At 51.5% G+C, this 60948-nt stretch overlaps 1 protein-coding gene and 1 long non-coding RNA gene across 2 annotated transcripts; one reads left to right on the plus strand and one right to left on the minus strand.

Annotated features, from left to right (window-relative positions):
* Positions 1-19321: 19321 nt before the first annotated feature.
* On the plus strand, positions 19322-52943 carry LOC133348920 (uncharacterized). Its single transcript, XR_009755853.1, has 3 exons — positions 19322-19349; positions 23529-23773; positions 52835-52943. It is a non-coding gene; the product is annotated as an uncharacterized LOC133348920 (long non-coding RNA).
* Positions 26051-60239, minus strand: ACAD10 (acyl-CoA dehydrogenase family member 10). The gene is made up of 22 exons (XM_061561978.1): positions 60175-60239; positions 54860-55050; positions 52888-53036; positions 51647-51838; positions 50940-51098; positions 49765-49921; positions 46325-46466; positions 45379-45447; positions 43988-44169; positions 42865-43015; positions 40592-40737; positions 39816-39989; positions 39245-39426; positions 38577-38843; positions 37404-37544; positions 37116-37253; positions 36313-36403; positions 34400-34558; positions 33083-33255; positions 32013-32156; positions 31560-31637; positions 26051-31183 (listed from the first exon to the last, which is right to left on the minus strand). The coding sequence occupies exons 2-22, from the start codon at positions 55047-55049 to the stop codon at positions 31037-31039; spliced, it is 3231 nt and encodes a 1076-aa protein (XP_061417962.1). The 5' UTR covers position 55050; positions 60175-60239; the 3' UTR covers positions 26051-31036.
* Between the last annotated feature and the right edge of the window lie 709 nt (positions 60240-60948).

Here is a 60948-nt window from a genome sequence, read left to right on the forward strand (position 1 = left end):
TGCGTGGTGCTGGCCAACCACCCCCTCTTGTGCCGTGACTGCCTTCATCAGTGCTCGCTAACAGCACTTGCCCCAACAGTCTGTTTGAGGCTATCCGGGGGATCTTTGTCTTTGTGCGTCTCTCCCGATCGTGTCCAAGGCTGCCGTAGCTTTACGCGCGCGTGCACAAGCATTGTCCATCATTGCTCAAATGACCGTCATTCATCAGTCGCCTTTTAGCACCGGGTAGAGAAGGGGAGTTGGTTGTGGGGATGGGGGGGGGGCTGGGTGGTGGTGGTGGTGGGGGAGCGGAGGAAAACGAGAAGTGGGGGGTGGTGGGTGCATAGTGGGGGGAGTGGGATGGCGTGGAGGGGGGGGCAGTCGCCCTGAACCCCGCCTCCTCCACCCACCGTTTATCAAACACGAAACACAAAGATCCTTCGTTGAGGAGGAGGTGACGACGGGTGAGGGATTGCTATTCGCGAGCACCCCACCAACACGGGGTTGACGATGGTGATGCGTGCGCCAGGAGCGCCCCAAGCCGCCTTTGTGTTTTTATCAGTGACGGTCATCGTCAAGCGCACGTTCCACCGGGTAGCGGTGGCTAGGAGATGCTAACTCCCTCGCCTGGTAGGCAGGAGGTCGTCGGGTTCGATTGCCAACCCTGACGCCTGCTGCCGTACGTGTGGAGTTTGCGTGTCTCTCTCAACGTGGTGGTCGCGTGGATTTGTCTCCGGGTCCTCCGGGTTTTCCTTCCACATTTCTAGAAACGTCGCGCGTTTAAAGTATTTCGGCTGCTGTAAATGTCCACGCGATAAGCCACTTCGTTGGGGCTATCATTTCTGGCCCAGGTCGCCTATTAAAAAGGGCTACATCGCTTAGTGGGCCTTACCTGGTAAAATAGGAAATAGGTAAATATATCATTTGCATAAAAAGCAACGTTCTCCAAATCTCCAACAAAGAGCTCTGTGGAATCACTTTGTCCTGTTCAAGTCCAGTCAACATTTCCGTATTCTTTCTCTCTTGTCTCTGACTCTATCGGTATCTCTTCAACATCGATACATGGGCCACATTTGCTTTGCGGGCGCCGTTGTCCAGAATTAGAATCAGAGTTTGTATTTATTTTGGAGGAATCCGATGAGCTATAAAGCTCTGCGTGTCTCTCCCTCTCTCTCTCTCCCAGTGGTCACGTGGGTTTTTGTCCAGGTCCTCCGGGTTTTCCCTCCGCATTTAGAATCAACACCACGCGTTTAGTCTTTGGCTGCTATAAATTGCCACATGATGATGATAAAGCCACTGCGTTGAGCTATCATGCGTGGCCAGGTCGCTTCTGAAAATAGGCCTCGTAGCTCAGCGTGCCTTGCCTGGTGGCATAAAAGGAAATAATTTAATAGTTTGATTTGATTGGCTCTAGGCCGGTGGTGGAGGGCATACCACAATCTAACCCGCGAGAAACTCATTATGAATCAAAGGACAGTATAACGACTATTGTGGCGACGGTTCGGGAACACCCTAATCCAGGAGTGGACTAATCATGACCGATGATGATGATGATGATTATTGGCATTATTATTTTTACGTAGAGCCCCCTTATGTTAATCCACTGCTGGGTGAAGGCAGCCTCACGCCGTGTCGGTCATGGGTATTTGTTTGACCATACTTCACCACTGAGGGCAGTGCGTGCGGGTTGGTGAAGGAGCACTCGGTAAAACAACATCGCCTCGCCACTGATGCGAGCCGCGGCTGGGGATCGAACTCCGTTCCCCGTGCGAGGAGCGCAGTGCGCCGCTAACCACTGCGCCACCGCTCCGATGATTGTAATACCCAGATCACTCCTCCTCCACCTTCTAAGCTCTCACCCCCCCGCCCCACCCCCCATGCTAACTCAAGGTCGTCGCTCCCCGTAGTTGGGTCGAGGTGACCTTCACCTCCCCCCCACTTCCCCCCCCCCGCCCCCTCCCCCTCCCCCCTCCCCACTGTCACGCGTCGTGCCCACGTGCCTCGCCTGTCCCAGTCCCGGGAGCTGAGATCAAGGGATCAGCATCATCATCAGCATCATCGTCAGCGTCAGCATCATCAGCATCATCATCAGCATCAGCATCATCAGCATCATCATCAGCATCATCAGCATCATCATCAGCATCAGCATCATCAGCATCATCAGCATCATCATCAGCATCATCAGCATCATCATCAGCATCATCAGCATCATCGTCAGCATCAGTATCATCAGCATCATCGGCCATGATCAATCCACTTCTGGATGGAGGAGGCCACCCCCTATGAGTCGCGATATCTCTCACGACGTGACGACTTTCACAGGGAAGGTGCTGGTGGATTATAATTATCCACCAGCACGAGCTGAGTTCATCTCAATCCATAACGCGACGGAATTGTTAGCAGTCTGGCGGAAAATATGCTAGAATATGTTTATAGATTTGTTTTAAGTTTTGCTGGCTGGCTGGCTGGCTGACTGTCTGTCTGGCTGTCTGGCTGGCTCGAGGGACGTACAAATAGATGGCGAAGTCGAGAAGGACGCGCGGCCTAAACGTTCCTAACCATCTTCTTGGTTCTTTCGGTAAAGTCACGTAGAAGGGAAATAATACAATAATATTGATATAAATAAAAAAATAATTCTCACGACTTTTGGGCCACAACGCAAGCAGCCGTCCTCAGGTGTCCTTCATACGCTCTTTCCGACAGACCTGTTCTTCACCTGAGGACGGCTGCTGGCGTTGTGGCCGAAACGTCGTGAGAATTATTTTATTATGTTTTATTTTTATCATTTTATTATTTCCCTTCTACGTGACTTTACCGAAAGAACCAACAAGATGAATCCCTGCAGTCACGAAAGCTTTAAATCGAAACGTTCCTAACCAATATGAATAAACAAACGCCACTCGCCTCCATTCCATGCGGCCAACATTGAAGCGGCCCCGTGGCCTCCAACCGAGGTCGACTCAGCCTTAAATGAGTACCCCGAGTAAACATCGGCACGGGGGAGACAAAGGCGGCCGGGGCGTGGTCCTGTCCACGCACCAGTGCCACAGCTACCTTACACAGCTGCTTCGCGGACGCGGCTAGAGTTCGTGTCGCGTACAAAGCGCCGCGACGTGGACGTCCTGCGCCTGTTGAACTTCTCTCAGCATCGTACGGGTCGGAGGTGCCGAATTTGGTGCGGAGGGGGGGTCGGGGAGGGAGCGGCTGTTTATCCATTAATTAATATAATTCATGGATAAAGAGATATTAACGGGATAGGGGATGCGAGGAAACGGATGGGACGGTGTGGGGGGGGGGGGGGTCAGAGAAGACGAGGATAGGGAAGGACGCGGCTGCTGCACGAGGGGCAGTGTTTATGTGGCTAAACGTTCGATCATATTCGCCGCAGATTTAATGAAATGGCATCCGACACGTGAAGTCCCCAAAGGGAAGTGCGCAGACTCCCGCTCCACCACCCAGTGGTGTCGAGGCCAACGTCTTGCGTCGCTTATTAAAGCGCAATTCGTTACTCGACCCGAGCAGATGGGCCCTCTCCCCCTCTCTAACATCGCCCCTTCCCCCCAACCTCTAGGTCCTCCCCTCTCTCCAGACCATCCGCACCCCCCCTGGGGACTGGTCTGTGGCCGTCTCGTTTCACACTCCGCGAGATTTGTTGCTGTTGTTGTTGAGCGTGCTCTTTGTTTACTGATTTGTGTAGTTGTTGTTGTTGTCTGTTTGTTTGTTGACAGGTGTTGTACGCACACGGCTGCGATCATCACAGAAACTCGCGGCGGGCGGGATGGGGGCCTCATTGTTGGCACGAGAAAATCGGGGGGTCATCCCGACAGACCCGAGCCGTCAACTCATTCAGTCGTCCTGGAGCCGCAGCATCGCTCGCCAATCAGAGCCAAGAGGGAATCACACAAATCAGACAATGCTGAGTGAAAGCTTTCGTGACTGCAGGAATTCATATTCTTTGGTTCTTTCGGTAAAGTCACGTAGATAGGTTCAAATAAAAATAAGAATATAAAAACTACAGTCGTTTTTGGTGATTTTATTTGAACCTATCTACGTGACTTTACCGAAAGACCCAAAGAATATCAGACAATGCTCTCGCACTTACCACGTCTCCGTTCTGCATCCAAATCAGCTCAATACCCCCAGGTAAGGCACGTGACTCCTGTTTGTAAATGTTGTGGATTTACTCTCCAACACACCGGTGGGCTGAAGTGCTAACTAATTGTCGTTTTGTTCACGTGACAAACCTTACTGGCTGTGTCGGCTGGTGTAGGAGGGTTACGACACATTGATACTTACGCGATCTAACCCACAAACCTTTATTATGCAACGTACTTTCATTTACGTTCCGCGTTTTATTTTAATTCAATCAAAGCGGCAACGTAACATTGCAAAGAGGTACTACGGGAGCTGGGAGTGTCTACAGCGGTAAGTGTTCGAGACCGTGAGCGTGACGATGTGATTGGGCGAGAGAAGTCGCGATCGATAACAGCCTCTGGGGGCGACTGTGCTAGACAAATGAAATATCGGGGGCCCACGTGACCGATTGCCACACGCCCCGAGCTGATAATGTAGTCACGACACCACTACCAACGCATTGTCGCTCGTACCATCAAGTTTCCAAGTTTCATTCATTAGGTATAGCCCTGCGAGCCATGCGGCTCTTGAGTCGGGTGCAACCGCAACAAACTAAATATGAACGGAGGACATCTCAAAGCGACGACGCGCAACAGAAACATCCTGGATAAACCAGCAAATCTTCCAGAAAAAACAACACCGTATTACAACGCTGTGTGCGAAAATCCCTGTGTGATGCAAGTCAAACAATAACAACCGTAAGACAATTTAGATTAAAGTCATCAGGCCAACTCCGCATTTCCGCAAGAAACTTGGCTTAACCATCAATACATAACATCCCATCGCCCATACCGCCACCTACGCTCAACACGAAACGCCGTTCCAAACCCGGCATTGTCATCAGCATCACCATTCACATCGTCAACATCCTCCCATCTCCCAGGGTCCCATCACCGACCCACAAGAGCCTAGGCCACTCCCGCCCCCCCCCCCCACATTTGTCCCTCCCCCCTCCCATTGCCCCCTCCCTGAGCCTCCTCTCCAACCCGCCCTCCCCCACACCTCCGACCCCCACCCCTCCCCCACCCCCTCCACCCTCACCTGGACCCCAATTCCATGCAGCCTCGGGTGCAGCGCCGTTTTCACGGAACATTAAATCCCAGGCCACGTGACTTCCCCAAGGGGGATGCGGTGTGGGGGTTGAACTCGGACGTGGGGGGAGGTGGGGGTTGGAGGTGGGGTTGAGGTGGGGGAGTTGTGGAGGTGGGGGGGGTGGAGGTGGGGGGTTGGAGGTGGGGGGAGGTGGGGGGTTGGAGGTGGGGGGTTGGAGGTGGGGGGAGGTGGGGGGGGGTGGAGGTGGGGGGAGGTGGGGGGGTGGAGGTGGGGGGTTGGAGGTGGGGGGAGGTGGGGGGTTGGAGGTGGGGGGATGGAGGTGGGGGGAGACCCTGGGAGTAAAGATTTGGGTTGGGGTTAGAGGGTACGAGATGGACGGGGTGAGGGCCGCGTGTGATTATTGGCCCACGGACGCGATGATCCTCGTGAGCCATGATCTTATCCACTGCTAGATGGAGGCCTCCATGTGACAATGTGATTCACTCCCGCAAAGTGAGTTTATCTTTATAATAGTTTTTATTATTATTATGAGACTTGTATACCCAGGGAAAACCTCACCGAGACTCAAGACTCCCTTTGAAGTGTAGTTGGGGGGCGATGTTGCTGAGTCATTTGCAGGTAATTATTCAACATTGAGATGTTTGGCCAATACAGTTACACGGTGTGTGTGTGTGTGTGTTGTTTTTAGCTTTGGGAGGAGGAAACCGAAGAACGCCGAGATAAGCCATGTGGAACAGGGAAGAGAACACACACACCGCACACACACACACTGCAAAGACAAAGATACCCCGTATAGTCCTTCACAGACTGTTGGGGCAAGTGCTGTTGGCGAGAACCTGTGAAGGCTGGACACGGCACACGAGAGAGTGGGTGGCCAGCACCACGCCCGACCGCCTTTGTCTCCCCAGTGGCGATGTTTTACACACCGCACCAGGTACTATCCTCGTTTAAGGGTAAATCGACCTAAGGGAGGCCCAGGGCCAGGTCAGATACAGTTTTCACTGTCACTGTTATTGGCCGTGAGCGGGAATCGAACTCTGGTGGCCGGGATCGTAGCGCAGCGCGCTAACCGCTCCACCACCGCTCCCCACACACACACAAAGACAAAAATCCCCCGTATAGCCTGAAACAGACTGTTGGGGCAAGTGCTGTGAGCGAGCACCTATGAAGACCGGCACGGCACACGAGGGGGGTGGGTGACCAACACCACGCCCGGCCGCCTTTGTCTCCCCCAGTGGCGAAGTTTACACACCAGACCAGGTACTCATTTGCGGCTGAGTCGACTTAGGGGTGGGTCAAGGACCCGTTCAGATAATCGTCACTGGTGTTGGCCGTGGACGAGAATCGAACCCGGGTCGCCGGTTTTCGTAGCGCAGCGCGCTAACACCGACACGGACGCAAAGTGGGACGACGCGCTGGCGACAGACGCACAGACACAACACACACACACACGCCGGCCGTGTGGGACGGTGTGGTCATTTTCGCTCGACATAAATCTTTAGAATTCCACATTTAGTGCCATTAAAACGCCATTTAGCCAATGCCTCCCCGGGGCAGAGAGACCCTGGGAGAGAGACAAAGCGGGCGGGTGGGGGGGGGGTTGGAGAGGGGGAGGCCACGGTGGGGGGTGGAGGCGCGGGGGGGAGGGGAGATGCTGAAGCTGTAAGTCAAGCGTGGTGGGTGGTGGTGGGGGGGGGGGGGGTGTGATGTGAAAATGATGGGAGGGGGTAAAAAAAAATCAACGATTAATCGATGCATCAACGCTTGACTTAAAGAGGCGACAAAGTAGTAATTTACGGGGAAGTCTTTGTCACGTGTGTATTGTAGAGATAAAGGCGCAGACCTGCAATGTGCGTGCATCACGCCACTGCGCGCGGAACGGGGGGGGGTCTTCCACTTTAGAGGAAGCTGCGGAGAAATGAACGTCTAGAAGAGGAGAGGGGGGGGGGGGTCCCTCTCCTCTTCTAGACGTGCATTTCTCCGGAACTTCAAAGCTGGAGCCAGACGTTTTGGAAGACGCGGGAGTTACCCACGCTTTACCCCACCCCGCGCGGAGCGAACAACAACAACAACAACAAAAACCTGCACGCCCATCGACTCAACTTGCGCGCGCCCTCTGTTTATTGTAGTGAATTATTTGAGATTAATTTGTGCTTATTCATTTTTAAGTGTTCATTTATTTGTGTATACCGCTGGATGGACAGAGCCGGTTTGGGATTGGGTGTTTGTATTGTTGTTGTTGTTAAAAACCGTGGCCGCAGGTTCCAACTGGCGCACCTGGAGATCGAATCGAAGGGCTGTGCGTGCCGGTGATGCCGAGTGGAGAAATATTGTTATTTAAGTTGGAAAGGAAACTGGAGACAATCCCGGACGCGCCGTGTGCCGAGAGGGCAGCAGCGCTCTCATCTCCGTACAGATGGAAACAGATGGCGACGAGGCAACTTGCTGTACTGCCTCCCCCCAGTGTCACCCCCCCCCCCCCCCCATTCTCCCACACCCCCCCCCGCCCGCCATTGTCACCCCCCCCCCCCGTGTCACACACCCTCCCGCCCCAGTGTCCCACACACACACAGTGTCACACACACAGTGTCCCACACACACACATAGTGTCACACACACAGTGTCCCACACACACACACCCCCAGTGTCCCACACACACACACAGTGTCCCACACACACACACACACAGTGTCCCACACACACCCCCAGTGTCCCACACACACACAGTGTCCCACACACACACACACAGTGTCCCACACACACACCCCCAGTGTCCCACACACACACACCCAGTGGCCCACACACACACACACGCGCGCACGTAGCAGGCGGAGCGGGCGCTGTGCCGGGCTCGCTGTCTCGCCGTGGTCACGGCTATCGAGCGCTGCAAGTCGCGCCGGCGGCTGCGTGTGAAATATGAGTCGCGGGGCTGATTATAGATTCATAGAATACTAAGCAGAGCCGGGCAGGGGCGGCTTACTACACCGAGATGCGTGGACACACATACACACATATACACACACACACATACACACACATACACACATACACACACACATACACACACATACACACACACATACACACACACATACACACATACACACATACACACATACACACACATACACACATATACACACACACATACACACACATACACACACATACACACACATATACACATAAAAACATACACATACACACATACACATACACACACATACACACATACACACATATACACACACACATACACACACATACACACACATACACACACATACACACACATACACACATAAACACATACACACACAAACTATACACACACAAAAACACACATACACACACATACACACACATACATACACACACACATACACACACAAAGACACACATACACACATACACAAGACACACACACAAAGACACACACACACACAAAGACACACATGCACACACATAAACACGCGCGCGCGCACAGAGACAAAGATCCCCCGTATAGCCTCAACAGACCGTTGGGGCAAGTGCTGTTAGCGAGTAGCAAATAGGAAGGCCAGCACCACGCCCGGGCCGCCTTTGTCTCCCCAGTGGCGATGTCTACTACACGCCGCACCGGGTACTCATTTGAGGCTGAGTCGACCTAGGGCGGAGGCTTCGTGTATTCACGTGTACAGGCAAACGTACACACGTGACACACCACATGGGTACAACAACCTAAACTAAATCTTGACTTTGGGGCCGTCCATAAATGACGTCACGCACCTATGGGGGGGGGGGTGGGTCAGACATTTGTGACGATGTGTGACGAGAGAGGGGGGGGGGGTTGAGAAATGTGACGTCACGTAAAAATGAGCAACTTTAAATAAATATAGAATTGTTATAACACTAATTGTTACAACAACACTCCTACAACATCAGAGTGCAGCGCCACATTAAATACGCACTACAATGACAATAGTTTAAAGCGATTTGAAGCATGTTTTATTTTCAAAATGGAATTATGGTTTTTTTTTGGGGGGGGGAGGGGCAGAGCTTTGTGACGTCATATTTGAGGGGGGGGGTCTGACATTTTGTGACGCCGTGTGACGAGTTGGGGGGGGGGGTCAAAAATCGTCAAAAATCGCGTGACGTCATTTATGGACGGCCCCTTAAAGCTTTCGTGACTGCAGGAATTCATATTCTTGGGTCTTTCGGTAAAGTCACGTGGATAGGTTCACCCATTTCCAAACCTTTAAAACCGCCTTGCCTCAGAGGCTTTCCCGCTCTTTTTTCTCTCCTCATGACGGCCCCTTGCGTTGCGCTCGAAACGTCGTCGTTTTTTGTTTATTTTGTTATTTTCTTTGAACCTATCTACGTGACTTTACCGAACAGACCCAAGAAAACGACCGTCGCCAAGTGGCGGGGACGTCAACGCAGCGCTTGTGCCAGGCTAGGTGCTCCATTCGACTGCCATCATCGCTGCGTTTTAACCCGACCCCCCCCCCCCCTCTGCTCGTTGTTGTGAGCGTCGCTCCTGTGCTCGTCACCCGACGGACACGACCGTGTGGGTGTTTCTGTTCGCTCCGGAGTTTGGGTTGTGTGGCCGTAAGGGGCCGTCCATAAATGACGTCACGCGATTTTGGACGATTTTTGACCCCCTCCCCCCCCCCCGCCTTCGTCACACGGCGTCAGAAAAAGTCAGACCCCCCCCCCTCTCAAATATGACGTCACAAAGCTCTGCCCCCCCCCCCTCCCCAAAAAAAGATAAAACATGCTTCAAATCGCTTTAAACTATTGTCATTGTAGTGCGTATTTAATGCGGCGCTGCACTCTGATGTTGTAGGAGAAAACATTTATTAAACAGCCTATTTAATTAAGTAGAACGTGTTGTCTATATTTATTTAAAGCTCCGCATTTTGATGTGACGTCACATTTCTCAACCCCCCCCCCCCTCGTCACACATCGTCACAAATGTCTGACCCCCCCCCCCCTCCTAGGTGCGTGACGTCATTTATGGACGGCTCCTAACCCCTCTTGTCTGGGGCCGCACAGCAAATTGTGGACTCGGCTTGTTCCGTCTGTACGGGACAGAGCGGTGTTCGGTAAAAACAAAATCCTGCTTCGTAAATGCACACGGTGCGTTGCGACTCTTGAAATGCTTGAGCTTTGTTGTTGTTGTTTTACTACTATGAGACATCTCCTTTACCAGTGGCAAAATATAGTAGTAGGTTTTTACCCTTTCAACTGGTACAAAAACGGACACCTTTATACAAGGCATCATGTTTGCAATAACCACAACACAAGCAGTCAAAATGCAAAAAAAAGAAACTCTGATGATATCATTATCATCATCAGAGTTGTTTCTTTTTGTTTGCATTTTGACTGCTTGTGTTGTGGTTATTGCAAACATGATGCCTTGTATAAAGGTGTCCGTTTTTGTACCAGTTGAAAGGGTAAAAACCTACTACTATATTGTTGTTGTTTGTTTGTTGTTTCATATTCTTGGTTCTTTCGGTAAAGTCACGTAGAAGGGAAATAATAAAAATATATAAATATAAAACAATTAAAATATTCACGACGTTTCGACTGCAACACAAGCAATCATCATCAGGTGTGAAATCCACAGCAAGAAAATTTGAAAAAAAGTGTTTGTTGTTTGTTTTAGATAATTAAAAAACAATGGGCTCTTCTCGATATTTTGGTTTGCCGAGCCCTGGGATAGAGTGTTTCCCCCTCGCGCGCGTGGCTTTTCTCCGTGTGCTCTGGTTTCCTCCCGCACGTATAATACCACGAATTCATTTGGTCGGAAACACCAGTATATATAGAGGCCCGCAGAGCTTGAGCAATTGTTGGTGGCGCCAGCTCCTTATCGCGTGGATGCTGCTGCTGCTACCATCCTCATTCATCTGCGGTTCCTCCTCCTAACGCCTCTGAGTCGTCCTCTCTCTGAGTCGTCCTGTCTCTCTCTCCCTGAGTCGTTCTCTCTAAGTCGTCCTCTTTCTCTCTGAGTCGTCCTCTCTCTGTCTCTGAGTCGTCATTTCTCTCCGAGTCGTCCCTTCTCTCTGAGTCGTCCTCTCTCTCTCTGAGTCGTCCTCTCTCTCTGAGTCGTCCTTTCTCTCTGAGTCGTCCTTCTCTCTCTCTGAGTCGCCCTCTCTCTCTGAGTCGCCCTTCTCTCTCTCTCTCTCTGAGTCGCCCTCTCTCTCTGAGTCGTCCTCTCTCTGTAAGTCGTCCTGTCTCTCTTTCTGAGTCGTCCTCTCTCTGTAAGTCGTCCTGTCTCTCTCTCTGAGTCGCCCTTTCTCTCTGAGTCGTCCTTCTCTCTCTCTGAGTCATCCTCTTTCTCTCTTAGAGTCGTTCCCGCTCTCTCTCTCTCTCTCTCGAGAATCATCTTGTCTCTCTCTCTCAGTCGTCCTCTCTCTGTGGCGGCGATGGCGGTGCAGCATTACAACTTCACATCATTATTATCCAGCAGCGGATGGACCATGGCTGCTGCTGCTGCTGATGATGATGATAATACACAGGAAAGCCAATGCACGTGTGTGTGTGGTTTTTTTTTTTACCAACTAATAACTATTTTTTTTGTTTTACCAGGTAAGGCCCATTGAGCTCCGTAGCTATTTTTCAGAAACGATCTGGCCACCAATGATAATTCGACGAAGTGGCTTATTTATAGCGGCCGAGTCCTCTGAACGCGTGATGCTGTTGATTCTAAACGTGGAGGGAAAAACCCTCGACCACACGGACAGAGAGAGAGACGCAAACTTCAAATATACAGCAGCAGCAGACATCAGGGTCGGGCTCGAACCCACGACCTCCTTCATACCAGGCGAGGTAGTTAACATCTCCTAGCCACCGTGTGCCTCCCTCTCTCAACATCCCTACACCAAAACACGACGACAACAACAACAACATCATCACGGTTGTTCACAAATCTTGCGACAGCCCTACACGAGGGCGACGCTGCAGCGTGATTTCATCTCGCATCGATTTCTTATTTGGCCGCGAGAGAATGGAGCAATTCCGCAAGCAGCCAACGTGCACCTGTGGCCCGCTTAATATATATTCTTTACAACACACACACACAAAGATCCCCCGTATAGCCTTTTTTTTAACAGACTGTTGGGGCAAATGCTGTTAGCGAGCACTGATGAAAGGCCGGCACGGCACACGACGGGAGTGAGGGGAGGGGAGGGGGGTGTTGGCCAGCACCAAGGACCGGCCGCCTTTGTCTCCCCAGTGGCGATGTTTACACGCCGTACCCTAAGTACAAATTTGAGGCTGAGTCGGCCTAACGGGGAGGCCCAGAACCGGTTTGGATAACACTGGTCAACAAAAAAAAACATTTTTTTCTGGCCTGGACTTTTGCAGCTGTTTTAGACTAATTTCAGGGTGCTGATTCCAAATCTGATCTCAGATTTGCTCGATCACATCTCATTTTTATGCTATCGGCATACCACATTTTCATTGATTTTACCCGAAATTAACTCTGTCACGATTGCAAGTTGTTGCGAGTCGGTGACTGCTTTAGTGTTAAAATATGGTGCTGTATTTTTAGGATAGTGTATTTATAATATCATTTTATGTAGATATCCACATTTATTTAATATTTTTCTTCTGCAGTTTTTATTGAAAATGCAATATTTGATATCTCAAAAACCTGATGCGATAGACAAAAACTGATGCCAGATTTGTAATCGGCACCCCACAATTACCTTAAAACCGTTGGAATACCTTATGCCAGAAAAAGTGTGTTGACCAGTGTAATTATCGTCGCGCGGCGTAGCGCTAACCACTGCGCCACCGCTCCCCCCCCACACACACGCGCGCGCGCACAGGCACGCGTAATGCACCCACCCAAGGTCGAGTGTTGTGTTGAGAAAGTGACGCCCCCCCCACCACCATTCCACCCACTCCCCCGTCGCTCCTCCTCGACTGTTTAAACAGAAGCGGGCGTGTTTTGTGAACGTCAGCTCGCTCTCTCTCCCTCTCTCGTTCTATATTCTCTCATTCTCCCTCACTCATTCTCTCGCCCATTCTCTCGTTCTCTACTTCCCCTCTCGTTCTCACACTCGTTCATTCATTCTGTCTCTCTCGTTCTGTATTATCTCTCTTCTCTGAGTTATCTCTCTCCCGTTCTCTACCTCTCTCATCCTCACTCATTCTCACTCATTCTCCCTCACTCATTCTCTCGCCCATTCTCTCGTTCTCTTTCCCCTCTCGTTCTCACACTCGTTCATTCATTCTGTCTCTCTCGTTCTGTATTATCTCTCTTCTCTGAGTTATCTCTCTCCCGTGTTCTACCTCTCTCATTCTCTCATCCTCACTCATTCTCTCACCCGTTCTCTCGTTCTCTGTTTCCCCTCTCGTTCTCACACTCGTTCATTCATTCTGTCTCTCTCGTTCTGTATAATCTCTCTTCTCTGAGTTATCTCTCCCGTTCTCTCCCTCTCTCATCTTCACTCATTCTCTCACTCATTCTCTTGTTCTCTCTTTCCCCTCTCGTTCTCACACTCGTTCATTCACTCTTTCTCTCTCTTTTTTGTTTACGATCAGAGGAAACAAGAAGATGCTCCGTGTAGTCGGCACTTTGCTTCGTTCATCATTTCGTTTATTTAGTTTTTTGTTCAATGCTTTGCTTTATGTGCCCTCCCCCCACCCCTGTTTAAATGAAACATGTATCTCTCGTTCTTTCCCGTCCTCCCTCTCTCTTGCTCTCTTCTGTGAATGCAACCCCAAACGCCGTGAAATATTCGACTGACGTCGTCCAAACGTTAATCATCACGGAGTAGAGTTGGTAGTCGCGCGCCCATGCGCAACACGATCTTACGTCGATTCTTCTTTCATATCTCCTTATTTGGGCATGACGCCGCCTACTTCGCGATTATCATCAATGTACGGCTCCATACGTCACCGAATCGCCCCGTCGCTTTACGACGCTATCATATTTTTCGATTTAAATTTCAATGTTGGCTATCAACAACAAGGCAACTCCTATGACTAATTGGGAATGGGAGGCAAGCGTAGGATTGATCACCCTGTCGCTGGCCGCCTTTGGGGAGGGTGTATAGTATGAAAGGCCGAAACACCCTAGGAACCAAAGGGTCACTACTGACGATGCGCTCCCCAAATTTCACCAGGCTCACTGTTCATGAACTCTTGGAAGTGCTTGCACAAAGGATAGTAACATCTCATCCTGTGTTCTTTGGAATATTCGTGACTGCAGGGATTCATCTTCTTGGTTCTTTTGGTAAAGTCACGTAGAAGGGAAATAATAAAATAATAAAAATAAAACATATATTATATTACTTTATTTGATTTCTATTATTTTATTATTTCCCTTCTACGTGACTTTACCGAAAGAACCAAGAAGAGCTATTATATTTGTCGATTCTTGTCCGAAACTCCTGATTTTGGGCATGACACGTGGCCAGGGATAACTTTATTTGGGAATGACACCCCTAATTGGTGCGTCGCGGTGGATAGCAGATGTTAACTACCTCGCCTGGTATGCAGGAGTACGTGTGTTCGATCCCGAGCCTAACGCCTGTTGTATATTTGAAGTTTGCGTGTCTCGTTCTCCCGGTGGTCACGTGGATTTTTCTCCGGGTCCTCCGCTTTTTTTACCTCCACATTTAGAATCATCGTGCATTTCAGAGTGACACTGCTGCTACAAATGTCCACGTGACAATAAGCCACTTCGTTGAGCTATCATTTGTGACCAGGTCGCTTTTTAAAACGAGTTACAGTGCAGAGACTCAGTGGGCCTTATCTGATAAAAAAAAAATGTGTTTAGTTTTAATTTTGCGGTGAAACTTTTAAAATTTAGATCATGGCGTAGGTACATAATAATACTAATGCAATTTATAACGCGCGCAAATTTGCGGACAATGCCCTTCTACTCATGGGATCTTTAACGTCGCCAGCTATCGCGTAGTCGTATTTACCGTTCACACGCCCGCACTATTAACCAGGGCGGGCGTGGGGCTCGAACCGCGAACCTCTTTTCTTTACCTCTCTCGCTGTCATTCTCTTGCGCACTCTCTCATTCACTCTCCCAACTCTCACTCTCATCTCGCTCTATCGCTGTACAATACTCTCTCCCGAGATCTCTCATTCACTCTCTCTCTCGCTCCCTCTCATTCTTGCTCTCTCTCTCTGCCTCTCGTCCACTTTTATTATTTCTAACATTCCCTCTGTGTCTCTCTCTTTTTTACGATCAGAGGAAACAAGAAGATGCTCGGTGTAGTCGGCACTTTGCTTCGTTCATCATTTCGGTTTTTGTTATGCTTTGCTTTATTACGTTACCCCCCCCCCCCCCTATTTAATGAAAGATTTCACAAAAGATTTCACACTCTGCTCTCCTTACCCCTTCCCTCTCTCTCTACCCCCTCTCTCTACCCCCTCTCTCTACCCCCTCTCTCTACCCCCTCTCTCTACCCCCTCTCTCTACCCCCTCTCTCTACCTCCTCTCTCTACCCCTCTCTACCCCTCTCTCTACCTCCTCTCTCCCTACTCCATGTCTATGTTCCCCTTATGTTTTCTCTCTCCACCTCACTCCCTCACTCCACCTCACTCCCTCGCTTCCTCTCTCCTCCTTCCCTTTATCTCTCAATTCCTCGTTCCTTCTCGCTCTCTCGTTCTCCCATCCCGCCCCATACCCCCGTTCTCTTGCTCTCTATCGCTCATCTCTCTTTTCACGCTCTCTCTCTCTCTCTCCATCCCCCTTTCTCTCTCGCTCCCCGGCGAGGAGGAGGAGGAGGTGGAACATCCTTGAGGCTGCTGCTGCTGCTGCCGCTCCTACCGCCGCTCCGGAATTGTGTCCGCCGCCCCGTGTCTCTGTGAATGCGACCACGTGGCTGACTGCCGCACAATGAATGCCACGGCCGTGAGGATTCGTCGCTGCTATCGGCCTAATTAAAACAAACAATGAGAGAGCAGGAACGCGCGCGCGTGCGCACACACGAGCGCACATACAAGGACAAATACAAAGATCCCCCGTGTAACATGCAGAAACTGTTGGGGCAAGTGCTGTTAGCGAATAGCACCTATGAAGGCCGGAACGGCACACGAGGGAGTGATGTGGCAAGGACCACGCCCGGCCGCCTTTGTCTCCCCAGTGGCGATGTTTTTACACACCCGCACCAGGTACTCATTTCAGGCTGAGTCGACCTAGGGGAGGCCCCAGGACCGGTTCAGATAATCGTCACCGGTGTTGGCCGTGAGCGGGAATCGAACCCGGCTCGCCGGGTTCGGTGCTGACCACTACCGCTCCCCCTGTACACACGCACACACGCACACGCGCGTACACACACACACGCACACACACGCGTAAACACACACGCACACATACACACGCGCGCACACACGCGCACGCACACACGCACGCGCACACACACACGCGCACACACACACGCGTACACACACACGCACACACACACACGCACACACACGCGTAAACACACACGCACACACACGCACACGCGCGTACACACACACACGCACACACACACGTAAACACACACGCACACATACACACACACACACACGCACGCGCACACACACACGCGCACACACACACGCGTACACGTTTGTCGCAAATCGTTTATTTCAAATGAAATATTCCATCCTGTTCCACCGCCTTCCCCCCTCCTCCCACTCAACAAAAAAAGCAAATAAATAAAACGAACCACGTTCGCCAATAACACCGTGGCCTTAAAAGATGAAAAAAAAACCACCACACACACATACGCGAACGTGTTCCGTGGAGCATGTTTCTGCGATGCTACGAAGAAAGGCCATTGCCCAAAACGTCGCCTATTATACGGTATTTTACTACGAGGTTGCGTTGTTGTTGTTGTTTGTGCACGTGTACCACTGCCAATATTAATGTTTTAAATGTAATTCTCATCGGGCCCCGTGATGTAAATACGAGCAGTGTCCAACCCTCAACATCCACTCCGTCTCACTACGGCTGGCCCTCTCTAATCATCGTGCGCTATGTAAGGGTCGTCGCCTGAAACGTCGCCCAATAAATGTGAGTTGATGATTGGGTAAGTTGGTGATTGGGTGAATGATTTGATGAGCGGGTGAGCGAGTTGGTGAGTGATTGATTACTTCGATAAATGGGTGAGTGGGTTTATGGTTGGGTGAGTTGATGAATGGGTGAGTAAGTGCGTTGATGAATGGGTGAGTGATTTGATGAATGGGTGAGTTGATGATTGGGTGAGTGCGTTGATGAACAGGTGAGTGAGTGAGTTAGTTGATGAATGGGTGAGTGAGTTGATGAATGGGTGAGTAAGTGCGTTGATGAATGGGTGAGTGATTTGATGAATGGGTGAGTTGATGATTGGGTGAGTTCGTTGATGAACAGGTGAGTGAGTGAGTTAGTTGATGAATGGGTGAGTGAGTTGCTGAATGGGTGAGCGAGTTCATGAATGGGTGAGTGATTTGCTGACTAGGTGCACGAGTGAGTCGATGAGTGAGTGAGTTGGTGAGTCGGCGAGTGCGTGATTTCACCATTTCTCGTAGCTCGCGACGCGGTGCCCTGCGGGGTACGGGGACCCCTGTTCCCTGGACGTGGCAGCTCCGTTCCATCGCCCACGCCCCGAGCCGTATCTATGTTCAACTTCTTTCGCACCGTACGTAGCCCATCGTGCTAATCAAAAATGCGGGGGAAGGATAACTCAACACAAAAAACTGTTATAAAGAAAATAACTTGAAACGTGCATGGCTCCAGTGGCTTCCCAATATCGGAAGGAAGAGCGTTCCAGACGGCCGCATAAGCGATGCGGTGACCGCCGCCTTTGTTCGATGGCCAGACAAAGCCGCTGCGAGCATGACCGGAGTTGGCTTGACGAGATGAGCGAGCTACTTCCATCTCTCGCCCCTCGACTCCGCGAGGAGAGAGCGGAGAGCCGCGCGTGTGCTCTCGAGGGGAGCGGCGGCGCACCGCACTACTAACCCGGCGAACGCCGAGTTCGATTCCTGGCCACGGATAATTATCATCGGTGGAGAGCAATATCTGAGCCGGTTCTAGGCGTCTCTCGCCTAAAACGAGGTTACCCAGGTGCAGTGTATAAACATCAGCGATGGGGAGACAAAGGCGGCCGGGCGTGGTGCTGGCCACGTTGCGTCCGTGTCGGTGTTAGCGCGCTGCGCTACGAAACCGGCGACCCGGGTTCGATTTTCGTCCACGGCCAACACCAGTGACGACTATCTGAACGGGTCCTTGACCCACCCCTAAGTCGATTCAGCCTCAAATGAGTACCTGGTGCGGTGTGTAAAACATCGCCACTGGGGGAGACAAAGGCGGTCGGGCGTGGTGCTGGTCACCCACCCCCTCGTGTGCCGTGGCGGCCTTCATAGGTGCTCGCTAACAGCACTCGCCCCAACAGTCTGTTCAAGACTACACTTGGGGGGAGATCTTTGTCTTGTGTCTCTGCACATGCGCGCGCGCGTGTGTGCGTGTGTGCGCGCGCGTGTGTGTTCGTGTGCGTGTGTGTGTGCGTGTGTGTGTGCGCGTGTGTGTGCGCGTGTCTGTGCATGCGTGTGTGTGCGCGCGTGTGTTCGTGTGCGTGTGTGTGTGCGTGTGTGTGTGCGCGTGTGTGTGCGCGTGTCTGTGCATGCGTGTGTGTGTGCATGCGTGTGTGTGCACGCGTGTGTGTGTGTACGTGTGTGTGTGCGCGTGTCTGTGCATGCGTGTGTGTGTGCACGCGTGTGTGTGTGTACGTGTGTGTGTGCGCGTGTCTGTGCACGCGTGTGTGTGCGCGCGTGTGTGTGCGCGCGTGTGTGTGTATGTGCGCGTGTGTGCGTTATCGTGCGCGAGGGAGAGAAGGTTTCTGCAGGAGGTGCGTGTGCGGTGTGGTGTGTGAAAGGAGAGAGGGGCGGCGGAGAGAGGAGGGGGGAGAGCAGAGAGAGAGAGAGAGAGCGGTGAGTGGCGGGCGTGACGCGAACAAACAGAGAGAATCGCTCTGCGTGGCGAGGGGAGACTGAGCGAGTGATGAGCGCGGGGGGCGCGGAGGATGGAGGAGAAAGTGGGGGGCGAGGGGAGTGGGGGAGGTGGAGGGGGGGCGAGGAGGGGAGTGGGGGAGGTGGAGGGGGGGGGCGAGGAGGGGGGTGGGGGAGGTGGAGGGGGGGGCTCAGGCTGAGCGTTATGGTGGAAGTCAATGGTGGGGTCCGGTGTTGGGTTCATTGTTGTTGAGGTGATGGCCGTGCGTGATGTTGTTGTTGATGTTGTGGTGGCCGTGCGTGATGTTGTTGTTGATGAGGTGGTCGTGCGTGATGTTGTTGATGTGATGGCCGTGCGTGATGTTGTTGTTGTTGTTGAGGTGGTGGCCGTGCGTGATGTTGTTGTTGAGGTGGTGGTCGTGCGTGATGTTGTTGTTGAGGTGGTGGCCGTGCGTGATGTTGTTGTTGATGAGGTGATGGCCGTGCGTGATGTTGTTGTTGTTGATGTGATGGCCGTGCGTGATGTTGTTGTTGTTGTTGAGGTGGTGGCCGTGCGTGATGTTGTTGTTGTTGAGGTGGTGGTCGTGCGTGATGTTGTTGTTGTTGTTGAGGTGGTGGCCGTGCGTGATGTTGTTGTTGATGAGGTGGTCGTGCGTGATGTTGTTGTTGTTGATGTGATGGCCGTGCGTGATGTTGTTGTTGTTGTTGAGGTGGTGGCCATGCGTGATGTTGTTGTTGTTGAGGTGGTGGTCGTGCGTGATGTTGTTGTTGTTGAGGTGGTGGCCGTGCGTGATGTTGTTGTTGATGAGGTGGTGGCCGTGCGTGATGTTGTTGTTGTTGAGGTGGTGGTCGTGCGTGATGTTGTGTTGTTGTTGAGGTGGTGGCCGTGCGTGATGTTGTTGTTGATGAGGTGATGGCCGTGCGTGATGTTGTTGATGTGATGGCCGTGCGTGATGTTGTTGTTGATGTTGTGGTGGCCGTGCGTGATGTTGTTGTTGTTGTTGTGGTGGCCGTGCGTGATGTTGTTGTTGTTGAGGTGATGGCCGTGCGTGATGTTGTTGCTGATGAGGTGGTGGCCGTGCGTGATGTTGTTGTTGTTGAGGTGGTGGCCGTGCGTGATGTTGTTGTTGATGAGGTGATGGCCGTGCGTGATGTTGTTGTTGATGAGGTGATGGCCGTGCGTGATGTTGTTGTTGATGAGGCGATGGCCGTGCGTGATGTTGTTGTTGATGAGGTGATGGCCGTGCGTGATGTTGTTGTTGTTGAGGTGGTGGCCGTGCGTGATGTTGTTGTTGATGAGGTGATGGCCGTGCGTGATGTTGTTGTTGTTGAGGTGATGGCCGTGCGTGATGTTGTTGTTGATGAGGTGATGGCCGTGCGTGATGTTGTTGTTGATGAGGTGATGGCCGTGCGTGATGTTGTTGTTGTTGAGGTGGTGGCCGTGCGTGATGTTGTTGTTGATGAGGTGATGGCCGTGCGTGATGTTGTTGTTGATGAGGTGATGGCCGTGCGTGATGTTGTTGTTGATGAGGTGATGGCCGTGCGTGATGTTGTTGTTGTTGAGGTGATGGCCGTGCGTGATGTTGTTGTTGTTGAGGTGGTGTTCGTGCGTGATGTTGTTGTTGTTGAGGTGGTGGCCGTGCGTGATGTTGTTGTTGATGAGGTGATGGTCGTGCGTGATGTTGTTGATGATGAGGTGATGGCCGTGCGTGATGTTGTTGTTGTTGAGGTGGTGGCCGTGCGTGATGTTGTTGTTGATGAGGTGGTGGTCGTGCGTGATGTTGTTGTTGTTGAGGTGGTGGCCGTGCGTGATGTTGTTGTTGTTGAGGTGGTGGCCGTGCGTGATGTTGTTGATGAGGTGGTGGTCGTGCGTGATGTTGTTGTTGTTGAGGTGATGGCCGTGCGTGATGTTGTTGTTGTTGATGTGATGGCCGTGCATGTTGTTGTTGTTGAGGTGGTGGTCGTGCGTGATGTTGTTGTTGTTGTTGAGGTGGTGGTCGTGCGTGATGTTGTTGTTGATGAGGTGGTGGTCGTGCGTGATGTTGTTGTTGATGAGGTGGTGGTCGTGCGTGATGTTGTTGTTGATGAGGTGGTGGTCGTGCGTGATGTTGTTGTTGTTGTTGAGGTGGTGGTCGTGCGTGATGTTGTTGTTGTTGTTGAGGTGGTGGTCGTGCGTGATGTTGTTGTTGATGAGGTGGTGGCCGTGCGTGTTGTTGTTGTTGTTGAGGTGGTGGCCGTGCGTGATGTTGTTGTTGATGAGGTGGTGGCCGTGCGTGTTGTTGTTGTTGTTGAGGTGGTGGCCGTGCGTGATGTTGTTGTTGATGAGGTGGTGGCCGTGCGTTATGTTGTTGATGTGATGGTTGTGCGTGATGTTGTTGTTGATGAGGTGGTGGCCGTGCGTGATGTTGTTGATGAGGTGGTGGCCGTGCGTGATGTTGTTGTTGTTGAGGTGGTGGTCGTGCGTGATGTTGTTGTTGTTGAGGTGATGGTCGTGCGTGATGTTGTTGTTGATGAGGTGGTGGCCGTGCGTGATGTTGTTGTTGTTGAGGTGATGGTCGTGCGTGATGTTGTTGTTGATGAGGTGGTGGCCATGCGTGATGTTGTTGTTGTTGAGGTGATGGCCGTGCGTGATGTTGTTGTTGTTGAGGTGGTGGTCCTGCGTGATGTTGTTGTTGTTGTTGAGGTGGTGGTCGTGCGTGATGTTGTTGATGAGGTGGTGGTCGTGCGTGATGTTGTTGTTGTTGAGGTGATGGTCGTGCGTGATGTTGTTGTTGATGAGGTGGTGGTCGTGCGTGATGTTGTTGTTGATGAGGTGGTGGTCGTGCGTGATGTTGTTGTTGTTGAGGTGATGGCCTGCGTGATGTTGTTGTTGATGAGGTGGTGGCCGTGTGTGATGTTGTTGCTGATGAGGTGATGGTCGTGCGTGATGTTGTTGTTGATGAGGTGATGGCTGTGCGTGATGTTGTTGCTGATGAAGTGATGGCCGTGCGTGATGTTGTTGATGAGGTGATGGCCGTGCGTGATGTTGTTGTTGATGAGGTGGTGGCCGTGCGTGATGTTGTTGTTGATGAGGTGGTGGCCGTGCGTGATGTTGTTGTTGTTGAGGTGATGGTCGTGCGTGATGTTGTTGTTGTTGAGGTGATGGTCGTGCGTGATGTTGTTGTTGATGAGGTGGTGGCCGTGCGTGATGTTGTTGTTGTTGAGGTGATGGTCGTGCGTGATGTTGTTGTTGATGAGGTGGTGGCCATGCGTGATGTTGTTGTTGTTGAGGTGATGGCCGTGCGTGATGTTGTTGTTGTTGAGGTGGTGGTCCTGCGTGATGTTGTTGTTGTTGTTGAGGTGGTGGTCGTGCGTGATGTTGTTGATGAGGTGGTGGTCGTGCGTGATGTTGTTGTTGTTGAGGTGATGGTCGTGCGTGATGTTGTTGTTGATGAGGTGGTGGTCGTGCGTGATGTTGTTGTTGATGAGGTGGTGGTCGTGCGTGATGTTGTTGTTGTTGAGGTGATGGCCTGCGTGATGTTGTTGTTGATGAGGTGGTGGCCGTGCGTGATGTTGTTGCTGATGAGGTGATGGTCGTGCGTGATGTTGTTGTTGATGAGGTGATGGCCGTGCGTGATGTTGTTGCTGATGAGGTGATGGCCGTGCGTGATGTTGTTGATGAGGTGATGGCCGTGCGTGATGTTGTTGTTGATGAGGTGGTGGCCGTGCGTGATGTTGTTGTTGTTGAGGTGATGGTCGTGCGTGATGTTGTTGTTGTTGAGGTGATGGTCGTGCGTGATGTTGTTGTTGTTGAGGTGGTGGTCGTGCGTGATGTTGTTGTTGATGAGGTGGTGGCCGTGCGTGATGTTGTTGTTGTTGAGGTGATGGTCGTGCGTGATGTTGTTGTTGTTGAGGTGATGGTCGTGCGTGATGTTGTTGTTGATGAGGTGGTGGCCGTGCGTGATGTTGTTGTTGATGAGGTGGTGGTCGTGCGTGATGTTGTTGATGAGGTGGTGATGGCCGTGCGTGATGTTGTTGATGAGGTGGTGGTGGCCGTGCGTGATGTTGTTGCTGATGAGGTGATAGCCGTGCGTGATGTTGTTGATGAGGTGGTGGTGGCCGTGCGTGATGTTGTTGATGAGGTGGTGGTGGCCGTGCGTGATGTTGTTGTTGATGAGATGATAGCCGTGCGTGATGTTATTGTTGTCGAAGTGATGGTGGCCGTGCGTGATGTTGTTGATGAGGTGGTGGTGGCCGTGCGTGATGTTGTTGTTGTCGAGGTGATGGTGGCCGTGCGTGATGTTGTTGTTGTCGAGGTGATGGTGGCCGTGCGTGATGTTGTTGATGAGGTGGTGGTGGCCGTGCGTGATGTTGTTGTTGTCGAGGTGATGGTGGCCGTGCGTGATGTTGTTGATGAGGTGGTGGTGGCCGTGCGTGATGTTGTTGTTGTCGAGGTGATGGTGGCCGTGCGTGATGTTGTGACGCGCCACTGTGGGTGGGGAGACGGCTCGCCGAGAAGACGGAGCCATCTCCATAGCGACTCTGGACACCTCGTCTCGGGAGGTGTCGTCTCTCGTTCGCTCGCAGCTCCCTCCGCCCTCGTTACCGCGACTCCGCACAACGACAACAACGACGACTACGCCGGGCGCGGACGCGCGCGTCCCTCTTCGTTGCGCGCCACGGGACACGCAAACCGCGGGTGGGCAAACTCCGCGGGGCTCCAGGAGGCACGCGTCTCTCTCTGTCTCTCTCTCTGTCTCTCTGTCTCTCTCTGTCTTGTCTCTCTGTCTGTACGGACTGAGCATCGCGGCTCTTGAAATATCGAAGGGTTCATTTGGGAGTGGCTTTTTTGTTGTTGTTACATACCGAATTTGAACAAAAATTGGCTCTTCTTCGTTATTTTGCTTGGCGACCCCTGACCGTGGGAGTCCAGTTCACCATGGGATTCAGTTCACCATGGAAGTCCAGTTCACCATGGAAGTTCAGTTCACCATGGAAGTCCAGTTTACCATGGAAGTCTAGTTCACCATGGAAGTTCAGTTCACTATGGAAGTCCAGTTCACCATGGAAGTCCAGTCCACAATTGAAGTCCAGTTTACCATGGAAGTCCAGTTCACCATGGAAGTCCAGTTCACCATGGAAGTCCAATTCACCATGGAAGTCCAGTTTACCATGGAAGTCTAGTTCACCATGGAAGTTCAGTTCACTATGGAAGTCCAGTTCACCATGGAAGTCCAGTTTACCATGGAAGTCTAGTTCACCATGGAAGTTCAGTTCACCATGGAAGTCCAGTTCACCATGGAAGTCCAGTTCACCATGGAAGTCCAGTTCACCATGGAAGTCCAGTTTACCATGGAAGTCTAGTTCACCATGGAAGTTCAGTTCACTATGGAAGTCCAGTTCACCATGGAAGTCCAGTCCACAATTGAAGTCCAGTTTACCATGGAAGTCCAGTTCACCATGGAAGTCCAGTTCACCATGGAAGTCCAGTCCACAATGGAAGTCCAGTTTACCATGGAAGTCCAGTTCACCATGGAAGTTCAGTTCACCATGGAAGTCCAGTTCACCATGGAAGTTCAGTTCACCATGGAAGTCCAGTTTACTATGGGAGTCCAGTTCACAATGGGAGTCCAGTTCACCGTAGAAGTGGATATAAAAAAGGGATCTTGTTATTTTGGTAGCTGATCCCTGGTAAAAACTAAACTATATATTTTTTGTTTATTTTACCAGGTAAGGCCCACTGAGCTATATAGCCCATTGATTCTAAATGTGGAGGGAAAAACCGGAGGACCCCGAGAAAAATCCACGCGACCACGGGGAGAGAGACACGCAAACTCCACATATACAGCAGGCGTCAGGGTTGGGATCGAACCCACGACCTCCTGCAGACCAGGCGAGGTAGTTAACATCTCCTAGCCACCACGGTGGTGCGATATTCCCAACACCTGTCCCCAGAGTTGTTGTTTGTTGTTGCAACTTGCTGAAACCGTGCCCCGACTAGACTTCTGGGGGGGGGGGGGGGGAAATGGCTTCATAGCTCATCGGATTTCTCCAGGATATAATATGTAGAAGAAAAAATCGAGGATGGTGTTTTTATTTCGTAATATAACCACTCCAGTTGGCCGCATTTTACGATTAAACAAATTACTGGATGTTGACGATGCTGCCGCTGCTGCTGCGTGAACAGTGGTGCACAAGCACAATTAACAACACTCAAAAACATTCGTCAATGACACCGCTGTGTGGCCTTAGATGAAGGCGACGTTTCGCGCAATGGCTCTCCTTCTCACAGCACATCCTAAGATGATGCTTGGAGCCAAAAGAAGTGGCACAATAATGTGTTTCCTTCCAGGGCAATGGGCTCTTAGCGCCACCTAGTAGCGACATCATGCCAAGATTGTCGTACAATGCACGAGCTTGTTAGGAGTAATTCTAGATTTGAAGCTTTCGTGACTGCAAGGATTCATACTCTTAGCTTTTTTCGGTAAAATCACGTAGGTAAAAAAATTCTATTAAAATTAATAAAAATAAAAAAGGAGTAACCGGGGTGCCACGGTGGCTGGATGTTAACTACCTCGCCTGGTTTACAGGGGGTCGTGGGTTCCATCCCGACCCTGACGCCTGTTATATATTTGGAGTTTGCGTGTTCTCCCCATGGTCGCGTGTATTTTTCTGCGGGTCCTCCGGTTCCTTTAGAGTGATTTGGCTGCTATACATTTGCAGGCGATGATAAGCCACTTCGTTGAGCTTTCATTTGTGGCCAGGGCCGCTTCTGAAAAAGAGCTACATAGCTCAGTGGGCTTCATCTTCTTGGTTCTTTCGGTAAGTCACGTAGAAGGGAAATAATAAATAATAAAATTAACATAATAAAATAATTCTCACGACGTTTCGGCCACAACGCAATCAGCCGTCCTCAGGTTTCTTAATATAACCACTGACTGAAACGTCGTGAGAATTATTTTATTGTTTATTTTTTATTATTTTATTATTTACCTTCTACGCGACTTTACCGAAAGAACCAAGAAGATGAATCCCTGCAGTCACGAAAGCTTTAAATCGAAATTTAGCTCAGTGGGCCTTAACCTGGTAAAATAAAAAATCGTTCAGTTTTTAGTTTAACTTAGTGATTGTTGTTGCGTTCGAGTCATTTCACTGAATATCCCTTTGTCAATCCACTGCTGGATGAAGGGCTCCCCCCACGCCGTGTCAATCATGTGGGGGCGGTGGCGGGGGCTTTATTTGACCATACTTCACCACGTTGGTCAGTGCGGGTTGGTAAAGAGTAGGTGGGGTGGCGGGGGAGGGCACATCCGATCCAGAAATGGTTTTAGATGTCAATCGTCATTGATACTGATTCGCCGTGGCCGGGAATCTAACTCGACGTGCCTGGGTTAGGAGACGCGGTGAGCTCCCACCCTTCGACCGATGACACCCAACGTGTAAATATCATGAGTGTGTAAGTCGCAATACAATCACTCCCCGCTGATGTGAGCCGCGACCGACACTCGGGTGTGGTTTCATGGTGAAAATCCCTGCATCATGGAATAAAACATAACGCGCTCGCTCACCCACACACGCGTGCATGCTTAAGGGAGTATAAGCCACGCGACTCGCAGCCTCACTGGGCCAACAGTACAATCCAACTTGCGAGTGTTGAAAGTCCTCGCTTAACGCGTGGTGTTAACGCGTTTCCGCTGTAACGCGGTTCTTCTACTCGGGGGCACTTTTCGCACAACGCACCCGTTATAACGCGGAACGCGCCCGTTATAACGCGGAACGCGCCCGTTATAACGCGGAACGCGCCCGTTATAACGCGGAACGCGCCCGTTATAACGCGGAACGCGCCCGTTATAACGCGGAACGAGCCCGTTATAACGCGGAACGCGCCCGTTATAACGCGGAACGCGCCCGTTATAACGCGGAACGCGCCCGTTATAACGCGGAACGCGCCCGTTATAACGCGGAACGCGCCCGTTATAACGCGGAACGCGCCCGTTATAACGCAGAACGAGTCCATTATAACGCGGTTTCTGAGTGGTCGACGATTTACTGCTTTCTTGAGATGCGTGGCTGAGTGCCGCGATGGAATATGCGCTACGATACAGTTAACGAGGCAGCGCACCCTCAGCTATTTGTCCCTCTGCAGTCGCACTGTGTGCATGTAGTACATCGCATCTCCGATTAGTGCGGTTGGCTACGTACTGTGCGTAAGAAGTTCAACATACATACGTTACATCATACTGGTAGGAACCTCCTGGTTACACCAGCCCACAGGGGATTATTGTGTCCGTCCGTCGTGCATCAAAAAATGGGAGGGGTGGGGCTGGGTGGAGAGGGGAGGGTGAGGAGGGGCTGGGTGGGGAGTGGCTTGGTGGGGAGGGTGGGGAGGGGAGGGGCTGGGTGGGGAGGGGCTGGTCACCCCGTGGTGCCCTTATAAAACTCAACGTTTAACCTACTCACGCCGGCTTGTGACCGCCCTCGCAGTCGGCCATATTTGCGGAATACACCACGCCGCCGTTGACCCTGGCCATTGACCGAGCAACCCAACGTTCCTACCAGCTCCTTCCGCAGGAATGTGTTTTATGGGGTAATTTTTTTCGCTTCACGCATTTTTTTTACTTAATGCGCCACTTTTCGGAAACGCGTCTGCCACGTTAAACGAGCGAGCCAACGCTTTCCGGCATGTTGCATCATTATTAACATTGCCAGTGCAGTCACTGGCAACTGGGCCGAAACCGTCAAACTCACTGCACCGGATAACCGCGGTTTAATCATGTTTTTGGTCGGGCGGCCGAGACCCAGAATGGAACTCAAGGTGCCAACGTTGCGAGCTCGGTGTCACCGACACGGTTAGCAGCCACCGTTCCGACTCTCCGCTTCTTCGAATGTCCCGATGGCGCGAAAATCAGGGATCGCCGGAATCGTCACCGCTCGTTCCGATTTGACTGCCCAACTCCCCAACCTCCGGCCACCACGTGTCCATCTGGAATTGCCAGTCATCACAACTCACAGAGAGCCCCCCACCCCCCACCAAACACAAAGCACAGGCGCAGTTTAGACTCAAACTATATTCATCACCACCTCTTTGCATCGAGACCTTCACAATATAACCGAATTGCAATCACGAATCACAATGAATTGCATCACAATGACCTCCTAATTTCACGCACAATACGCGCGCACACAAAAAAAATAACTACCAGCTCTCTACCGTTTGTGTTATTTACAGCTCATTACAATGGACGGCAATCCAGGTAAGAGCGCTCGCACACGCCCGCACGCACGCACTCAAAAAAGACAAAGATCCCCCGTATAGCCTTAACGGGATTGCTGGGGCAAGTGCTATTAGCGAGCACCTATGAAGGCCGGAACGGTACACGAGGGGGTGGTGGTGGCCAGCACCATGCCCGAGCGCCTTTGTCTCCCTAATGGGGTTGTTTACACACCACACCAGGTACTCATTTGAGGCTGAGTCAACCTAGGTGCGGCCCAGGACCAGATCATATAATCGTCACTCGGACTCGGGTAGCCATATTCATAGCGCAGTGCCCTAATCACGACACTGCCACTCCCCACGCACACATACACACACACGTATAATGCTTTCAGTTCAAAACCATTGCATATACATTGCAACTACTTATCCTAAACACATCCCCATCAGCCCGAGCTATAATTGGGTCACAAAAAATCATTTCCCCTGAATGCCTTTTATTTCATGCAATATTCCATCAATTTATCCCGCGACAAAAAGAGTTCCCAAGGTACCGGCGAGAAAACATTTCTCTGCGAGGTCTCCCGACCCGGTTCGATTGCTCCTTTACGCCGATCCGAGGGCCAAACGACTTGCAAATTTTGATCGGTCGCAGGAGGTCCTAACCACCCTCCCCCCCCCCCCCCCCATTGAAAAAGTTACCGCAAAAAGTAGCTCCCACCGGCACGTGGTGCGAAACGTCGGACACCGTGCAGAGGTGCAACCCGAGAATGCGTGGGAAAGCTACGCAGCGTACACACAGAATCCTACACGCACACACAAAGATCCCCCGTGTAGCCTTCATAGAATTGGGGCAAGTGCTGTTAGCGAGCACCTATGAAGGCCGAAACGGCACACGAAAGGGGTGGGTGGGCCAGCACCACGTCAGGCCGCCTTTGTCTCCCCAGTGGCGATGTTTACACACCGCACCAGGTACTCATTCGAGGCTGAGTCGACCTAGGGCGGAGGCCCAGGACCGGTTCAGATAATCTTCACTGGCGTTAGCCGTGAGCGGAAATCGAACTTGGGTCGCCGGGTTCATAGCGCAACGCGCTCACCGCTACACTACCGCTCACACACATCCACACAACCAAAGCCTGTTGGGGCAAGTGCTGTAAGTGCACACGTATTAAGGCCGGCACGGCACGTGAGGGGAGAGCGTGGCCAGCGCCATGTCCGCCCTCCTTTGTCTCCCCAATGTTGATGTTTATGCACTGCACCAGGTATTCACTGAAGGCTGAATCGACCTAGGGGAGGCGTGGGACCGGTTCAAATACCAATGTTGGCTACGGTGAGGGGGAATCGAGAAGCCGTGTCGCCCGGTTTGTCGGGCAATGCGCTAACGAACTGCGTGATCGCTCCCCAACCACAACAATCGCCATCGGCAGGAGGTCACGGGGACAGACCCAGGTGGCCATGGGTTGACTGGCAGCAAAGACGCGCCGCGCGCACACACTCGGGTGAGCCAAATGCAGCGTGCGCACACAAAAACAACCATATACTTAGCTCAGATCAGCAGATCCGAACGCCGCTTCAAACAAATCACATTGCGGGAAATCCACGGTGGTTGTCTGTAAAGAGAACGGCTCTCAAATGGGGAAGGTGGTGGAACTTCCACCACTGACTACTGAGGGCCGTTATCACCCAACCCAACCCCAGAGGTCAAGAGGTTAAGCAGGTAAACGCTTTTCTCGAGGTGAAGGCCAACTCGAGCTGGCGCGTCCAGGACTTGGGCCGAGTTGATTCGGGTTCGTCACGCGAGTTTGGGGCAGCCCTCTCCCACAAATAAAAGAGTTCCGAGCAATAAAACTTACCCATATATATAAAGCACTTGCGAGTCAGAAGAGGTCAAGGTTGGGGTGCTCGCGAAAAGCAAACGTTACTCGTCAGTCGTCAAACGTTGCGTTAAACGTTCCTAGCAGCGTGCTTCGGCCGCACCGAACCTCACAAAAATAATATTCAGGGCCTACCTTGGCTCCTCCCACCCTCAACCAGTATATATACAAATACTGTTTCCTTGGAATTTCTCTCACTTGATACAGCTATCGTGCTGTGACGGTTCCACCTGAAGACGGAAGCTTGTGTTGCCTCTGAAACGTCGTGATTTTTATTTTATTTTTATTTTACTTTTATTAATTTCACTTGATACAGCTATCGTGCTGTGACGGTTCCACCTGAAGACCGAAGCTTGTGTTGCCTCCGAAACGTCGTGATTTTTATTTTATTTTTATTTTACTTTTATTAATTAAATTTTTTTACCTACGTGACTTTACCGAAAAAACCTAAGAAAATTTATAAATGTCCCTGCCACGCAGGACACCAGCGCTTGGCACGGCTGCTGATGTGGGAGGGATCCCTTCAATGAGGTGGGGAAATTTCAGGCCAAGCAGTCGGAGCCGCACTTTCAGCCCAGAAAATTCTGCCTGCAGCCCAGATTCCCGGTTGAGTTGGGGGGGAAAAAGGGAAATATATATATATATATATACCACCGTGAAATACGCTGCCGGGACAGGCAAGTCAAAGTTGCGGTGCGCGGACACGGGTGTGTCACGGACGCACGGGTTTCTCACGGACACGCGCGTCCCGTGGACACTCGGGGGTTTTTGACTGCGCACGAAACGAGGGGAAGGGCTTTCGTGCGCGGAGTTGAGCACCGGAGGCCCGGAGGAAGAAGACGGACGTGCAGGATGAGAGAGAGAGAGAGGGAGGTTAGGCCAGGTGGGGCGCCCGGAGCTCCATCTTGGCGACGGTGGCGCGGTGAACCTCGTCAGGTCCGTCGGCGATCCGCAGCGCCCGTGCCCACATGTGGAACTCGGCCAGCGGCAGGTCGGGGCCCAGGCCGGCAGCGCCAAACGCCTACACAGCCGGCACAAAGACAAAGACCCCCCCCACCCCGTATAGCCTGTAGCAGATTGTCGGGGCAAGTGCTGTTAGCGAGTAGCGCCTATGAAGGCTGGCGGCACGGCGCACGATGGGGGCGGGTGGCCAGCGCCACCCCCGGCCGCCTTTGTCTCCCCAAGTGGCAACACACCGCGTCAGGTACCCATTTGAGGCTGAGTCGACCTAGTGGAGGCCCAGAATCAGTTCAGATAATCGTCACTAGTGTCGGCTGTGACCGGGATTCGAAGCCAGGTCAACCGGGTTCGTAGCACGGCGCGCTCACCGCTACGCCGCCCCTCCCCGCACATAGACACGCAGACACGCAGACCCGCGTGTGTGCGCACGCTCTCACCTGGATGGCGCGGTCGATGACTTGCTGGGCCATGCTGGGCACCACCACCTTGATCATCGCAATCTCCGGTGCTGCCGCCTGCCCCCACAGACGAGCGTGGAGACACCACCAGTGGTCAAGGAGGAAAGGGGCAGGGGTGAGAGGGGAACGTTGCAAGGAAGGGGTTTCGAAATCGTAAGAGGCCCTGTTTATTGTTCAGGAACTCGGATTGAGGGGTGAGAGGAACGCGAGGGATTGGACAGACGTTCGGAGTGCACGACAGACGGATGTGCCAGAAGAGAGGGATGCGAGGATTGGCAGCGACGTGAAGGATGTAAGGCCTGAGAGACATGTGAGGGGGGGCTGGAAGCGATGTAACGTATGTGGGCGAGCGGAGGGACAAGAGGCGACGTGATGAGATGCACGACGGCAGAGCGAGGGCGGGAGCGAGGGACGCCGCTGCTGCATCGTCACCTTGTTGCCGAGCGAGTCCATGAGGTGCGCCGTCTTCAGCACGAGCAGCCGCGCCTGCTCCAGCTCCACGCGCGACGTGGCCATGTCGGCCATGACGGTTCCCTGCTCGGCCAGCGGCTTCCCAAACGCGACGCGCGACTTCACCTGCACCACCACCACCACCACACACCACCACAACCACCACCACCACGGCGGCGCATGCACGGCCAGGGTAACAACCACGCGACGAGCTCGCAAAGCCCGACCGTTGAAGGGAGACCCACCCCCCCCCCCGCTTGTTTCTCAGGGCTGGCGTTCCCCAAAGGTGTCTTTTTCCCAAGAAGGCCACGGAATAAGATTGCCGTGTGGTCGCGCGCGTGGGACACACACGTTGAGTTTCAAGTTCACTTCTCGACTTGAAGCTTTCGTGACTGCAGGAATTCATATTCTTTGGGTCTTTCGGTAAAGTCACATTGATAGGTTCAAAGAAATTTACAAAAAACTACGACGTTTCGATTGCTTGTGTTCCAATCGAAACGTCGTAGTTTTTTGTTATTTTCTTTGAACCTATCTTTGTGACCTTACCGAAAGAACCAAGAAGATGAAGTTCACTTCTGTTTCACAATGCTAACTCGGGAGGCCGGGAGGAGTCTCATCTCCAAGAGTGACCAGGCTCACCAAAAATGGTGGAAGCAATAAAAAAAAATTGAATGTAAAACTATTGAAGCACAAAATATAAATAAATCAGAGACAAAATCACCGCGCTGCACAGGAGGAATCGGAAATACTGCGCAATGTCAATTCATACAAGAATCAAATTAGTTTCCCGTTCACGAAAGTTGCCTCCGACAAGTTAATTTCTAAACCGCACATGGTGCGATCACTTACGCAAACGTGACATGTGCGTCAAACACAATTTGCCGGTCAAGTCGGCATGCAGGATCGACATCACGTGCCACGCGACGTCGTCAATCAATTGTTGCATCGTGGGGACAACTCCTGGAATTTCCGAGGAAAGGGGTTGGTGGATTGTTGGCCTACGGAGGTTGGGTGGGGGGTGGGGCGGTAGGCGGGGGAGCGGGGGGCCGTACCCTGTCGGTCATGAGCTGCAGGGCCCGCTCAGCGGAGCCGATGAGCCGCATGCAGTGGTGGACACGCCCGGGGCCCAGGCGGCCCTGCGCTATCTCGAAGCCCCTGCCGGGCCCCAGCAGCACGTTGTCGCGCGGCACGCGCACCTCCACAAACTCCACCTCGCCGTGACCCCCTGCGCACACGATGAAAGAAGCTCAACACACATACACACACATACATACACACACACAGATACACACATACATACACACACAAACACACATACACACACACATACACACACAAACATACACACACATACACACATACACACACACACATACACACATACACACACATACACACATACATACGACACACACACAACAACAACAACCGCCATTCGCCACTAAGTGGCGGTGATGTCACCACGACACTCGTGCCAGGCGATGTGCACGTTGAGGCCACGTGAAGTGTCGAACGCCCGCTGGCAGGAGGTCACGGAGCAGACCCAGGTGCCACGGGTCGACTGACTGAGATGACTGAGATGACTGAGATGACTGGTTGATGCAACACCTGTGCCCCCTACTGTGCCAACTTGCTGTGCTTTAGCCACCCGGCGCTCCGTTCGTTGTTGTGAGCGTCGGCAACAACAACAGCCGCCGTTGGCTACTAAGCGGCGGGGTGGACGTCACCACGACGCTTGCGCCAGGCTAGGTGCACTTCTCGGCCATCACGTGAAGTGTCGATGGCTTGCCGCTGGCAGGAGGTTACAGGACAGACCCTGGTGCCATGGGCTGACTGACCGAGGATGACTGGCAGATGCACCAAGCTGTTGCTCCCCACAGTGTCCAACTTGCTTGGTTTTATCTGCCCGGCGTTCTGCTCGTTGTTGCTAGCGTCGCGATCAGTCCACATTGCTCTACCGCCTTCTCCTGGCGAGCCAGGGTATGGCACCTCAACACTCACGGGATGCGAGTTCCGTAATATTGGTGTGCGGTGATCCAGCAACCCTCGTTGTCCCCACAGCGCTGAATTACAGGCCACGTGCGTAGCCACCGTCGTGTGCACGTTCGATTCCCGTTCACGGCCAACACCAATGACCATTATCTGAACCAGTCCCGGGCCTCCCTTGGGGTGCGTGTTAAAATTGTCACTCGTGAGGCAAAGGCGGCCGAGCGTGATGCTGGCCACCCACTTTCTTGAGTGCCACGCCGGCCTTTATCGGCGCTACTCGCGAATAGAACTCGCCCTAAAACAGCCCGCTCCAAGGCGACACGTGGGATCTCCGTCTGCATGATGCACACGTGGGTAGGCGAGTGCGCGTCTGCACTTGCCGGGCGGGTCCTGGAAGCCGTAGACGGAGAGTGGACGCAGCACACGCAGGCCAGGCGTGTCCATGGGCACCAGCACCATGCTCTGCTGCCGGTGCCGCGGCGCCGCCGGGTCCGTCTTCCCCATGAAGATGCAGAGCTCGCAGCGAGGATCCAGAGCACCTGGGGAAGAACACGGACACGCATGGCACATTTAAAACGATTTAGACTTTATTTGGTTTTGAAACCAGGCAAGGCCCACTGAGCTATGTAGCTCTTTTTCAGACGCAACATGGCGATCGCAAATGATGAATTTCGATTTAAAGCTTCTTTCGTGACTGCAGGGATTCATCTTCTTGGGTTCTTTCGGTAAAGTCACGTAGAAGGGAGATAATAAAATAATAAAAATACAACATAATAAAATAATACAATTCTCACGACGTTTCGGCCACAACGCAAGCAGCCGTCCTCAGGTGAAGAACAGGGCTGTCGGAAAGACAGCGTCTGAATAAACACTGCCAAGCTTCGCAGCGTATATTGAAGCTGGGTTAGGGGGGGAAGAGCACCTTGACAAAGGAATTTGCATATCAACAGAGGAATTTAGCATTATTTTATTATCTTTCATTATCTCCCTTCTACGTCACTTTACCGAAAGAACCAAGAACACAAATGATAGCTCAACCAAGCGGCTTACCGTGTGGAAATTTACAGCAGCCAAATACTCTAAATGCGTGGTGATGTTGATTCTAAATGTGGAGGGAAAAACTGGAGGACCTAAAGAAAAATCCACGCGACCACGGGTAGAACATGCAAACTCCAAATATACAGGCGTCAGGGTCGGGATCCTGTATACCAGGCGAGGTAGTTAACATCTCGCCACCGTGCGATGCGCACAGCACACATGCAACAAAACCTGACCATGCAAAAAAAAATTGGGTAAATTTTCCCTCCAATGTATTTCCCACTTGTGCTGTCGGCGTTGCGTCATTAAACGAAGAATCCGTTCAGATCTCGAGCGGAGGAACAGTGCAAAAATGCTTCATGTTAGACAACGGCACGCAGAAGCTGATACTGCAGAACTGGTCCGCACAGCAGAGGGCTGCGCTTTCCTGCCCACACTGCCACCCGGATTAATTCATGTGCATCGCACGGCAGCCAAACCGAGACTCTTTTTAAAGCCTTTATATTAAGTTCACTTGCTTGCTTGCGCGCTTACGACCGTGCAAATCTTTCGGTCGTTTTTTAACCCACTTCCAGTGATCCAATCGAGCTGACATTTTGCACACAGACTCGTTGTGCGTGACAATTTATTTTCGTGAAATTTTTTTTCCAAAATTTTACACTTTTTAGGAAAAAATAAATTATATTTAATTACCAATTGCTTAATGGTGGCAGGCAATCATCTGACCCATAGGTAGCAGCCATCTCAAGCCAGAGGACGAGAGGACTCTAGCCGTCACGCATATAAAGGATTTATAGTGAGAAACTTTGTTTTTACGGGTTAATTTTTTTTCCAACGGTTTTATTTAACTTCACTTGTGTTTGTCGTGGTCAGATCTTGTAATCAAAAGTTAGTCCACTTCCTGTTGTCCAATCAAATAAAAATTTGTACACGTACTCAGATCCGGTGACAATGCATGCCTGTATCAAATGTATTGGCTCTTTTAAAGCAATTCACATTTTGCACGGACGGCTTATTAATTTAATATTTATTTGGGCAAGTCAAAAACGCCACGGTCCCTAAACTCTGTGATGAAGATGTCATCCACTTCCCGTTGTCCAATCGAGCTATTTACTTTTTAGTGCACTTTAAAATAAAACCGCTGGTTTTAAGGAGTTTATTTGTAAATACGCACGAGCTCAGTTGGAAGCCAACCTCGCACGCCTCCCCAGAACTCCACACACACACACGCGCGTACGCACGCGCGCTCGCTCACCAGACGTCCACCACTTGTGGCCATTCAGAACGTAGCTGTCGCCGGCCTCTACGATGGACGCCTCGATGTTGGTGGCATCAGAGGAGGCTACCTGCAAAAAGGGGGAGTGATTGCAGGGGTGGGGGTGGGGGGGGGGGGTTAGGGTCAGGGTTCACGTGCGCTGCTACTGCTGCCGCCACCCGTGTGTGCGGTGCTCTGTCCAACTGTGTCTCGTCTCTCCGTTGGCGCTTTGGGAGCTGTCTGACACTCGCGTAGAGGAGGATTGCGAGTAACCGGTGAGGGGGCGAACAGGAGGAGGTGTGAGCGGGTTGACAGTCATGGATGACGTAACGTCACGGGTTACGTAAGGGGCTTCGGAGAACACCTTCGGGAACGTAGGCGGGGCCGAGCTGGGGGGAGGAGCCGCCCAAAGGGGTTCTTAAGGGGGACCCCGTGATGAAGGCGGGGTCATCGTGGGGAGCCAGGGTAAGGACTGGCCAGAGTGAGGGTCTCTCTCCTCGTGTTGGCTGATCCCCCGCTCCGGGCTGACGAGTGAGAGAGCCAAGGGATAGCCAAGGGTAGGGTCCAAACAGGATTCAGTGTCCGGGTGAAGGACCCAGCGGGATAGGGTGCACCTACACTGGTGTGAGTGTAGGATGCCGAGTGTGAGAGTGGCTTAATAAGCGGCAGCAGCCCTCATAGTATCCCTCGTCTCCGCGTGGTTCTACTGCACAACACTTGCGCGTGGCGCGATAGCAAGTAATACACCACAACGATGACGATGACGACGGAGGTATGGGGGGGGGGGTAGATGCGCCGCGTGCCTGAGGTTCCGTCATGGCGAAGCAGGATCGGATTTTGCCGTCGAGCAGCGGCGCCAGCCAGCGTCGGCGCTGCTGGTCCGTGCCGTAGCGCACGAGCACCTCCATGTTCCCCGTGTCCGGGGCGGAACAGTTGAACGCCTGCGCGGAGAATGACGGCAAGAAACGCAGCGTTGTCGCGTCGACGATCTCGGACGTGTAACTCTGAGCCACCGCCGTGCAGCGTTAGCTAACTCACTCTAAGAGAGAGACAGATGAGTGGGAAGGCAAACGATTTGTGGGCCAACGCACCTCGGAGGCGTGCAGCGAGCGACCCATCTCCTCGCAGGCGAAGGCGTACTCCACGTTGGTGAGGCCGGCTCCGTACCGGGCGTCGGGGTCGGCCTCCCGCGCCAGGAACAGGTTCCAGAGCCCGGCCCCACGTGCCTCTGTCTGAGCCGCGCGGGGGGGGCAGTCGCGGGCCGAGTTCAGTCTCTCATTTGATTCCAAACTGTGCAAAATCGGCACGGCTGGCAGACACCGAGATGTCGCCCGTGCGCGGCGTGGGGAAGCATGGTCATTTCATCATGGCAGTGGCAGTCGTGTCAGTGGCAGTGGTGATGGTCTTAGCGGTTAGCGGCGGTGGCGCTAGCGACATTGCCGACGTTGTTGTTGTCGTGGAGATGGTGGTGGACGTGGTTTCAGCGAAGGCAGTGGTAGCAGCAGTGGTAACGGTGGAAGCAGTGGCGGTAGTGGTGGCAGTGGTAGCGGTGGCAGCGGTTATCAGTAGTGGCGGTGGCAGAGCTGGGCAGTGGTGGTGTTATCATGTGGTGGTGGTGTTGGTGGTATCGATGGTAGAGGAGGTAGCGGTGGCGGAAATGAGTGGTGGTGATGGTTGCGGTGGTGAAGATAGTGGCAGTGACGATGAAGGGGACAGTTGTGATATCGGTAGTGGTTTAGCCATGTTTGTTTGTTGTAGTACAGTTAGACTGATGGCCTTAATCTAAGTTGTCTTGTGGTTGTTGTTGGTTGTTTGACTTGCATCCCACTGGGATTTTTGCACACAGCGTAGGTGTACGGTGTTTTTTCTGCAATATTTTGCCGTCTTTTCTTGGATTTTATGTTTGCACTCAGTCACATATTCATTTTAAGGTGTTTTTTGTTCATGTTTTTGTTTTTTCTTTGTTGCGGTTGCACCCGATTCAAGAGCCGAATGGCTCACAGGGCTATACCTAATAAATGAACTTGAACTTGAAGTGGTATCAGTCGTGGCGGTGGTGATAGTGGCAGTAATAGTGGTAGTGGTGATGGCCACGGTGACAGTGGTGGCGGCATCATAGCGGTCTTATTGGTGGCGACGGTATCAGTCGTGGCGGTGATGATGGCAGTGGCATCGGCGGCGGCGGCGGCGGTGGCGACGACGGTGATGCGGCGGTATCGGCCGAGGCGGTGGTGCCGGTGCGGCGGGACGAGTCGGGTTCCAACCTTGAGTTGCTCCAGCAGCGGGTGCGGCTCCCAGCGCCGCTCCGACTCCCCGTGCCGCCGCAGCTCGGCCTCCACGGGGATCACACGCTCGCCCACAAACGCTCGCACGGCCTCCACCGTCGCGCGGGCCGCCGGGGCCAGCTCCGCCTCCCGTACCGGCATTCCGCCACCGCCACCTCTGCCGCCGTCACCACGCCCGCTCGCCGCGGCCGGCTCGCCCGCGCTAGTAGCGAAGAAGCGGCGGTCGTGCCGCGGGTAGCCGGGTGCCTGCAGGAGAGCGCGCCCAATCACGCGCCAGGTGGACCATTTTGGGGGGCAATCAACGACGCAGGAGTGATCGAGATATAATTGGGGACCCGTGTTTGAGAGAATCAGTTATTTGCAATCTTCGTAACTTAACGACGTATGATACCGTTAGACTTAGGCGAACGGAACAAACCGAGAGAGAAAAGATGAGCGTGGAGCCAAAGGTACATGCCAGGACGAAACGACAGATACGGAGCGAGATGGAAAAAATTACACGGAAAAAAATCATCGATTTATTGAATGGAATCGTCACTCCATACAAACGGTGACGATTCATCGGATCGCTGGAAAGGTGATTCGTTCTGCGTCTAATCCACAGCTACGCTGAACCGACACGCAACACAACAAGGAGGCCGACTCACAGTCGTGCTGCGGCAGCTGGTGCTGTAGGGCCGGCCGGATTGCCCTGCCGCACCACCGCCGGGCGGCTTGGGCTGCCCCTTGAAGATGCGGAATCCTTCCCGTGTGGCGAAACCCCAAGCCACGTCAGCCATCGCCTCCGCCAACTGACCAGCCTCCTCGGCACGCGCTGAGCTCGCCTGACCTGATTCACCGTCGTCGTCACACCACCGTTGCACATCGCCGTTACACACCGCCGTTACACGCCGCCGTTACACACCGCTGTCGCACCACCACCGTTGAACCGCCATCACACTGCCACCGTCACACCGCCCCCATTACACCATTTAACACCCCTGCTGCACTGTCGAACCACTGCCGTCATACTCTCATCACACCACCGTCACTCCGCTGCCGCCGCCGCCGCCACTGTGTTAATTTAGCTTCACGAAACAAGCGACTAAGGGTTTAGCATTTGCTTTACATTTTTGTCCACGTGATGGTCCACGTGATCACTTCAAAGTACGAGGTATGAGCCCGTCTCGACGGGGCATTTGGCCAGAGCCCTATCGGCCGAGTGTGCGGGGCGCACACCTGAGAGCGCCCGCTTGTACACTCCCTGCAGGATGGCGGCGACGCGGAAGAACGAGAAGGCCAAGTAGAAGTGCCAGTCCTCGACGAGTGGGCGGCCCGAGGCACCGCAGTACGCCTTCATCACCTCCTCGTCGCTCGGGATGCCCAGCGCCACGAGGTCGCAGCCCTTCAGCCCTGCGGAAGGCGGGCGGCGTCGCAGGGGGTTGAAGCGCGGGGGCACGCGCACGAGGAGGGGGGGAGTGCGGGCGGCGATTTTACAGGCGTCACGCGGGAAGATGCTCCTGAGGTCGGAGCACGAAAAATAAAACGCGCGAGACGCCGAGGCGTTGGGTTGCCCGATGTGCCGGTCACGCCGAGCAGTGAAACGCGTTGTCCGCTTTAGTCGAATGAATCGACTATTTCAAGATTCGGACAGCCCAGATCTACGCGTGTCTCTGCGCGTGTGTGTGCATTGATGGGAAGCGCTCGCGTGGTGGTGAGCGCGCTGCGCTATCAACCGAGCCCGCGATTCGTGTGCGAGTCCCCCTCGCAATCAATTAACAGGGGAGAATATTGAACCGATCCTAGGCTTTCCCTATGTTGACCCAGCCTTACATGAGTAGCTAGTGTTGTGTGTGAACATCAGGAAAAGGTGGCCGGGCGTGGCGTTTGCCACCCACCCCTCTCGCGTGCCGTACCATGCCGGCCATCACACGTAGACGTCCGCTAACAGCACTAGCCCCAACAATCAGTTGAAGGCTTATACAAGGAGTATCTCTGCGCGTGTGTGCGCGTACCGGGCAGGATGGGGAAATTGCGGGGCAGGTGGTGAGCCAGGCAGCTGTAGGAGAGGTCAGAGAGCGGGTCGCCCAGCGTCGACAGCTCCCAGTCGAGCACAGCCCGCACCTCCAGCCGCTCCGCGTCGAACACCAGGTTGTCCAGCCTGGCCAACCGTCGGGCGTGCGTGTACGTGCGTGCGTGAGCGAAAGTTCAGTCCCTGGAGAATCTCCCAGCAGCGCGCGGGGCGAAACGTCGGACGTCGCCGACGGCACAACCGCAGACGCCCACGCGGGCGGTGGTGTCGGGAGTTGACGGTCAACATATCACCGGCAACAATCGTTTTCCTCGTCTGTGCTGCCACCGAGACTCATAATTCGACAAACAAAATCGAATGATTACGTTTGTTCAAGTTCATTTATTAGGTATAGCCCTGTGAGCCATTCGGCTCTTGAATCGGGTGCAACCGCAACAAACAAAAAACAAAAACATGAACAAAAAAACATCTTAAAGTGAATATGTGACTGAGTGCAAACAGAAAATCCAATTAAAGACAGCAAAATATTGCAGAAAAAACACCGTACACCAACGCTGTGTGCAAAAATCCCAGCGGGATGCAAGTCAAACAAGCAACAACAACCACAAGACAACTTAGATTAAGGCCATCAGTCTAACTCTGTACTACAACAAACAAGCTTGGCTAAACCAATACACTTTTCGAAATCACCAAAATAAAGCCATGAAAGCAATGAAACAGTGATCATAGGAACTGTGACGGAATATTCACAATAAATGGCATAAACAACCGTTGGGGAACCCCAGATTAAGGTGGAAGGCTACCATGCGGTGAGCCAGCCCAAACAATTGCTCCGCAGTTCCCTCTTGTATCAGCTGTCTTTTCAGCCAGTTAAGTGTTTCTACGTATTCTTAGGTTTTTTCGGTTAAGTCACGTAAGTAAAACATCAAAATAAAAATAAAATAAAAATAAAAATCACGACGTTTCGGAGGCAACACATGTGTGGCAAGAAACCGCAGAACCAGGAGAAAACCCACGCATGCGACACTGTGCCATACACAAGGGAGAGATGATAGCAGGCCAACACTTTGCTGTACTGCATTATACTGGCGAGCCAGGGCATTGCACCTCGATGCACGCGGGAAGGGAGTCAACATTGTAATTTGTGCGGTGATCCACCAACCGTCGCTGCCCACAGTGCTGGATAAGAGGTGTGCGCCACCATGGGCAATCCGTTCATCCCATCCCCACTTGACTACTGCGATGTTAACTGCCTCGCCTGGCATGCAGGAGGTCGTCGGTTCGATCCCGACCCTGACGCCTGCTGTGTATTTGGAGTTTGCATGTGCTCCCTGTGGTTGCATTGATTTTGATCCACGTCCTCCGGTTTTTCCCTCCACATTTAGAAACATGCGCTTAGAGTATTCGGCTGCTATAAATGTCCACGTGATAAGCCATCATTGTTGAGCTATCACTTGTAGCCGAATCACTTCTGAAAAATAGCTGTATAACTCAGTGGGCATTACCTGGTAAAAAAAATAGTTTATAGTAAAATAGTTAAAGTAAATTCCTCATCCCACTGCATACTTTTAAAGCAGATCACAATGGAGAAGCAAGTGTTTGGCACAGTGGACCGTTTTGTCACGATAAGCAACAAAAGCATCAAGTTGCATCCAAGGGCATGAGCCGCCCCACCCAAAGCGGGAGAGCACGTGCGGAGGGATCTCGCTTTGAACCCCCCCCTAACCGCGCTCCAACCCCACGGCAGGGCTCACCTGAAGTTCATAATCAACGTTTTTGGGTTTAGATCGCCTTATTTATAAATGTGTCGTAACCCTCCACCACCCGACACGGCCAATCAGTAAAAAAGTGTCACGTTGACAAAAGACAAATAGTTCAATGCTTTAGCCCACCGGTGTGTTGAAGCGTGAAACCACAACATTTACAATTTTTGAGTACGATGTTTCGCTGGTAATTGCATCCAGCATCATCGGGCAATTTCTGGCAATTTCTGGCGAATTGCCCGATGATGCTGGATAAAATTACCAGCGAAACGTCGTGCTACTCAAAAATTGTAAATGTTGTGGTTTCACACTTCAACACACCGGTGGGCTAAAGCAGTGAACTACTTGTCTTTTGTCAACGTGACACTTTTTTACTGATTGGCCGTGTCGGGTGGTGGAAGGTTACGACATTTATAAATAACGCGATCTAAACCCAAAAACGTTTGATTATGAATAATATTGTTCGCGACAGCCTCACATGTGTTCAACTCACCTGAAGTCTCCATGCACCACACAGGTCGCCTCCTCTCGGGGCAGGTGAGCCGGCAGCCAATTCACGAGCAGCTCCATGGAGGGCAGCCGTTTGGTCTCGCTCGCTCGGTATTGCTTTGTCCACGTCTGCACCTGACGCCCCACGTATCGTCCTGCCAGAGATGCGTTTTCGTTTGCCGGTTGGCTGCTTATTCATGATAGAGTTCGATCGCGTAAATATAAATGTGCCGTTAAACCCGCCACCACCCGATAAGTAAGTTTAACACGTAGGCTTGTACGGTTTAAAGCTTTCAGTGACTGCAGGGATTCGTATTCTTGGTTCTTTCAGTAAAGTCACGTAGAAGGGAAATAATAAAATAATAAAAATAAAACATTATTATAAAATAAAAACATAATTATGTTGTATTTTTTTTTCCCTTCTACGTGACTTTACTGAAAGAACCAAGAATATATAGGCTTGTACGGTTTGTCACATAAACAAAACATGCCAATTCGACTTCAGCACACCGGTGTGTTGGAGAGTAAACCCACAACATTGACCATTCGAGTACGACGTTCGCCAGTTTCACAACTCTGGCTATCGCCTGATGAGGCTGGTTGTAATTACCGGCGAAACGTCATACTCTCCCTCCTCATCTGCGGATAATATTGATCGCGAAAGCCTACTACGTGTTAAACTGGCTACTTCTTGTAGTACGTGTAAGGCCTGGTTTTTTTCTCGAATCTCACTGCAGGACGAGGGCGTCAGTGATTGTGTGAATTAACGTGACGGCACTCACGCACGCAGGAAAGGCCTCGCTGAGCCTCGAGAACTCACGGGGGGCCCTGTTTTACATTGGGCAGGCCACGCCTTGACAACAAATAATGAGACACGCGACGACAAATTAACCGCGGCGTGGAGATAGATGGCAGCAACTAGGCAAAATCACAGAGCTCGGAGACCACTCGTGGACCAGAACAACCAAGCAAGGGAAGCAATGTGATACGATAACCGAGGCCTTTGCCCATGAAATGAGATGCTACAAGCTGACAAACAACAACGACGACATCCATACATTGGGATGTCCGGCCAAACTCTCCAGGGACGACTTGCGATGGGGGTAGTGGCAACGCGGGGAACCCACCGGTTTTGCCAAAGTCGGTGAGCCCCACGGACCCGGGATCCACCCGGTGGATTTGGCTGAGCACGGAGGTGACGGCGGAATAGACCTTGCGGCGCTGCTCTGGAGACAGATCCGGCAGCGACGGGTCTTTGAAGATGCGCCCCTCGGCGTACTCCATCAGGTAGAAGGGCGTCCCCAGCACGCTGCGAGAACGGGGCAGCAACGATCGTCGACGACGTTCGGACAGCAACAGACCGATCCCGATACCTGCGCGTTGGCTTCGGAGAAGCCATTCGATGGCATCTGGCGAAGCCGAATGAAACTAAAACTGTTTTCTATTTCGCCAGGCAAGTTCCACTGAGCTGTACAGCTCTTTTCTCAGAAGCGACCTGGCCACAAATCATAGCACGACGAAGTGGCTTATCACGTGGAAATTTCTAGCAGCCCAATACTTTACACGCATGTTCATTCTAAATGTGGCGGGAAAAGCTGGAGGACACGGAGAAAAATCCACGCGACCATTGGGAGAACATGCAAACTCCAAATATGCAGGTGTCAGGGTTGGGATGGAACCCACGACCTCCTGCATAACAAGGTGAGAGAGTGAACATCTCGCCACCGCAGCGCTCCATTCGCCACCGTGAACAGATTGCGTGTGCACATTCCTGCAAACCCATGTGGGGGCAACGACCGGTGACAGGGCTCCAATTGCTCGGCCACCACTCCCCAGACAGTCGCCGATTGCCAGCCAACACCGGTGACGATTATCTGAACTGGTCCTGGGCCTGGCCTCGGTCGACCTGGTGCAGTGCGTTAAGATTGCCAATGGGGAGACAAAGGCGGCTAGGTGCGGTGCTGGCCACCCACCCCCTTGTGCGCCATGCCGGCCTTCATAGGTGCTGCTCGCTAACAACACTTTTCCCCAACAGTCTTACAGGCTATACGGGCGGATCTTTATCTTTGTGTCGACCAACGCATGAGTGGCAGTGTTTCTTTCCCACGTTGGTTGCTCTTGCGTCTTGGTGCCTGAAGGACGACGATTGCCTGTCGAGACTCGAGTTGTCTGCGAAGTTGTCTTCGATCGTTGAGCGACGTTTGCGTCTCAAACTGAGCAGCGCCGCGTCCAACCAGCTGAGCGCCGGCGCGGCCCCTCCGTGGCGCTATCCTCACAACTTGGTTAGTAACCGATGACATGTCACAATCAGGCACCGTGATTCGAATGAAGATTCTGTTATTTGTCATCGTCTGGTGCGTGCAGCCTCCCAATGTCCAACGTGCCAATGCGCCTGCAGCAAATATTCAATCGGTGCACGCTACCCGCCTTGTAGGTTAACTGTGTGCGGGCGAGTAAAGTATGGTGTGTGTGTATGTGCGCGCATACACAGGTGTTGGCGCGTGGGATCTTGACTCACCTGGGGTCCTCGCACAGAGAGAGCACTTGTGGTACGGGAACTCCTGCCGCTCCCAGAGCCTTCATCACCCTGCATGGAGCACAGACGCACACAACAAACACAAAAGATCCCCAGTGTAGCCTCCACAGACGATTGCAGCAAGTGCTGATGAAGGTACTCGGGGTGATGGCGGTGTGGCCCACACCATGCCGGGCTGTCTTTGTCTCCCCAGCGCTGATGTTTACATTACCCCACGCAAAGAAACTCATTTAAGGCAGTCAACCTACGGGAGGGACCAACACTAGTCCAGATATCACTCAAAATGTATGTTAGTCATGGGGTGGTAATGATGCCACCACTCCATGCCTTTAAATTATTGGTTTTAAAATGTACCAAGAAATAACTGAAACGCATCCATCCCCCACACCTACATCAGCTGACCAACTCCGAAACAATTATCCGCCGAGCAAGTGCGACATAAATGCATTCATGCGGCATTATTATCATTATTGTCGTGAATACAGGGACCAAGAGAGAGCAGCCACTGCTCCCCCATCTCGCCACCCACACCTGCATTGGAGTGCCATGGTGGCAAGATGTTAACTAACTCGCCTGGTGTACAGGAGATTGTGGGTTCGATGCCGACCCTGACACCTGTATATTTGGAGCTTGCGCCGATTTTTCTCCGGGTCCTCCGTTTTTTCCCTGCACATTTAGAATCAACGTGCGTTTAGAGTATTTGGTTGCTATGAATTTACCCGCGGTAAGCCACTTCGTTGAGCTTTCATCGCATGTGGTGGCCGGGTCGCTTCTCAAAAAGAGCTCATTATCTCAGTGGGACTTGGTAAAATAAAATAGAAATTGCTTAGTTTAGCAGCAGTAGTTTGCATTTTTCTCCGACGTGAATAATAACTTTTGTCGGATCGTTCCGGAATCCGGACCTCCACGTGACGCCGATTAGCTGCACCTGTACTCCCTCTCCACGGCGTGCGCCGATGGCAGCAGCTTTCCCGGCGGCTTCTTGCGCAGGACGAGCTTGCGGTCGCCGCACTCCACGTAGTACGTTGGGTTGGACTGGCCGTGCCGGAATTGACGGACGAGTAGGGCATCTGTTGAGGTGCAACACAAACCACAGACTCAACACACACCATGGACTCGACACACACCATAAACTCAACACAAACCATAGACTCGGAACACACACCTTAGACTCAACACACACCATAGACTCAACATACACCATAGACTCGATACACACCATAGACTCAACACACACCATAGACTCAACACACACCATAGACTCAACACACTCCATAGACTCAACACACACCATAGACTCGACACAAACCATAGACTCGATACACACCATAGACTCAACACACACCATAGACTCGATACACACCATAGACTCAACACACACCATAGACTCAACACACTCCATAGACTCAACACACACCATAGACTCAACACAAACCATAGACTCGATACACACCATAGACTCAACACACACCATAGACTCAACACACACCATAGACTCAACACAAACCATAGACTCAACACACACCACAGACTCAACACACACCATAGACTCAACACACTCCATAGACTCAACACACACCATCGACTCAACACACTCCATAAACTCAACACACACCATAGACTCGACACACACCATAGACTCAACACAAACCATAGACTCAACACACTCCATAGACTCAACACACACCATCGACTCAACACACTCCATAAACTCAACACACACCATAGACTCGATACACACCACAGACTCAACACACACCACAGACTCAACACACACCATAGACTCAACACACACCATAGACTCAACACACACCATAGACTCAACACAAACCATAGACTCAACACACACCACAGACTCAACACACACCATAGACTCAACACACTCCATAGACTCAACACACACCATCGACTCAACACACTCCATAAACTCAACACACACCATAGACTCGACACACACCATAGACTCAACACAAACCATAGACTCAACACACTCCATAGACTCAACACACACCATCGACTCAACACACTCCATAAACTCAACACACACCATAGACTCGATACACACCACAGACTCAACACACCACAGACTCAACACACACCATAGACTCAACACACACCATAGACTCAACACACTCCATAGACTCAACACACTCCATAAACTCAACACACACCATAGACTCGATACACACCACAGACTCAACACACACCACAGACTCAACACACACCATCGACTCAACACACTCCATAAACTCAACACACACCATACTCAACACACACCATAGACTCAACACACACCACAGACTCAACACACACCATATACTCGATACACACCACAGACTCAACACACACCACAGACTCAACACACACCACAGCCTCAACACACACCATAGACTCAACACACACCATAGACTCAACACACACCACAGACTCAACACAAACCATAGACTCGATACACACCACAGACTCAACACACACCACAGACTCAACACACACCACAGACTCAACACACACCACAGACTCAACACAAACCATAGACTCAACACACACCACAGACTCAACACACACCATAGACTCAACACACACCATAGACTCAACACAAACCATAGACTCAACACACCCCACAGACTCAACACACACCATAGACTCAACACACACCATAGACTCAACACAAACCATAGACTCGATACACACCACAGACTCAACACACACCATAGACTCAACACACTCCATAGACTCAACACACACCATAGACTCAACACACACCATAGACTCAACACACACCACAGACTCAACACACACCATAGACTCAACACACACCACAGACTCAACACACACCACAGACTCAACACACACCACAGACTCAACACACACCACAGACTCAACACACACCACAGACTCAACACACACCACAGACTCAACACACACCATAGACTCGACACACACCATAGACTCGAACACACACCATAGACTCAACACAAACCACAGACTCAACACACTCCATAGACTCAACACACACCATAGACTCAACACACACCATAGACTCAACACACACCATAGACTCAACACAAACCATAGACTCAACACACACCATAGACTCAACACACACCATAGACTCAACACACACCATAGACTCAACACACACCATAAACTCAACACACTCCATAGACTCAACACACACCATAGACTCACACACACCATAGACTCACACACACCACAGACTCAACACACACCACAGACTCAACACACACCATAGACTCAACACACACCACAGACTCAACACACACCACAGACTCAACACACACCATAGACTCAACACACACCATAGACTCAACGTTGCACCACAGACTCAGCACACACCATAGACTCAACACACACCATAGACTCAACACACACCACAGACTCAACACAGACCATAGACTCAACGCTGCACCACAGACTCAGCACTGCCCATACTCAGCACTGCCCACAGACTCACACTACCCATTAACATTGCCCATAGAGTCAGCACTGCCCAGAGACTCAACACTCCCCCTCCTTAACCTCCTTTCGTTCCTCTCTCAGAGCCTCACCTCGCCCAACCTCTACCCCCTCCTCCTTCCCCTCTCGTCCCTCCGCTTCTTCCCGTCCCTCCCCTGCCCTTTCGTCACCCCCACGTGCCCACTGTTATCGTCACTCATTCAGAATATCAGAATCATATTTATTTACACTGAAAGAATCCAATGAGCTATAAATCGATTTTTCACAGATGTTCAGTCGGGGCAAGCCCTTGCACGCCCTCGCCAACTAAATCACTCGATTTTTCTCGCCGCTTTAAAGAGTACGAATACCACTGTTGCACAAAACAGGCGAGTTCTAGGCAGCAAGAGGCACGATCGTGACCGCTGGATCGGCTTTCCCGATCGTACACGACGCCAAGGTGCAATGCAACAAAGCGATGTGGATGTAGCGTCTCAAGCCGTCGCTGTGCAGGAAGAGCGTGACGCACGCACGCACGGGGGGAGACCACTGGAAATAGGGAGATATCGGACACGTAACAGATTCTTTTAACAAAGGAACAGCCAACCCTGTAAACAGAACCGGCCCTAGACCTTTGGGGGCCCTAAGCAAAATTTGGTAGGAGGCCTCTTTGGTGTATGATTTTTTTCACCCACTAGCTAGCAGTGACTCTAGGGGGCCCTCTGCTGGCCACGGGGCCCTTTGCAATTGCAAGGGTCGCTTAGTGGCTGGGCCGGCTCTGCCTGTAAAAACACCAAAGATGAGCTCCGTGCACGAGGACGCGTTGCGACCTGCTTGAACGTCGGACGTGTCAATGAAACAAAGTAAAAGCGTAAACATCATTCGTGCACGGCGTTATTATTTCCCGCTCACCGGCGTGCAGCCCCAGTGCCGTGCGCAGGTAGGCAGCCAGCGCCCGCTCGTCAATCTCCAGGCCGGCGCGCACGGCGCCGGTGTCCGGGGCGCCGTGGGACAGCGAGAAGCCCAGCAGGGACTCCAACTCCGCCAGTGCCACCTTGAGGTCCCCCACCTGCAAGGGAGACAAAATCCTCCCAATTGGTATCATTCGGAGGGGCACACGCGTTCTCATCAGATCTCAACTAAACCATTGGAGCAATTTTTATTTTACCAGGTAAGGCCCACTGGGATATAGAACTCTTTTTCAGAAGGGACCTGGCCACAAATGACAGCTCAAGGAAGTGACTTATCGTGAGGAAATGTACAGCAGCCAAATACCCTAGACACATGTGGATTCTAAATGTGGAGGGAGAAACTGGAGGACCCAGAAAAAAATCCACGCGACGTGGCCACAAATGAAAGCCCAACGACGTGGCTTATCACGTGGAAATGTAGAGCAGCCAAACCTATAAACACGCATTGATTCTAAATGTGGAGGGACGCTAACTCCAAATATACAACAGGCGTCAGGGTCAAAATCAAAACCACGACCTCCTGTATAACAGGCGAGGGAGTTTACATTTCGCTAAGCCATCATTGTCGTCGCGGTCACTATCATAATCGTCGGCCGCAATCAATCCACTGCTGGATGAAGGCCTCCTCAAGCCTTTCGCCATCTCTCACGGTCCTGCGATGAAACGATCCACGCCGGCGCCTGCCAAACGAGCCGGTTTCGTTGTTCCACCTCTGCGTGCTCCCTCCTTTAGCTGCCACTCCGTCGTTCTTCCCGACCACTGGCTCTCCACCCCATTCAGCGACGTGCCCTACCCCAATCCGACTTTTCAGCGGTCAACGTGATGTCTCTAACATTGTGCCTTTGTTCACCGAACGCACGTTGCTCCTCCTTCCGCGTCTCGATGTTACACCCGACGTGCGTTCCACCACGCCTCGTTTGCCGCGCTTATCAGGCGTAGCCCTTCCTGCGCTAGGCCGTGACGCGACACGACCCTAGGCCACCATCGGAGAGCCGCGCGGCACGACCGGGAACGCCTACGCGGTGGGACTTTTCCGTCGTGGCTACGTTGTGTCGTTTGTCGTCGTCACCGTCGTCGTTCAAGGCTCGTGCAGTGGCCGTGGGGGGAGGATCGCACCTTGATGGTGCGAAGGCCCAGGGCCCGAGCCGGTGCTAAGTTTTCTCCGAGGTCGTCGAGAAAGACGGCGCCGCTCGGAGGAACCCCGAGCTCCTCCAAGCAGAGCGAGTAGATCCTGGGGTCCGGCTTCTTCATCCCGACCACGCACGACTCCACCACCTACCTCACGATGAGACCAAACGCCAAGTGGCCACATATTAAACTGTCACACTGCTGTTAAAAATAATCTACGCTTTGGGTTTCCTGCTGGCTGCTGGCTGGGCTCCTGTCCAGGTCGTTCAACAGAAAAGCGCTCTGGAGCGCTCTGCCCATTGAACGCAACCCCCCTTACTGTCGCATCCGTACAATCTCGTTTGCTTTGATTACTAGCGTAAATCTTCTTGGTTCTTTCGGTAAAGCGTCTTTCCGACAGACCTGTTCTTCACCTGAGGACGGCTGCTTGCGTTGTGGCCGAAATGTCGTGAGAATTCTTTTATTATGTTTAATTATTATTATTTTATTATTTCCCTTCTACGTGACTTTACCGAAAGAACCAAGAAGATGAATCCTTGCAGTCACGAAAGCTTTAAATCGAAATTTACTAGCGTAAAGTAGAACAAATCCATGCATTTTTGCATTTGCATCAAACACAAGCCAGCAGGGCAGACGACTTTAGCGAACACATCTGCAATAACCGACGGCGGCATGTTGGGAGGCGCCGCGCTGACCACGTCGAAGAGGGCGCGGTCCAGCGGCAGGAACGTGGCGCCGCCGCGGACGTAGAAGTTGTTGGTGAGCAGCGCCGTCTTGACGCCGCGCTCGCGCACTCCCCTCAGCGCGGCGAGCGCGCCGGGCAACGGCGTGGCGAGCTGCCCCACCAGGTGTGCCACGAAGCCGTCCACGCTCACCGCACGCCCCGCCTGCTCCCCCGCGGTGAACACACAAACGACAGCGGCTTTCAATTCGTCGGCGTCGGCCGCGGTCCAATCCACCTCAGGCCAGGCGAGCGGGGAAAAGGCAGCCACGCCGTCAGCCGGCCCCAACGATTTTCCAAGCTCTGCAGCCCTCCAGGTACTCAGGCATTTATTCGCTCGTTAATGAGTGTTTACACGCGGGAGGAAACAGCAGCACATGGAGAAGATGCCACGCGTGCGAGGGGGAAACACTCTGATCCCATACGGAAGGAACAGGTGGAGTCCACATTCATGCTCTACTGCATTCTACTGGTGGGCCCGGGGTAGGACACCTGCTTGACGCCTACGGGAAGGGAGTATCACAACATTCGTGCAATCCACCAACCCTCTGTGCTTGGATTACAGGCCACGTCCAGCCCTATGGCTGTGGTGGCTATGCACGTGTGTTGTTATTGTGTCGGTGTGTTTGTAACCACTATTATTATCGTGTTATTGTTTTAAATATTTGATCACATTTGGGGTTACGTTACCACTGTCACAGCCTGACAGCTGCTGTTGTTGTGCATGTGCATCCTGTGCTCTCGATTCACTGCTGGATGAGTGCCTCCCACCACCGCCCGGACCAAAAATGGGTTTTGTATTATCCGTGTTTTCATTTCGTCTGCTCCACTCTTGCCCCCCATCACTCCGGCTAATCAAGAATTGCCCGCCGGGTGGCTCAGCGGTACGGCGAGCCGCTCGCAATCGAAAGGAGTGCAAATTAAAATCCTGCTTGGGGGTTGACTCGGGGCTCTCATCCATCCTGCTGGGGTCGACTAAAACGAGCACCACAGCGTGGGGAAGTTAACGGCGGTTGTCCTTTAGGGGAAGACTCGCCTCCCGTCATAGGGATTGGGGGTTTCCCCCGCTCGCTCAAGAGCTGCAGAGAGGAACCGAGCACTCGCAATGAGCACCACCTTGGTGCTTATTTCGAGCAGCAAATCACGTGACTTTGAATCGCAGGTTGACTGTACGACCGGCGTCCGTGGACGGCGATCGCGCTCGGCGCTGCGTACGATTCTGGAGCAGTCGGCGCCGAAGAGCTCGTCAAACGTCTCGGGCGACATCTCCCCACGCTGGTAGCGGCACCACGCGTTCGCCTCGCCGCCGTCACGCAGCACGCGCAGCACCGTGCCGCCCGGCAGCCCGCACGCCGCCTCCCACTCTACGCACCACACGCACCTCCGGTTAGCACGGCTGGCTACGTGCGCTGCGGAAGAAGTTCAACGCACGTATATGCACACGCATGCACCACGACGGCGACGGCAGCGATAGTAACGACGACCGCTGTTGAGCACTAAGTGGCGGTGACGTCACCGCCTGGAGCCTGTGCCATGTTAGGTTCACTTTTATGCCGCCACGTGACGTGTCGAAGGCTCGCTGCTGACTGGAGGTCACGGGACAGAGCCAGGTGCCATGTGTTGATGGACGGAGGTAACTGACAGATGCAGTCAACTTGCTGCATTTTAGCCGCCCGGTGCTCAGCTCATTGTTCCGAGTGTAACTCCTCTGAACCTCCCGTGTTGCTGGAGTGAAACTACCTCCAACTGCCCAGTAGCGTCCTACACGAGCCTCCTCAACAGAGGCCGATCTTAACACCGCTGGTACCAGTCATCTGCAAGTCCACTCAGCCCAACATTCTCCCGTACCACATTAGTCCCTCTCTTCTCGAGCCCATGCCGTGCCCATTTAGCCCCCTCTATCGGGCCAAACAGAAGCTGCTTGGACATGCGGTGGCTGGGCATGCAGACTACATGACTCAGCCAATGTACCCTCGGCTGCCGGAGAAGCTCATCGATGGGACTACCCCCTACTATTTCAAAGATCTGCGAGCTCCTCGCACAAATCAAGCATGGTCAAAACCAGGATGGATCGTAGGCAGAGCAGCCGGAATGTATTAAACCAGCGCAGACACACACACAACATGCACGACCACTCTGTAGCATTACGGATTGATGGGGCAAACGCTGCTAGTGGGCACCTATTAAAGGTTGTCACGGCGCACGAGGTGGGGGGGGGGGGTGGGAGTGAGGCGAGCACCACAGTCTGGCTGCCTTTGTCTCCCCAATGCGGCAGTATGTTTCCCACTGCACCAGTCATGAGTTTGAGTCAAACAAGGGGAGACCCAGGCCCAGTTCAAATATCCGTCACTGATGTTGGCCGTGATTGGGAATCAAACTCAAGTTGCCGGTTTCAGAGCGCGGTGTGCTAAGCAGTAGGCGACCTATCCCCACTGACGTTTGGTGATTATACGATGTCAGAACTTTCTGACAGCATGTGTATTATAAGCGTTATAGATTGTGAAGATGCAACAATGACTTATGGTAGACTCGTGCCGAGCAAACTTCAGTTGAAGAACTTGTAAGCAATTCTTAGTCACACTGGAAGTACATCAAAGAAACAAAAACAACACGACAAAAATGTGAAATGCAATTACTAAGTTATGGGAAAGCGACATTGTGAAGATCATCACATCGTGACATTGAATATCGCATCATGCAAAACGATATCACAGCGAGCCCACCTTGCACTGCTAGACTTAAGCTGGGCATCGGAATTATCGAGGTGGGACGTGATGCAAGGTGCTTCGAGTTTCGGACGCATTTAACCCTTTCCTGTTCCAATGACGTACGTGTCAGTACGTGTACATCACCAGTACCGAGGCTCCCACAAGGCCATGCGGGAGGGCATGCGGTACAGTTTGGCGCCAGCAAAAAATGAGTGTGGCCGTGTCGCTACAGTTCTCTGCGGTGAGTACAATGTCTTTAAAAACAACGGCGCTACGCCTCTCTAAATAAAATTCCCGCTGAACCGCTCGCTCGTTCCGAAATTCGGCGGCGAGCGGGACGACCCACCCTGCAACTTGCAGTCATCTCGGAACGCGAAAGGGTTAAGTGCCCCATAAATACCAGCGACCCTTGTCCTGCCGGGCCCCTCAGTCAGGACAAGGTTCCGCGCCTTCCGTAACGACGCGGCGCAGGCGCGCACCTTGTATGGGCGGGTACGGCGACGGCAGGATCACTCCTCCCATGTCGAAAATGACGGCTCTCACGTCGCCGGCGCCGTGGCTCCATCGCGAGCCCTCGAGTCGCGTGGCGCGCGGTGCCAGCGGCGACAAGGGCAGCAGCGAGCGCAGGCGGGGACTTCGCCAGAGGCTCAGAGAGTTCCAGCCGAACATCCTGATCGGTGGGGGTGGAGGAAACAAGGAGCACAATTGGTCTCCCGCTTGACATAAGTGGATACATACTGTTAGGTTTTTCGGTAAAGTCACGTAGGTAAAAAAAAATTAATTAAAAGTTAATAAAATAATAAAAATAAAATAATAAATCACGACGTTTCGGAGGCAACACAAGTCTCCGTCATCAGGTGGGACAGTCACGAAAGCTTCAAATCTAGAAATAAGTGGATACATTTTACAAATTGGATTTGTGTATGTGTACTTGTACGGTACGGTCTTTTTGTCAAGCCACCGCTGGATGACACCCACGAGATATGGGTCGTTGGGGAGGGTGGGGGGGGTGTTATTTGACCGGCGTGTTTGACGGTCGGTCGGTACAGTTTGGTGAATGCGGGGGAGGCGTAGACGCCGGAGTAGAGGGCAACAGACGTCTCTGCACTGGCCCCCTTCTGACAAACGTAGCCCTGCAGCAGACTGCAACACCTCTTTACGAGCGGCTATCAACCATTCAAGCATTGTCCAGGCTTACACCTGCTGAGCTTATGAGATCAGGCGCATTCTGGATGTTTCGGTCACATACGCTGTGGAGTTATATCACGCCTAAACGCAGCATTTCAATATGCGATACAGTGGGCATATTTATTATATATACATCGTGCTTCAAAAAATGTTTAACACTTCTCAGAATTTGCAACAATACCACAAAAAATGTGCCTCCGGGCTCTGGAGACCACCTGGAGAAGATTCCAGGCATGTGTTGACAATTATGGCGAACAAGTCGAGACTCTTTCACTTTTCGAAGCTATTAACGTCACATTTGTTATCATGTTACAGTGTATTATCCGTTCTTTTTCCATTAAAAAACAATAGTCGCATATAAGTGTTTACCTTTTTTTTTAAGCACCCTGTACATAGGGAAACAGTCATACAAATAAAGACATCTCGTATTAATCAACTGCCCAAGCTCTGCAGTCCTCTATATACCAAGGTGTTATCTGCCAATTAATGAGTGCTTACATGTGGGAAGAAATCGGAAACACTTGGGAGAAAACCGCACGCGTGCGTGGGAGCAAAACTCTACCCCGTACGGAAGGGACATGTGGAGACGTGGGCTTTGCACAGAACGAGTTAAGTTGCAGAGGTCTGTTCGTCAGTCGATGTGTTCCTAAGTCCAACTTTACTCCTGTCGATTCCAAACACGCTGCACGGCGCGTACACTGAACACGGTGAACGGCTTTAAAAGTTGCATAATCTCCTGTAGATGCCACTGGTTCTTTATGTTCTGCATATGTCGATGCCACTGGTTCTTCACGTTCTGCAGATGTAGATGTCACCTCCGCCATCTATTTGCGCGGCGGATGAACTTACGACTCTCGATCGGAACAGCTGCAATTGGACATACGGACGAGTCCGTTCGTATCTCTGAAAGTTCGTAAGTAGAGGAGGGTCCTGTACTGCCTTCTCCTGGAGAGCTACGGTGTGGCTTACAGGAAGTTCACAGCGTAAGACTAAAAGAACACCAAAGGAACATTAAATTCTCCCTAACACAGCTGTCAGCATTGGCAGAGCATGCTTGCCAACAGGACATTCAATTGATTTTGATAACGTTGAAGTGTTATGTAGAACTAATTATTACTGGCCAAGATTAGTTAGAGAATTAACTGAAATTGAGAATTCAATTAATTTTAACCTGCTGTAATAGCTATAGAGTCAGCGCAGCCTGGAAGCGTATTATTAAGTAAAGCACAACATATTGGTTCTTTCGGTAAAGTCACGTAGAAGGGAAATAATAAAATAATAAAAATAAACAATAAATTCTCACGACGTTTCGATTGCAACACAAGCAATCATCATCAGGTGTGAAATCCACAGCAAGCACATTTTCTTTTTGTGTTTTTTTTTCTTGCTGTGGTTTTCACACCTGATGATGATTGCTTGTGTTGCAATCGAAACGTCGTTAGAATTGTATTGTTTAATTTGTATTATTTTATTATTTCCCTTCTACGTGACTTTACCGAAAGAACCAAGAATATGAATCTCTGCAGTCACGAAAGCTTTAAATCGAAATTTAAAGCACAACACACATTTTAATTCCTTACAGGTGAGTCACATGCTAAGTGGCTGATTACTGATCTATTACATAATTGCATACACCCCCGCCTTCTGATCTCGAATCCAGATGGGGTTCAACAACGATGACGTGGTCCTGCACTATTTAAGACCTGAAGCAGGTGGATGGTTTCACTATTCCGGCAAATCGCCTGAAGATGCTGGATGTAATTTCCAGCGAAACGTCGAACTCCAATTGTAAATGTTGTGAATCCACTCTTCAACACACCGGTGGGCTAAAGTAGTGAACTATTTTGTCTTTTTTCTTCTTGGTTCTTTCGGTAAAGTCACGTAGAAGGGAAATAATAAAATAATAAAAATAAAACATAATAAAATAATTCTCACGACGCAAGCAGCCGTCCTCACCTGAGGACGGCTGCTTGCGTTGTGGCCGAAACGTCGTGAGAATTATTTTATTATGTTTTATTTTTATTATTTTATTTCCCTTCTACGTGACTTTACCGAAAGAACCAAGAAGATGAATCCCTGCAGTCACGAAAGCTTTAAATCTAATTTTTTTTGTCTTTTGTCAACGTGACACTTTTTAAATCCTTTATATTAAGTTCGCTTGCTTGCTTACGACCGTGCAAATCTTTCGGTCGTTTTTTAACCCACTTCCCGTGATCCAATCGAGCGGACATTTTCCACACAGACTCGTTGTGCGTGACAATTAATGTCCGTGAAAAAATTTTCCCAAAATTTTACACAATTTTTTGGACAAAAATATTATATTTAATTACCAATTGCTTAATGGTGCAATGCAATCATCTGACCCATAGGTGGCAGCCATCTCACGCCAGAGGACGAGAGGACTCTAGCCGCCACGCATATACAGTGATACCTCGGTTCACGAACGCTTCGGTTCACGAACAACTCGGTTCACGACCAGAAAATTTCATAAAAATATGCTTCGGTTCACGAACTCCGCTTCGGTTCACGAACAGGAGCCGCGCCCATTTTTACACAAAGGCGCTCTTCACTAGGTGTTTTAATGTCACTGAAGAGACGTCCTTGATTTTGAAAGACTTCTGGAAGAAACATTGCAATGTTGTCCACTGCATTAACCTCATTGACAAAGCCTGGGAAGAGGTCACTCCCCGAACCCTAAATTCAGCCTGGAGGAAACTGTGGCCAGAATGTGTCACTGAACGTGAACATGACTTAGAAGGGTCTGATGCAGAGGTAGTGGAGGAAAGTGTGTCCATGGGCAAGAGTATGGGTCTGGACGTTGATTGTGCTGATGTGGAAGAGCTTGTTGAGGAACATAGGGAGGAGCTGACCACGAAATAACTTTCTGAACTCCACAGTGAGCAACAGAAGGCACTTCTTGAGGAGCATTCCACTGAGGAAGAGGAAGAAAGGGAGGTTAGCAGTGATGCCATAAAATCCATTATGCAAAAATGGAATGAGTGCCATGACTTTTTTGAAAAGCACCACCCCAACATAGCTGTCACGAACAGAGTGTTAAATCTTAATGGTCTCTCATTTCCGGAGGGTTATGCAGCGCAGGAAGAGACAAGTGACATTGGACAGATTTTTCAGCAAAACTGAGCCTGCAGCTAGGAGACAAAGGAGAGAGGAAACCCCTGAAGGAGATCCCCCTGATGTCCTTATGGAGGGGGACTCTCCCTCCAAACAATAACCGCCTCCCACCCGCCTCCCACCTGCCTTCCTCCATGCCAGAAGTCATCTCAAGCAAGGTTAGTGTTCTCTCTTTATACATTACTATACTGTACAGCACTACAGTAATGTGTATTGTCATTTGTTTCATATTTTTGTGCTTCAAAAACCAAAAAAAAGGTCAGAACGGATTAACCGGATTTACATTGAACCCTATGGGAAAATGTGCCTCGGTTCACGACCAATTCGGTTCACGACCAGAGTCATTTCACGAATTAAGTTCGTGAACCGAGGTATCACTGTAAAGTATTTATAGTGAAAAACTTTGTTTTTACGGGTTATACTTGTTTTACTGATTGGCCGTGTCGGGTGGTGGAGGGTTGCGACACATTTATAAATAACGCGATCTCACCCAACAACCTTTAATTATGAAGAGTTCGAGGAGTAATCCATCAACCCCAGCTGCTGCCTCCGCAGAGCCACCCGCAAGCCCCCGGCAATGACTCTCGACCGTCTGTGGGGCAGGTGACCACTGCCATACAGCCATAGGGTGCCCGTCCATAAATGACGTCATGCGATTTTGGACGATTTTTGACAACCCCCCCCCCCCTCGTCACACGGCGTCACAAAAAGTCAGACCCCCCCCCCCTCTCAAGTATGACGTCACAAAGCTCTGCCCCCCCCCCCCCAAAATAAAACATGCTTCAAATCGCTTTAAACTCTTGTCATTGTAGTGCGTATTTAATGTGGCGCTGCACTCTGATGTTGTAGGAGAAAACATTTATTAAAAAGTATATTTAATTAAGTAGAACGTGTTGTCTATATTCATTTAAAGTTGCGCATTTTGATGTGACGTCACATTTCTCACCCCTCCCCTACTAAGTGCGTGACGTCATTTATGGACGGCCCGCCCTTACAGCTGTTGCTGTGGGTGTACAATCTTGCGTCTCTCTCCACGCCGTATGGGGGGCCGAGCCGTACGTTGACCATACTTCACCACGCGGGTCGACCACGTGTGCGGCACGGCAGCGAGGGACGACTGCCCACAGCACCTATAGCACCTGTTATGCACAGCGATGGGGTCGCCCATCCAACTCAGTGCTCAGGCTCAACCCAGGCTCGGATCAGGGCAAACAAATAACTTTAGCGAAAGAACCAAAGAGTATGGATTCCTGCAGTGACGAAAGCTTTTAAATCGAGTTACAAAGCAATTATTTATTATTTGCTTCCTACGGTTGTTAGCATTGCCACTCGTTGCATTACCAGCCGTCACAACATTGTGTTTATCTTGTAAAGAATACTGTAGTGGCGTTATCGTCACGTAACAAGCGCGTCGTTTGTCGCGTGGCGGGGCAAGAGTTGTGCACATTAAACAACAACAACCACAAAGTTTTACGTTTCAGAGGCTCGCGATGTCTGCAACGTCGTCAGCACGAAGCGCGCAGGCCGCGTGGTTTGACTGGGTGAGAGGTCGGCAGCAGACAGAGGCAACCACGGGGAGGACTGCAGGCAAGAGCAGGTGTTTTTTTTAATATAATTGGTTCTTTCGGTAAAGTTACGTAGAAGGGAAATAATAAAGTAATACAAGAAAAGTTTCTACTTTTTAAATAATACAAGAAATGTTTATAATTTTCTAATTTTAAAATAATACAAAAAAATTAAATACAAGCATTTTTTCTAATTTTCTCATTTTTAAATAATACAAGAAATTTTTTCAAATTTTAAAATAATACAAGAACATTTTCTAATTTTAAAATAATACAAGAACATTTTTCAAATTTCTTGCTGTGGATTTCACACCTGATGATGATGATTGCTTGTGTTGCAGTCGAAACGTCGTGAGAATTTTTTTGTTTTATATTTGTATTATTTTATTATTTCCCTTCTATGTGACTTTACCGAAAGAACCAAGAATATGAATCCCTGCAGTCACGAAAGCTTTAAATCAAGAGATGTTTTTTGTTTTATACTGGCGAAACGTCGTGCTCGGATTGGAAATGTTGTGGCTTGCTGGGCTAGTGACGAATTGGCCCTCCAGCACTTGAGACGAAAGGTAAGTCTAATTTATGCTTCTACATTATGGTAAAATAGACATTTCTCGGTGATTTCCCAGATATTGTATCGATTTCCAATTAGTTTTAACCCCAGCGACCGAAAGCAGAAGACTAAA

The sequence above is a fragment of the Lethenteron reissneri genome, chromosome 28, assembly GCF_015708825.2.
Source record: "Lethenteron reissneri isolate LAM-NWPU_2019-01 chromosome 28, ASM1570882v1, whole genome shotgun sequence".
Classification (NCBI taxonomy): Eukaryota; Metazoa; Chordata; class Hyperoartia; order Petromyzontiformes; family Petromyzontidae; genus Lethenteron; species Lethenteron reissneri.

Bases quoted from the DNA above. Each gene is read 5' to 3' on its own strand.
- ACAD10 (XM_061561978.1), bottom strand. From the start codon at position 55,049: ATGTTCGGCTGGAACTCTCTGAGCCTCTGGCGAAGTCCCCGCCTGCGC. The intron at 43,016-43,987 runs GTGGGTTCCCCG...CATCTCTGGCAG, and splicing joins CACCGACTTTGGCAAAACCG to GACGATACGTGGGGCGTCAG. The intron at 31,184-31,559 runs GTGAGAGCGTGC...CCGGCTGTGTAG, and splicing joins TCATCGACCGCGCCATCCAG to GCGTTTGGCGCTGCCGGCCT.